Source organism: Hemitrygon akajei, unplaced genomic scaffold, assembly GCF_048418815.1.
Source record: "Hemitrygon akajei unplaced genomic scaffold, sHemAka1.3 Scf000035, whole genome shotgun sequence".
NCBI classification, from domain to species: domain Eukaryota; kingdom Metazoa; phylum Chordata; class Chondrichthyes; order Myliobatiformes; family Dasyatidae; genus Hemitrygon; species Hemitrygon akajei.
The window spans coordinates 44,989-117,077 of record NW_027331921.1 but is presented as its reverse complement, the minus strand read 5'-3'; the positions used below and the strand labels follow the sequence as shown (position 1 = coordinate 117,077).

General features: G+C 47.3%; 1 protein-coding gene across 3 annotated transcripts; it reads left to right on the top strand.

Moving 5' to 3' along the window:
* Positions 1-24,375: 24,375 nt before the first annotated feature.
* LOC140720073 (uncharacterized) lies at positions 24,376-66,783 on the top strand. Of its 3 annotated transcripts, none has more exons than XM_073034973.1 (11): positions 24,376-24,467; positions 25,460-25,551; positions 28,612-28,758; positions 53,342-53,520; positions 53,951-54,022; positions 55,016-55,132; positions 60,917-61,090; positions 63,308-63,700; positions 64,325-64,467; positions 65,373-65,437; positions 65,861-66,783. In XM_073034973.1, exons 4-11 carry the CDS (start codon positions 53,433-53,435, stop codon positions 66,057-66,059), a joined length of 1,251 nt encoding a protein of 416 aa, XP_072891074.1. In that variant the 5' UTR covers positions 24,376-24,467; positions 25,460-25,551; positions 28,612-28,758; positions 53,342-53,432; the 3' UTR covers positions 66,060-66,783. The 3 variants fall into 3 exon arrangements, with proteins under 3 accessions (XP_072891074.1, XP_072891075.1, XP_072891073.1); XM_073034974.1 differs by having other exon boundaries at positions 55,013-55,132; positions 60,917-61,033; XM_073034972.1 differs by having other exon boundaries at positions 55,013-55,132.
* The last annotated feature ends 5,306 nt before the right edge of the window (positions 66,784-72,089 follow it).

Below are 72,089 nucleotides of genomic sequence, written 5' to 3'. Positions count from 1 at the left end.
TTAGACCCACCGTGTGGGACAGAGGAAACAGCGTGATAGTCAGGAAGCTTAAAGGGGTTAAGCAGCCAGGGCAGAATATACTAGTGGCCAAGTTCCTGGGAAATAAGTAGATTGGGAGAGGCTATTTTCTTGCAGAGGTATAGCTGGTAATTTGAAGCCCAAGCGCCATTTAACCTCAGTGCCCAATGGAAAGGCCCAGACCGTCAATGGTGGGAAGGGCTGACGGAGAGAGCGACTTGGGTGTAGACTGCTGGGATATACACATTGTGAATGGTGAGGAGAGCCGAGGAAACGAGCGACGGGAATTGGGACTTGGGTGTAGACTGTTGGGATACACACATTGTGAATGGTGAGGAGAGCCGAGGAAACGAGCGGCGGGAATTGGGACTTGGGTGTAGACTGCTGGGATACACACATTGTGAATGGTGAGGAGAGCCGAGGAAACGAGCGACGGGAATTGGGACAGAGTCTCCAGTTTCCGAGTCCACAAACAGGTTTCTTTTTGCCTCGTTACGGGAAAACGGTGGGGGACTTCGGAGAAAGTGCAGAAGAACTTCACAGGGACGCTGCGTGGAATAAACCGTATAATCTATAACCAGCAACGATGGATTAGATCAGGGAAAATGACGATTAACCAAGTCAGGAAACGATTTTTCTTTTCCACAGACGACATGGGAATGGAACGATCTGCACGGAGAGATCGATCAGACTCAAGCATATGGCTAATCTGCGTTTTAACAGCGACCCTCATTATCACGGGTATCTGCTGGAGGATTCATGGTGAGTTTCACACCGGTCGCAACGACCAAACCGCAGAGAATAAGAATGGCTATTGTAAAAGTGACGCATTACCAACATTACACAGAAACACCCTTCACTGTGATACCAAGACACCCCTCACTGTGGTACTGACGGGTCACTTATAATGACTACGACACATACCTCACCGTGACCCCGACACAACCCCCACCAACACATCGCTCAAAGTGATACCGGCACACAACTGCCAACCATAGAACATTACAGCACCAAAACAGGCTTTTTAACTCTTCTTGGCTGTGCTGACCCATTTTACTGCCTCGTCCCACTGACCTGCAGCTAGACCATATCCCTCCACACATCTCTCATCCATATACCAGTCCAGGATTTTCTTAAATGATAAATGTCCTCACCACTTCAAATGGCGGCTCATTCCACACTCCCACTGCTCTCTGTGTGAAGTAGCCCCCACTAATGTGCCCTTTAAACTTTTCGCCCTTCACCCTTAACCCATGTCCTTCGTTTCTTTTTTTCTCCCCTAAACTCAGTTGAAAAAGCCTGCTTGCATTCACTCTGTCTATACCTATCATATTTTTAAAGACTTCTATCAAATCATCCCTCATTCTTCACGCTCCATGGAATAAAGTCCTAACCTATTCAACCTTCCTCTGTAACTCAGTTTCTCAAGTCACGGCAACATCCTTCTAAACCTTCTCTGCACTCTTTCAACCGTATTAATATCCTTCCTCTAAGTAGGTGACCAAAAGGAAACGGAACACTCAAATTCGGCCTCATCAATGTCTTATAAAACCTTGCCATAACATTCCAAATCTTATACTCAATAATTTGATTTATAAAGGCCAATGTGCAGAAAGTTCTGTTTAGGACCCTATCTACCAGTGACGCCACTTTTAGAAAATTGTATATCTGTATTCACAGAGCCCTCAGTGTCTTACCATTTACCTTGTATGTTCTACCTTGGTTTTTCCTTCCAAAGTGCAAGACCTCACACTTGTCTGCATTAAGCTCCATCTTTCATTTGTCATCCCACTTTTCCAGCTGGTCCAATTCCCTCTGCAAGCATTCAAAATCTTCCTCACTGTCCACTACACCTCCAATCTTTGTATTATATGCTGATTCAATTCACCACATTATCATCCAGATCATTGTTATAGATGACAAATAACAATGGATCCAGCACTGATCCCTGTGGCACACCACTAGTCACAGGCCTCCACTCAGAGAAGCAATCCTCCACTACCAATGGGCTTCTCCCATTGAGCCAACGTCTAATCCAATTTACTACCTCTCCATGTATAAATAGCGACTGAATCTTCCTAACTGACCTCCAATGCGGGACCTTGTCAAAGGCCTTACTGAAGTCCATGTAGTCAACATCCACTACGTTCCCTTCATCTACTTTCCTGGTAACCTCCTCCAAAAACTTTAATAGATTGGTTAAACATGACCTACCACGCACAAAGCCATGTTGACTCTGCCTAATAAGTTACTGTCTGTAGATCATATCTCTTAGTACTCCTTCCAATAAGTTACCTACTACCGACATCAAACATGCCGGCCTTTAACTTCCCGGATTACATTTACAGGTTTTTTTAAACTACGGAACAACATGAGCTACCCTCCAATCCTCCGGCACCTCACCCGTGGATACCAACATTTTCAATATATCTGCCAGGGCCCCAGAAATTTCAACACTACTTTCCTTCAAGGTCCAAGGGAATAGGCTGTCTGCTCATGGGAATTTATCTATTCTGATTTGCTTCAAGACAGCAAGCCCATACTCCTCTTCAACTGTTGAGGTTCTGTGACCTCACTACTTGTTTGCCTTATTTACAGAGGCTCCTTGCAATTCCTTAGTAAATACAGATGCTATAAAAAAAAAAATCTCCCCCATATCCTTTGGTTCTATAAATAGCCGAATGCTCTGTTCTTCAAGAGGACCAATTTTATCCCTCAATTTTATACTCCTCAAGCACCTTTTTGCTCCTTGTTGCCAATAACTCTCAAACATCTCTCTCTTCTTCTTTATCGGATTTCCAATCCACGCTTTTTCGATCCTTCCCCATTTCCTCAAATTTCCCCATTTTCCAGTTTAGCACCTCAACCCGAGGAACTGATCTATCTTTATCCATGGCCAAGTTGAAACTAATGGTGTTATGATCACTCGACCCAATTTGTTCCCCGACACACACTCCCGTCACTTGTCCTAACTCGTTTCCTAATAGGAGATTTACTATTGCATCATATCTACTTGGTACCTCTATATATTGATTTAGAAAACTTTCCTGATCACATTTTACACTCTGACGCGTCAGTATGGGAGCACCAACAATATGTGGAAAATTAAAATATCTTACTATCACAACTTTCTGTTTCCTGTAGTTGTCTGCTATCTCTCTGCAGTTTTGCAGCTCCAATTCTCGCTGACTATTGCGTGATCTGAAATACAATCCCATTAATGTGGTCATACCATTCCTGTTTCTCAGTTCCACCCAGATGGCCTTGGTAGACAAGCCCTCTAATCTATCCTGCCTGAGCACTACTGTAAAATGTTCCTTGACCAGCATTTCCAAAACACACCCTTCATCCCTTTGTCTCTACTACCTCTGAAAATTCGTATCCCAGGAACATGAAGCTGCTAGTCCTGCCCCTCCTATAGCCAATTTTCACTAATGGCTATAAACTCATAATTCCATGTGTTAATCCACGCCCTCAGCTCGTCTGCCTTCTTCAAAATACTCCTCGCTTTTAAATAGGCACATCGCAGAAGATTATTACCACCACACACAGCTCTTCTGTTTCTGACTTTGCATGAACATTTAACATCATATATTTTTACCCCCGCTCCACTATCTGCTCTGGCACTCTGGTTCCCATCCCCTTGCAAATCTAATTTAAACCATCCGCCATTGCACTAGCAAACCTCCCTGCAAGGATATGGGTCCCCCTGTAGTTCAAGTGTAACCCTTCTCTCTTGAACAGGTCCCACCTGCTCAGAGGAGATCCCAAAGATCCAAAAATCTGGAACCGTGCCCCCTATAACAGTTCCTCAACCACGTGTTCATCCTCCAGATCATCTTACACTTACCCTCACTGGCACGTGGCACAGGAAGCAATCTTGCGATCACTACTCTCGAGGTCCTGCTTTTTAACCTCCTACCGAACTCTCCATACTCACTCTTCAGGACCTCCTCACTCTTTCTTCCTACGTCATTGGTATCGACGAGAACCATGACATCTGGCTGCTCATCCTCCCATTTCAGAATACTGTGCACAAGATCAGGGACATCCCTGACCCTGGCACACGGGAGGCAACAAATCATCCGGGAGTCTCTGTCACGACTACAGAACCTCCTGTCTATACCTCTAACTATCGAGTCCTCTATCACTACCGCTCTCCTCATCTGCCCCCTCCCTTCTGCACTGCAGAACCAGACTCAGTGCCAGAGATCCGGTAGCCGCAGCTTGTCCCAGGTAAGTCATCCCTCCCAACAGCATCCAAATCTGTATACATGTTGTTCAGGGGAATGGCCACGGAGGAACACTGCTCTTTCTGCCCTTTCCCCCCTCCACCGCCTGAAGATAACCCAATTACCGGTGCCCTGCTTCTTTGCCGTAACTACCTCCCTGAAACTACTATCTATAAACTCCTCATTCTCACGAATGATCCAGAGGTCATCCAGCTCCTTCTCCAGTTCCCTAACGCGGCTTGTTAGGAGCTGCAGCTGGGTGCACTTCCTGCATGTGTCGTTGTCAGGGACAGCAGGCATATCTCTGGCTTCCCACATCCTGCAAGAAGAGCATTCCAGCATCCTGCCTCGCATTCTCTCTACTCTAAACTAACGAAACAAAACTTACCGGAACCTGCATGACAGAGGAAATGGGCTCCAGGGAAGTTTGTCCAGGTGGATTCAAATTTGGCTTGCCTGAAGAAAGCAGAGGGTCGTGGTGGAGGGAGTATATTCGGATTGGAGGGCTGTGACTAGTGGTGCCCCACAAGGATCGGTTCTGGGACCTCTACTTCTTGTGATTTTTATTAACGACCTGGATGTGGGGATAGAAGTCTGGGTTGGCAAGTTTTCAAACGACACGAAGGTTTGTGGTGTTGTGGATGGTGTGGAGGATTGTCAAAGATTGCAGAGAGACATTGACAAGATGCAGAAGTGGGCTGAGAAGCGGCAGATGGAGTTCAACCCAGAGAAATGTGAGGTGGTACACTTCGGAAAGACAAACTCTAAGGCAGTGTACAATGTAAATGGCAGGATACCTGGTACTGTGGAGGAGCCGAGGTATCTGTGGGTATATGTCTACAGATCCCTAAAAGTTGCCTCACAGGTAGATAGGTTAGTTAAGAAAGCTTATGGAGTGTTGCCTTTTATAAGTGGTGGGACGGAGTTTAAGAGTCGCGAGGTAATGATGCAGCTCTATAGAACCCTGGTCAGGCAACATTTGGAGTACTGTGTCTAGTTCTGGTCGCCTCACTGGAGGAAGGATGTGGAAGAATTGGAAAGGATACAGAAGAGATTTACCAGGATGCTGTCTGTTTTAGAGAGTATGCATTATGATCAGAGATTAAGGGAGCTAGGGCTTTACTGTCTGGAGAGAAGGAGGATGAGAGGAGACACGATAGAGGTGTACAAGATATTAAGAGGAATAGATAGAGTGGACAGCCAGCGCCTCTTCCCCAGGGCACAACTGCTGAATACAAGAAGACATGGCTTTAAGGTAAGGGGTGGGATGTTCAAGGGGGATTCCAGAGCAAGGTGTTGTACTCAGAGAGTGGTTGTCGCGTGGAATGCACTGCCTGAGTCAGTGGTGGAGGCAGATAGACTAGTTTAATTTAAGAGACTACTAGACAGGTATATGGAGGAATTTGAAATGGGGGTTTATATGGGACACTTGGTTTAAGCGTCGACAGAACAACGTGGGCCGAAAGGATTGTACTGTATTATTCTATGTCATAAGTTCCATAAGACTGACACACAGTAACCGTGATAAAAACACGGCCTTTACCGTAACACAATCAAGACTCGTCCTGATACCGGCACGACATTCACCCTAACATCAACAATACTGTTACCGTAGCACGGTAACGACCTTCAACGAGACACAGATACACTCCTGACCGCGACACTGACACGACCATCGCCGTGACTCACACATGGCAGTCACACTGACAGCATGGTATCCTGCCGCTGTTACTGATAAACTCCTCAATGGGACACCGAAACGCACCTCACAGTGACACTGACACGCTCTTCACCGTGACACTGAAGTACCCTACACCGTGACATCTTCACGCTCCTCAATGTGATCCGCTCCGCCCCGCACCGTGACAAAGTCTCAGAAGTCACTGTAACACCCCATACCGTGACGGTATCACCCCTCAACATTACACAAATGCACTGTTCACTGAGGCAATTACCCGCACCTCACCTTGACACAGGAAAACCCCTAAACGTGATACCAACACCTAAATTCACAATGACACCGCCATAGTACTCTCTGTGACACCATCACACACCTCAGCGTGACCTTCTCACGCAAACCGTGGCCAGGACATATCCCTCAACGTGACACAGACACACCCCTGTCTGTGAGACCAGCACAAGCCACACCGTGACACAGATACTACACCCACGGTGACAACACAAGGCCCCACACCCTGAACTTTTCCTCGCCTTGACATCGAGATTCACTTTACTGTGACCCGGTACACCTCCCGCCGGTGCACAGAATCTCCTATCACAGTGACAAGGACACGTCACTCACAGCAACTCGGACATGCCCCGCACGATACTGACGCAAACCCCATGGTAACAACAACAAAACCTTCACCGGGACATTGATAACCCCTCAGCGTGACATAGACACGCCCCTCAAGGCGACGCCGACGCCTCTCACTGAGACACCAGCACATCGTTCAGTGTGACACCCTTCACCGTGACACTGACACAACACTCTCCGTAACCCAGTCGGTAGCGTGACGCTGACTCACGTGTCACTGTGAACGCTAAACTTACTTCACCATCTCTCTCAGTATCACAGATTCGTCAGTCTTACGAAACATGTCACCGAAACGCTAATCTGTCCGTTCTTAAACGAATGCACAACGATCTCCGTCACCAGTTCACTGAGATGGAAACGAAGTACAGATCTGTCAACGAAACCAAGGCTCAAATCTGTGAATTGTTGACCAGCAGAAGAGGTGAGTCATCATTCCCCTCTTTCACCCGCTCCTCATCACAGGGCAGGCATGGAGAGAGGAAGCGTCACTCTGTGCTTGACATCGGGAGTGTGTGAAGAGATGGAACGGAAAATGATTCACTCTGTGTTTGACCCGGCGAGAATGATGGGGCTGCGTGGAGGAAGTTTCCCTCTGTCACTGAATCCAGGAGAGTGTGATGGGACGTTGTGGAGGTGGATTCACTCTGTTTTTGAACACGGGATTGAGAGACATAACATTGCTGCTTCACTCGATGTCTCACTCCAAGAGTGTCTGATGGGACAGTATGGATCCATATTCGCTCTGTGTCTGACAGGGGGATTGGGTGATGGGACACTGCCCAGAGGGATACCCCATGTCTGACCCGTGAAGTATGTTATGAGACCGTGGAGAGAGAGTTTCACTCTGACCCCGGGAGTGTGTGAGGGCCGGTGTGCAAGGGAGGGTGCAGAGGAGTAACACTCAGAATCTGAACGCGGCAGAGTGTGACAGGACGTTGTGCAGGAAACATCACTTCACATCTGGTCTGTGTCTGACTCCGAGATTGTTTGATGGGACAATGTAGACGGAAGATTCACTCCACGTCTGACCCCGGGCGTTTATAAAAGGCAGTGTGCATGGAGCTTCACTCCACGTCTGACCCCGGGCGTTTATAAAAGGCAGTGTGCACGGAGCTTCACTCCACGTCTGACCCCGGGCGTTTATAAAAGGCAGTGTGCACGGAGCTTCACTCCACGTCTGACCCCGGGCGTTTATAAAAGGCAGTGTGCACGGAGCTTCACTCCACGTCTGACCCCGGGCGTTTATAAAAGGCAGTGTGCACGGATCTTCACTCCACGTCTGACCCCGGGCGTTTATAAAAGGCAGTGTGCACGGAGCTTCTCTCCACGTCTGACCCCGGGCGTTTATAAAAGGCAGTGTGCAAGGAGCTTCACTCCACGTCTGACCCCGGGCGTTTATAAAAGGCAGTGTGCACGGAGCTTCACTCCACGTCTGACCCCGGGCGTTTATAAAAGGCAGTGTGCTTGGAACTTCACTCCACGTCTGACCCCGGGCGTTTATAAAAAGCAGTGTGCACGGAGCCTCACCCACGTCTGACCCCGGGCGTTTATAAAAGACAGTGTGCAAGGAACTTCACTCCACGTCTGACCCCGGGCGTTTATAAAAGGCAGTGTGCACGGAGTTTCACTCCACGTCTGACCCCGGGCGTTTATAAAAGGCAGTGTGCACGGAGCTTCACTCCACGTCTGACACCGGGAGTTTATAAAAGGCAGTGTGCATGGATCTTCACTCCACGTCTGACCCCTGGCGTTTATAAAAGGCAGTGTGCACGGAGCTTCACTCCACGTCTGACCCCTGGCGTTTATAAAAGGCAGTGTGCATGGATCTTCACTCCACGTCTGACCCCTGGCGTTTATAAAAGGCAGTGTGCATGGATCTTCACTCCACGTCTGACCCCTGGCGTTTATAAAAGGCAGTGTGCACGGAGCTTCACTCCACGTCTGACCCCTGGCGTTTATAAAAGGCAGTGTGCACGGAGCTTCACTCCACGTCTGACCCCTGGCGTTTATAAAAGGCAGTGTGCATGGATCTTCACTCCACGTCTGACCCCTGGCGTTTATAAAAGGCAGTGTGCATGGATCTTCACTCCACGTCTGACCCCTGGCGTTTATAAAAGGCAGTGTGCACGGAGCTTCACTCCACGTCTGACCCCTGGCGTTTATAAAAGGCAGTGTGCATGGATCTTCACTCCACGTCTGACCCCTGGCGTTTATAAAAGGCAGTGTGCATGGATCTTCACTCCACGTCTGACCCCTGGCGTTTATAAAAGGCAGTGTGCACGGAGCTTCACTCCACGTCTGACCCCGGGCGTTTATAAAAGGCAGTGTGCATGGAACTTCACTCCACGTCTGAACCCGGGCGTTTATAAAAGGCAGTGTGCATGGAGCTTCACTCCACGTCTGACCCCGGGCGTTTATAAAAGGCAGTGTGCAAGGAGCTTCACTCCACGTCTGACCCCGGGCGTTTATAAAAGGCAGTGTGCACGGAGCTTCACTCCACGTCTGACCCCGGGCGTTTATAAAAGGCAGTGTGCACGGAGCTTCACTCCACGTCTGACCCCGGGCGTTTATAAAAGGCAGTGTGCACGGAGCTTCACTCCACGTCTGACCCCGGGCGTTTATAAAAGGCAGTGTGCACGGAGCTTCACTCCACGTCTGACCCCGGGCGTTTATAAAAGGCAGTGTGCACGGAGCTTCACTCCACGTCTGACCCCGGCCGTTTATAAAAGGCAGTGTGCACGGAGCCTCACTCCACGTCTGACCCCGGGCGTTTATAAAAGGCAGTGTGCAAGGAGCTTCACTCCACGTCTGACCCCGGGCGTTTATAAAAGGCAGTGTGCACGGAGCTTCACTCCACGTCTGACCCCGGGCGTTTATAAAAGGCAGTGTGCACGGAGCTTCACTCCACGTCTGACCCCGGGCGTTTATAAAAGGCAGTGTGCACGGAGCTTCACTCCACGTCTGACCCCGGGCGTTTATAAAAGTCAGTGTGCACGGAGCTTCACTCCACGTCTGACCCCGGGCGTTTATAAAAGACAGTGTGCACGGAGCTTCACCCCACCTCTGACCCCGGGCGTTTATAAAAGGCACTGTGCACCGAGATTCACTCCACCTCTGACCCCGGGCGTTTATAAAAGGCAGTGTGCACTGAGCTTCACTCCACGTCTGACCCCGGGCGTTTATAAAAGGTAGTGTGCAAGGAGCTTCACTCCACGTCTGACCCCGGGCGCTATAAAAGGCAGTGTGCACGGAGCTTCACTCCACGTCTGACCCCTGGACTGTCTGATGGGTCCGTGGAGAGCGACATTCAGTCTGCGTCTGACCGTGTTAGAGTGTGATCGGACGGTACAGGGATCTTAAATCTGTGTCTCACCCCGTGTATGTATGATGGGACTCTGTTTTTTACACAGTGCGCATGCAATGAGAAGTTATGGCGGGAAGGGGGGTGGGTGAGAGGTTTTGTGGGTGGGGCCATGCGTGTGACTGACACATTGTATGGTGACACATGCCTGGAGAGGAGACATGATAGAGGTCTACAAGATATTAACTGGAATAGATAGAGTGGATAGCCAGCGCCTCTTCCCCAGGGCACCACTGCTCAACACAAGAGGGCATGGTTTTAAGGTAAGGGGAGGGAAGTTCAAGGGCGATATTAGAGGAAGGTTTTTCACTCAGAGAGTGCTCGGTGCGTGGAAAGCACTGTCTAAGTCAGTTGTGGAGACAGATACACTGGTGAAATTTAAGAAACAACTAGACAGGGATATGGAGGAAATTAAGGTGGGGGGAGTTATATGGGAGGCAGGTTTTCAGTGCCGGCACAACATTGTGGGCCACAGGGACTGTACTGTGTTGTATTATTCTATGTTCTATTCACTCTATGTCTTGACCCCAGGAGTGTGTGATGGATGGTGTGGAGGGAACTTCACTGTGTCTGATCCTTGTTAATTTATAATGGGAGATTGCGGAGGGAGATTCACTCTGTCCCTGACCTCAGGAGTGCGTGATGGGACCGCGTGGAGGGAATTTCACTCTATGTGTCACCACGGGTGTGTGTTAAGGGAAATTGTTAAGGGAGATTCACTTTTTGTGTCACTGTCTCTTGTTCCTGATTTTCAGAGCAAACGTGTTCCAAGGACTGGGTCACAAATAAAGACCGGTGCTATTACGTATCCACGTTTGAAACATTTTTCCGCAAAGCGATGCAAGAATGTTCAAACCGTGATTCAAGGCTGCTGGAAATCAATTCAAGGGATGAAGCGGTATGTGTCACAGCACGGGAAGATCCACAGTAACACAGGAATAATCACATACTCCCGGGGTCAGAAACAGAGAGAATCTCCCTCCACACCGTCACATCACACACTCCACGAGTCTGAAAAAGAGTGAAGCTTGCTACAAAGAGCTCCATCACACGCTCCCGAAGTCAGACACAAAGAGAACACCAGGCATACACTTCCAACACACATTCACGGGGTCAGATGCAGAGTGAATCACCCTCCACATCATCCTATCACACATACCCGGCTTCAGACACAGAGGGAAGTCCCCTTCATACTGTCCCATTACACAGTCCCGGGTTAGACACGGAATGAAGCTCCCTCCACACCGTCCAATCACGGATTCCTGTTGTAATCAACTGAGAGAAGCTCCATACACAGTATTCAATACTTGAAATTAACCAAATAAATTTAATTTCCCAGCGCTTCGTATCCGGCAATCTTGTGTACCGAACCCGTGAATACTGGATTGGAAAATGCGAAGACGGGTGAGTTTGGACTGAACTCTCTGGTGAGAGTTGGGTATTGTGATAGTCCTGACGGGAGAAAATGCGATTCGTTTCCGGACTGAACTAGTTTTGTGGGAAAAGTGAGGGGAATTAGGGTTTGTTTGTAGACTGTCCGTGCGTAGGGGGTAGGGTGGTAAAATGCGAACATTTTAGAGCCAACACGTGTCTGGCGGGGTAGGACAGGGCAGTGGGAATATTTCGAAAACTGCCGGGAGCAGTGGGGAGAGATCAGTATAGAGATTATTTTGGTACTGACGCATGTCGGTGAGGACAGCGCGGTAGAGTGTGATTATTTTGGAGATAGACGCCGGGCTGTGAGGAAAGGGAACAACTGTGGGATTATTTTGGTGAATGACATAGATCTGAGCGGCGGGAGTAGGACAACTGGATTAGTTTGGAGACCGATACAGGGCGGTGAGCACACAGTGGGTTAAGGGATTAGTCTGAGAACTGACGCAAGGATTTATTCATAACCACATAACCAAATAACGATTACAACACGGAAACAGGCCATATCGGCCCTTCTATATCCGTGCCGAGCGCTTACTCTCACGTAGTCCCACTGACTCGCACTCAGCCCATAAACCTTCATTGTTTTCCTGTCCATATACCTATCCAATTGTACTATAAATGACAATACCAAACCTGCCTCTACCACTTCTAAAGGAAGCTCGTTCCACACAGCTACCACTCTCTGAGTAATGAAATTCCCCCTCGTGTAACCAACTTTTGCCCCCTAACTCTCAACCCATGCCCTCTTGTTTGAATCCCCCCAACTCTCTATGGAAAAAGCCTATCCACGTCAACTCGATCTGACTCCTCATGATATTCAAGGCCTCTATCAAGCCCCCTTCAACGTTCTACGCTCCAAGAAATAAAGACCTAGCTTGCTCAACCTTTCCCTGTAACTTAGGTGCTGAAACTCAGGTAACATTCCAGTAAATCTTATCTGCATTCTCTCTATTTTGTTGACATTTTTCCCATTATTCGGTGACCAGAACTGTAAACAATACTCTAATTTCGGCCTTACTAATGCCTTGTACAATGTTAACATGACAACGCAACTCCTATACTCAATGTTCTGATTTATAAAGGCCAGCATACCAAAAGCTTCCTCACCACTCTATCCATATGATATACCACCTTCAGGGAACTATTCACCATTATTCCTAGATCACTCTGTTCTACTGCATTCTTCAATGCTCTAACATTTCCCATGTGGGTCCTATTTGGATTATTGCTACCAAAATGTAGCAGCTCACACTTCTCAACATTAAACTCCACCAGCCATCTTTCAGCCCAGTCTTCCAACTGGCCTAAATCTCTCTGCAAGCTTTGAAAACCTACTTCATTATACACAACGCCACCTATCTTAGTATCATCTGCATACGTACTAATCAAATTTACCACCCCATCATCAAGATCATTAATGTATATGTCAAACAACATTGGACCCAGTACAGATCCCTGAGGCACACCACTTGTCACTGGCTTCCAACCTGACAAATAGTTATCCACCACTACTCTGTGCCATCTCCCATCCAGGCACTGTTGAATCCATTTTACTACTTCAATATCAATATCTAACGGTTGAACCTTCCTAACTCACCTTCCGTGCGGATTGTTTTTCAAAGGCCTTCCAGAAGTCCATATAAACATCATCCACAGTTTTATCCTCGTCAAAAATTCAGTACGAATTGGCAAAACTGACATTCCACGCACAAATCCATGTTGACTGCTCCTAATCAGACCCTGTCTGTCCAGGTAATTATATATACAATCTCTAAGATTACTTTCATTAATGTCCCCACCACTGACGTCAAGCTGATAGGCCTATAATTGCTAGGTTTACTCTTCGAACCCTTTATAAACAATGGAACCACATGAGCAATACGCCAATCCTTCGGCACCATCCCCGTTTCTAATGACATTTGAAATATTTCTGTCAGAGCCCCTGCTATTTCCACACAAACTTCCCTCAAGATCCTAGGGAAAATCCTGTCAGGCACCGGAGATTTATCCACTTTTATATTCCTTGCAGTACTGGAAGTACATCCCAGTACTTCCTCCTCTTTAATCGTCATTGTTTCCATAAATTCCCTACTTGTTTCCCTTAACTTACGAAATTTCAATATCTTTCTGCTTAGTGAGTACCAAAGAAAAAAAAGTATTCAAAGTCTCCCCTATCTCTTTTGGCTCCACACATAGCTGACCACTTTGATTCTCTGAGGGACCGATTTTATCCAACACTATCCTTTTGCTATTAATATAACTGTAGAAACTCTTTGGATTTATCTTTCCCTTACTGGAAAAAGCAACCTCGTATCTTCTTATAGCTTTTCTAATTTCTTTTTTAAGATTCTTTTTACATTCTCTATATTCATCGAGTACCTCATTTACTCCATGCTGCCTATATTTATTGTAGATCCCTCGCTTTTTTCGAACCAAATTTCCAGAATCCCTTTAAACTATGGCTCTCTCAGACTTATATCCTTTCCTTTCAACCTAACCGGAACATAAAGATTCTGTTCCCTCAAAAATTAACTTTGAAATGACCTCCATTTCTCTATTAAATCCTTCCCATAAAACAAATTGTCCCAATCCACTCCTTCTAAATCCATTCGCATCTCCTCAAAGTTAGTCATTCTCCAAAGAAAAATCTCGACCCTGCGGCCGGTCCTGTCCTTCTCCATAAATATATTGAAACTATTGTCATCGTGATCACTGGACCAGAAGTGCTCCCCAACACATACCTCCGTCGCCTGACCTATCTCATTCCCTAACACTGAGATCCAGCACTGCCCCTTCTCTAATTGGGAACTCTATGTATTGTTGCAAAAAAACTATCCTGCACACATTTTACAAACTCCAAACCATCCAGCCCTTTTACAGTATGGAGTTCCCAGTCGATGTGTGGAAAAATAAAATCTCCCACAATCACAACTACAAATATCGGCTATCTCCTTGCAAATTTGCTCCTCCAATTCTCGCTCCCCATTAGGTGGTCTATAATACACCCCTATAAATGTTACTACACCTTTCCCATTCCTCAATCCACCCAAATAGTCTCCCTGGAAAATCCCTCTAATCTATCCTGCCAGAGCACCGCTGTAATATTTTCTCTGACAAGCAACGGAACACCTCCTCCTCTTGTCCCTCCGGTTCTATCACACTTGAAGCAACGAAATCCAGGAATGTTTAGTTGCCATTCACACCCCTCCTGCAACCATGTTTCACTAATAGCTACAACATGATATTTCCAGGTATCAATCTATGCTCTTAGCTCCTCCACCTTTCTTACAATACTCCTAGCATTTAAATAAATGCATTTAAGAAATTATCCATTCTTTCTCTCTGTTTATCTCTAACGGTGCAAACAACTTTACTATTTTCTTTTTCTTCCTTCTCCCATACTCCTGTTCCTACACTCTGGTTCCCCTCACCCCCCGCTCCCCTCCTCCGTATGTAGTTTAAATCCACTGCAGCCTCTCTAGCAAACATACCGTTTGCTACCCACGTCATTGATCCCTACATGGACCACGACATCCGGCTGCTCACCCTCCATCTTGAGCCCGAGATATCGCGGACCCTGGCACCAGGGAGGCAACAGACGATCTGAGATTCTCGATCTCTTCTACAGACTTACTATCTTTCCCCCTAACTATCGAATCCCCTGTCACTACTGCTCTCCTATTTTCCCTGTTTTCCTTTTGAGCCGAGGGTCCAGTCTCGGTGCCAGAGACGCAACCACTGCAACTTGTCTCTGTCGGTCGTCCCCACCAACAGTATCCAAAACGGTATACTTATTGTTGATGGAAACGGTCACAGGGGTGCTCTGCTCAGTCTGTCCATTCCCCTTCTCTCTCCTGACAGTCACCCTGCTACCTGTCTCCTAACTCTTAGCTGGGACTATCTCCCTGTAACTCCTGTTTATTTCTATCTCTGCCTCCCGAATGAACCGAAGTTCATCCAGCTGGATGATTGAGAGGGTGCCAGTGGTATAAGTCGGGAGGCGGACAAGAGGCTGAGGGGAGAGCGCGGTGTAGTGGGATATGTCAGGAGACAGACACGAAGCTCTGCTTCGAGAGAGGGGCAACGGATTTAATCTGGGACCGACACAGGGCTGAGGGAAGAGTGTGGAACAATGGGATTATTTTCGGGACAGCCATAACTCTGTGGGTAGACGGTGGGACAGTAGGGTTTGTTCGGAGGCTGAAACCGATCAGAGGGGAGAAGGAGGGTCTGTTCGATTCGTATGGGGACAGACAGAGGACTGTGGTGAGGAAGAGGTTCGGTGGGATTAGTTTGGGGGTTTACCGGGCTGTGGGGAGACATTGGGTCAGTGCGATTAGCTTGGGGAACTGACACAGGATTGTGGGGAGACATTGGGACCGTGGTGTCTGACTGGGTACCGGCACGGAGCAGTGGGAAGAGAGAGAGTGGATGAGTGAAATGAGGTTTGGGAACTGACACCGGATGTTAGGAGAGAGCGAATGCATGGGATTGGTTTAGGGAAGGTCTCGGCTCGCATTCTCTGCTGGAGTTGTTTCGTCTCCGTTAAAATTGTTTAACCTTCTTGGATAGGAATGTGGGCTGGCATCTCCTCTACAATGTGTCCCCGGGGATGCCCGGCTGCGGGCAGTGTGATCAGCACGGAAGGAGCAATGCTTGCGAACGAAATCACCGTTTCCTCTGCGAGAAGTCGGCGCCTTTGTTCCCGGATATTCCTGAAAAGATCCAGGATCTCTGTCGACAGCCAGTGCAGTAGACATGAATCAAATGACTACCCCCATTTTCTCCTCCTTCTCTCTCACTTCCCAATGCTGTCAGATTCCCTCCTCACCTTCTCTGCCCCTCCCTCCTACTCCATCTCCTCCTCTTGTCGCAACCATATTCTCTCCACCACACACCGACAAACCCCTCTCGCCGTCTATCTCTTCGTTCTCGCCATTCCCCCCGTCCCGCTCTTCCCCGCTCCCTCTACCTTTCTCTCTACCCCCTCTCCTCCCCTAATTTCCTCGAACTTTCTCCGCCCGCACTTTCTCTGCTTCCACTGCCCACCTCTTACACCTCTCTCCCCTTCCCACCCCCAGGCACTCTCTACCACCCCTCCCCGTTCTCTCTAAACTCTAAACTCTCCGTCTCCCTGATCTCTCTCTCTCTCTCTCTCTCTCTCTCTCTCTCTCTCTCTCTCTCTCTCTCTCTCTCTCTCTGTCTCTCTTTCTCCTTTCCACCCACTCTCACCATAATCCTGTGCCGTCCGATTTTCGATAACCCAACCCAGGATGAAAGTCTAAGCTTATTCCCTCTGTCTGTGCCCCTTTTGGGTTTACGCACCTCTCAGAATTTGCAACACTGATCCAGGGAATAAAATCCCAAACTTCCCTCCCTCTCTACATAGCCCTCGATTTCCTGCAATATCCCCGTAGAACTCCCTGCACACTCTTTCCAGGTCAGTGGCATTTTCCGAAAGCAGAAAGCCTCACCGACGCTTTGTACCACTGCAATGTGATTTCCAGACTCCTGTGCTCAGTGTCCTAACTGGTGAAGGCTAGCGTGCCAAGTGTCCTGTCCTATCGAATAGTATTTTTAAGCAGAATCTCTATTTGATTTTTCCCTCCCTCCCACCATAACTCAGTCCTTCGAGTTCCGCCAGTATACCCGTAGAACTCCCTGTACAATATATCCAGTTCACTGACATTTTTCCTAAAACATATAGTCTCACTAACGCCTTGTGCCACTGCAACGTGATTTCCCGGCTTCTGTACTCAGTGCCCTGACTGGTGAAGGCCTTCGTATCGAATAGTTTTAAGCAGAGTCGCTATTTGATTGTTTACCTGAAATTTATAGGGCCTGGAATTTGCTCTTTAGCTTCATCAGTACGGCAGAAATGTGCACAGTTAATGTAAATTACAAACATTAATAAACACCGCAAAATTGCCGAGTTAGTAATGTTGCGTTCAGAGATGTGATGGCGCAGGGTGAGAAGATGTTCCTGAATTGTTGTGTGTGGGTGTTCAGGCTCCTGCGACTCCTCCCTGATGGTAGTAACGAGCAGAGAGCTTCTCCCGAGTGGGGAGAGTACTCAGTGATGGATGCCGCCTTCTCGAGGCATCGCCTCTTGACAATGCCCTCGATGGTGGGGAGGGGTGTGACCGTCAGAGTGGCGGCTGAGGCTGGAACCCTCTGTAGCCCGTTACTATTCTGTGCGTTGCAGCATCCACACCAGGCGGCGATGCGGCTCGTCAGAAAGTTCCCCACCGAACATCCATAGAATTTTCCTCATCTTCACTGAGAGAGCACGTCCCTCAAACTCCTAAAGCTGTGATCCCTTCTGAACCGAGACAGCTGTGGATGGTGTTGAACCCAAATGCAGAGTCAGGTCAGGAATTAATTCAGACTCAGACTCGAAATGAACAAGACGGCACCAACCCAAACCAAAGACGACATCACAAGCAGTCGGACTGGAGACGGGATTCTTAGTGCTCAGCTACAGTCCTTTAGCGATAGACTTTCCATGAAGAAAACAATTATATCTCTGAATCTTAGAAGAAAAGTGAGAGTGAACCGTACTCCGGGAAATGGACGTGCGGAAACACGGATGCCTGTCCTGTTCAGTCGGGCACATGACAACTTCGTTGTGTTTGCATGAACGTGTTGGGCCACTATAGATCCTCTGAGTTGCTGACACACAGTAACCGAGGAACTTCAATTAAACCCATCCGACACAGGAGCAGAATTAGGGCATCATGTCTGCTGGCCGATTCATCGAGGGTCCATTGTCCTTTCAGCTCCAATCTCTCGGCTTCCCCCTGCATACCTTCATGTCTTCAATAGGGAAGAATTTTCAAACTATGTCTTATATATAACAAATGGTTGGTATTCCACGGCTGATTGTGCCTTTGAATTACGCAGATTCACCACGCTCTGGCGAAGGAAATTACTCATCGCCTTTCTAAAAGATATCTGTCTATTCTCAGGCTGTGTCTTCTGATCCTAGACTCACCTTCAATAGGAAACATTCTCTGAACATCAACTCTATCATGACCTTTCACAATCCGAAAAAGTTCAATGTCAGCCTTCATTATTCTGAATTCCCGCGTTTACAGTCCCGGAGCAATCAAGCCGTCTTCATGTGACATGCCACTCAATTCTGGATCATTTCCGTGAACCTCCTTTGAACCCTTTCCAATATAAGCAAATACTTTGTACCACCTGCTCACAATCCTCCAAATGTGGCCTCACAGTTCCTTATTAAGCCTTAGTTCACGTCCTAGTCCTCTACAAATGACTTGCTGGAAGGAAATTAAACATAATATCTGAAACATGACTATGTGATGGGACAGAAGCTTCACGCTGTACCTGTAACAGCGAAATTGTGAGGGGACAGTGTGGAAGGACATTCACTCTGTGCCTGACGCCGGAAGTGTGTGATGGGACGGTGTGGAGGGAGATTCACTCTGTGTCTGACCCCGGGAGTGTGTGATAGGATGGTGTGGAGGGAGCTTATTTCTTTGTCTGACACAGGGAATATGTGATGGGACGGTGTGGAGGGAGATTCACTCTGCGTCTGACCCCGGGAGTGTGTGATGGGACGGTGTGGAGGGAGCTTCACTCTGTGTCTGAGCCCGGGTGTGTGCGATGGGACGGTGTGGAGGGAGATCCACTCTGTGTCTGACCCCGGCAGTGTTTAATGGGACGGTGTGGAGGGAGCGTCACCGTGTCTGACGTCGGGAGTATGGGAAGGGAAGTTGTGAGGGGAGATTTACTCTCTGTCCGACCCTCCATTGTGTGATGGGGCGCCGTGGAGGGCTTCAGTCTTTGCCTGAACCCGGGAGTGTGTAATTTGATGGTGGAAGAGATCTTCATTCTGTTTCTAACTCCGGGAGTGTGAGTGTGATTGGAAGATGAGAAGGAACATCAGTTTGTGTCTGACCCCGGGCGTACATGATGGGAATGTGTTGAGGAAACTTTAATATGTGTCTGAACCTGGAAGTGTGTGATGGTATCTTGTGGAAGGAGCTTCACTCTGTGTCTGTCCCCGGGAATCTGTAATAGGTTGGTCTGCAGAGAGCTGCACTCTATGTCTGTCCCCGGAAGTGCGTGCTGTGATGTTTTGGAGAGGGCGTCGCTCTGTGTATGACTGCCGGAGTCATCTACTCATAAATATCTTGCGTCAGGACAGGTTTCAATGAGACAGCATTATAAAACAGTCCTCGCGTGTGTTTTTTTAACAGTAAGCAATCATGAAGCCGATTCATCGGCAAGTGCATGAAAGTTATGACGGGGCTGAACAGTGGTTTGATTTGTTTTCAGTTAATCTATTGTCTGCTTCTTTATAATTGCACATTTAGAGCAGTAGGGATGCCTGGCCAGAGAGTTGAATGCTCTCACTGCAGGACACGGGACGGCAGAGAGATCTCCGGTCACTCTGATGATGTCACTTGTGAGAAGTGCATCCAGTTGGAGCTTCTAACACTCGGTGAACACTAGAGGGCAGCACATACCCCCGCCTGGAGGCCGCGCCACCCGCCCCACGTTGCACAACCACTTCACTGTCTCTCCAACCGAGTAATCTCTCAGTTTTCACCTGAACTGGAGTGGACAATAACACCCCAGCGGGACGTTTGAAATTAAAATGGGGGAGTGCTGGGATTTAAGCTACAGTTGCAGGGTAATGAAAACCAGACTGTCATAACAGACAGAGGAGTGATTGTTGGGGCAGATGTAAGTCCTCAGACAAAGTCAGGAAGCAAAATGTTGAGCCTGCTGGGACTCACGTTGAGAGCTGCGGACGTTTCAATGCAGGAAGTATTGTCCGACAGGTAGATGAGCTCAGGACCGGGACAAAGTCTGGAATTATGATTTTACAGTCATTAGTGGGAGGTGGTTGCAGGGCGTGCCGGGCAATTAGCTCAACAATCCGGATTTTGGTTGAGGAGGAAAGAATTCAAGGGAGATGGGCGGCTTTAACTGTCACATCAGGTGCATTGACAAACTCAGGGGAAGAGGGGTTCAAGTGGTTGTTTCGCTCTGAGTCTGACTGACGGAGTCACAGACTCATTTTTTTCCCCTTGGACAGCGTCTCGCGTTTCTTTGAACACAACCAATCAGGGAAGCGGGTTCATCAGCAAGGGAAAAATATATATATAATACAGGGGCCACTGTTGACGGACTTGTTTTCAGTTTATTTATTGTTGTCTACAATTAGAGAAGTAGGCAATGCCTGGAAGGAGAGTTCAATGCTCCTGTTGCAGGACGTGGGACGACAGGGAGATCTCAGTGTCTCTGACGACTTCACCTGTGAGAAGTTCATCCTGATGCAGCTTCTCAGAATCGGCGTTAAGGGGTTGGAACTGGAACTGGATGAATTTGGGATCATTCGGGAAGCTCAGGGATGATAGGGGGAACATAATCGGAGGAAGTTAGACCCAAAGTACAGTTCACAGGAAACTGGGTGACAGTCAGGAAGATGAAAAGGGTTAAACAGCCAGGCCCAGGGTAGAATGCCCACTGCGGCCAACCCCTCAATAACAGGTCTACCACCTTGTATACAAATGACCAAGTAGAGGGAAGTATCTCAGGTCTGGTCTCTGGCACTGATTTTGTCTCTGTGGTTCAAAAGTGAAGGGAGAGGGCGAGATGAGGCGAGCTGCGGTGAGAGGGGATCATTTGTTCGTGGATTAGAAAAGAGGTTCTATGTGTGATAGAGAGATTCCTGGATGGTATTTTGCTTCCCGAGTGTCAGGGACACTGCCACTCTGAGCGGGTCCTCAGCAATCTTTAATGGGAGGGTGAGCAGGCGAAGTTCGATACGTGCTGGTGTGGCCAGAAATAAGAAGACAACATCAATTAACACGTGGCGAATGTGTCGTGTTATGAATGAGGGATTCTGATATTTGGATCATTGGGTTCTCTTCCAAGTAAGGTGCGACCAGGGTATAAGGTCTATTTCAATACAATCCAAATTTAACTTTCATTTAATCTTACATGAATAGCGACAAGTGCAGCTAGACGAAACAGCGTTACTCCAGGACGAAGGTGCAAAAACACCTAGAATATATAAGGCTTAATAGGCCACAACGCAGCTTGAGGCCCGCCGTCCACAGAATGCGACTGAAATCTGGATTCGACACCAACATAGGTTGTATTCTGCCGAGCGAACACTAGGGGGCGGTACATACACCTGCCCAGAGTCCTCGCCACAACGCTCTCACCTTGAGCAGCCTCTTCCTTTTCTCCGCCACTGAGCAATTTGCACCGTTTCCACCGGGACTGGACTGGAACTAATATCCCAGCGGGAAGTTCTGCCATTAAAGAGGAGGAGGGGTGGGGATTGAACTTCAGATGCAGGGGGATGAAAAGCAGAATGCAAAACAGATAGTAGAGTGGTTGTTGGGACAGATTTTGTTAAGCCCACAGACAAAGTGAGGAAACAAAAGGCTGAGGCTGCTGGGACTCATGTTCTGAGCTGCCTCCATTTCAATGCTGGAGGTATTGTACGAAAGAAAGATGAGTTCAGGGCAGGGATCAACGGCTGGAATTATGATATTGTAGACATCAGCGAGACGCCATTGCAGGGCGGGCAGGAGCGTCAGCTCAACATTCCCCGTTTCGGTTGTATTAGTCGTGATGATGCGGGAAGTATTCAAAGTTGAGGGGCGGCTTTACTAGTCACATGAGATTCATTGACAAACATGGAGAGAGGGGTTCATGTGCCTCTTTGACAGGGAAGTTAATGTGCAGGGAATTCAGGGTTGTTGTGCAGTGAGAAGTGATTTAGCTCAATTGGCATATCACAACATTGTGGGCCGAAGGGTCTGTTCTGTTCGGTGATGTACGTTCACTGCTCTGCAAGAGGGGCAAAACGACAGATTTAAACTCATCGAGTGAGCAGAGGTGGGTGGGGTTTATCAAGGACTTTGACGATAGATTGCGAAACACAGAGAACAACCACTTCACAGACAGCATAGGCAGTCAGCGAGCCACACAGCTGTCACTGTGACACCTACACACCCCTCACCATGACATGGACTCAACCCCGACCGGACGCTAAACGACCCCAAACCGTGACACCCACACGCATCTCGCTGTGACGCTCTGTGTAACAACGTTGGAACTGGAACTGGATGAACTTGGGATCATTCCGGAAGCTGAGGGGTGACAGGGAAGACTCGTAGTGAGGTATTTACACCCTGGGTGTAGGGTACAGGAATCTGGGTGACAGACAGGAAGGTGAAAAGAGTTAATCAGCCAGAGCCAGTGCAGAGACCACTGTGGCCAACCCCCTCAATAACAGGTAGACCACTTTGGATACTTCTGGATGGGAGGAGAGAGGTGCAAGTGATCAAGCCGGGGAAAGTCTCACCGGTCAGGTCTCTGGCACTGACTATGGTTCTGTGACTCAGCAGGGGATAAGGGGTGAAATGTGGCGAGCTGTATCGTTAGGGTTGTTTATGTTAGGGAAACGGAAAACAGGTACTGCGGACGAGAACGAGATTCCTCGATGGTATGCTGTCGTTATCGTCACCAGTGTATCAGTAGAAAAGGAAGACGGTTCTCCAAACATATGTATGTGCAGATGTGGCCAAAATTTAGACAGAACATTCAGTTTAAAATGTGGCTAAAGAATTTGGGTTGAAGCGTACAGAATATGTATGAATGATAAAGAGAGCAAACATATGTAGGATATCAGTAAGTACTTTCACGCATTATGTATACACACACACACACACACACACACACACACACACACACACACACACACACACACACACACACACACACACACACACACACACACACCTTTACAGCCTGAGGCCCCTGGATACACTAAATGCCACCGTAATCTTCAGTTGTTCACAGCAGAGATTGTCTTCTGCTGAACGAACACTGGGCGTCAGTATAGACTCCTGCTCGCTCAGATCCTTCATTTCCTCTGCCATTAGCAACTCGGTCAGTTTACCACCTGAACTAGATCGGAGCTAATATCCCAGCGGTAGGGTTTGCCATTAGTAGGGGAGAGTGGTGGTATAAACTAGAATTGCAGGGACATGTAAACAAGAACGCCATTACAGATAGCTGAGTGGTTGTTGAGGCAGATGTTGCTAAGACTTCTGAAAAAGTCAAGGAGGAAAAGGTTGAGCCTGCTGGGACTCATGTTCTGAGCTGCGTACGTTTCGATGCAGGAAGTATTGTTTGAAGGGCAGATGCCCTCAGGTCAGGGGTCAACGTCTCTAAGCCTGACACGGCAGATATCAGTGAGACTTGATTGCAGGCGGGACAGTACCGTTTACATAAGCTATGAACGAGACACACAACGCTCACTGTGACACGGAGATGTTCTTCAATGGGACACTGAAAGTGTTTCGGTGTCACTGCCAAAACCCACATCTAACATGAACACGCCCCTCATCGTGACACTGACACACTGACAGGCTCTGCACCACAGCAGGAACTCACCACTCAACGATACCAACACAGAGTCAGGCCCTGCACTGTAACACGAATACAGTCCTCCTCGTATGCATAACACCCTCCCTCTCCAAAACCACTCCCCGACTCCGTCACCATACTCCTGCACTATTCCCAGTCACCATCACACAGACTACAGTACACTATCCAGTCTCCGTCACCCAACCTCCCCCCCTACAAGCAACCCCGTCTCCGTGACCCACCCACTCCCACGCACACTTTGCCGTCTCCATCATCGCGTCCGTACCCATACGCCCCGCCCCTTCTGTGTGATACACTCCACCCGCTAAACGCTCTCCAACTACGTCGTCCCTCCACTCTCCTCCCACTCTGTGACACAGGCAATTGTGGGGAGTATGAGGGGGAGATGATGGCTGGTGTTTCACCTCCCCCCGGACCATGGCTATCGATCGCCAGGTTCTGAATCTCTCCACAACTCTGCATGCACAGGCCGGTCACGTGTTCCACACCACTTGCATCAGTGGCTGCAAACTCACCACCCTTTCCCTGGCCTCCTCTCTCCTCCCCTTCCTTCCTCTAACGGCAGCACACAATCCGCTCACACACACACACACACACACCATCTCCGAGAGACACAACACGATTCAAGACTACAGGAAAGCCGAAATGCTGGGTATTGGTGAGTGGGAAGAACGGAGGAGGGAGAGGGTTAAGTAATTTTGCTGACTCCAGTAGGGTGTGCTGCGATGGTGCGGGAGGTACTTCACATGTCTGACGCCGGGAGTGTGATGGGATAATATTTAGAGTTCTTCGCTGGTTATCAGACCAAGCATCTGCGTGTTTGGATGGAGTGGACGGAGCCTCACTCTGTGTGTGACCCCAGAGTGTGTGTTGAAACAATATGGTGGGGGTTGCACTCTGTGTATGATCCCGGGGGTGTGTTGATCGTTGAGGAGGGAGCGTTACTCAGTGCATGTTTCCAGGAGTGTGTGATGGGATTGGATGGAGGGATTCTCCCTCTGTCTGTGACTCCTGGCCATGGGTCAGTAGATTTCGGCGTTTAAGTAGACTCCAAACAAAGACAGGGAACAAGAAAATGGCGCCTCACACGTTCTGCACCAACGGCTGAATCTAAACACCCTTTCTGTGGCCCCACTCTCCTCCCCTTCCTTCCTCATTTCACAGCACACCATTTCTTCTCTGTGATTCTTTCTTTATAATATATTTTACTGAAGGAACGGCACAATATAGAATACATAATGGATTACATTTTCCTCCATTTTACTTTTGTATCTTACCGCTAAACAAACCTCCCCTCACCCGCCCTCCCCGAACATACAATGACAGCTAATCTATTTACAATACAACACTTCACAAAAACAAGTACGGACATTTCACAGCCATACCCCCACACTACTTCAAGGCAAAGTCCCACACATATATACACCATCTCAGATGATCCAGAATACACTCGTATGACAATTCATCAACCACCCTGTGAGCTGAACCATATGCGTGTTAAAAGGGAAGCAAATTCCCAAGTACAATCACATGCCCTCAGCTAGTAGGTTAATCCTTCAGAATCCCAAAATATGACAAGAAAGACTCCCATTTCGAATAGAACCTACTCACAGACTACCTCAGAGTCAATTTAATCTTTTCTAATTTCAGAATAAAACATTACGTCCTCTAACCAAGCAGCAGCAGATGGGGGAGTGGCAGATTTCCAGACCAGCAAGATTCTCCTACGGGACAAAAGCGATGTAAGTGAAATGATATCCGACTGGTTTGCATTTAAACCCACAACATCATCTGCCACAACAAATACAGCTATAAGCGGGCAAGGTCTCAGTATCACCCCAAAACCTCACTGATTATTTAAAGAAAACTTGTGCCCAGTAGCCATCAAGATGAGGGCAAGACCAAAATGCATGCACTAAACCAGCCGGAGAGAAGGAACACCTGTCACAGCCAGCGTCTGTCCCAGGATATATGTCAGCACGCCTGGCTTTACTTAAATGTACAGTGTAAAACTTTAAAATGTATGAGCCCCAGTCTAGCACATGATGACGAGGAATGAACCCTATTCAGTGTTTTTGCCCAATATCCCTCAGCCAGATCCACACCAAGGTCATCCTCCCAGCTAATCGTAGTTTTATTTAGATCTTGAACTCCCAAAGACATCAGCTGCGAGTATAGTACAGAGATCAGCCCTTTATTATAAAAGCTAAGAGTGAGTTTCTCCCACAACATAGCAGGTGCTAGATCAGGAAATTAGGGAATTTTTTCCTTGACAAAGTGGAGAATCTTCAGGTATTGAAAAAAAATGATGATGCCAAAGGCCATATTTACTGCACAGGTTATCAAATCTGTTAAAAATATTATCAGTGCACAAATCCTTAATGCGCATAAGACCGTTCAAACCTCATTGTCTAAAAACTGAATCGAGTGTGGAGGGAAGAAATAGAAGCTGTCTCTGATTGGGACCCAAAACTGAACTGATGGGAACGTACAGTGACAGTGAAATTGATATAAAATTTTGAGGGTGGAGAGCACATCAGTGTTAGATGTGAATTGAGAGGATTTCAATGGCAGTGTTCTCTGACCCCTCTCCTAACACCTTGAAATAATGTAGTTGACTTAAGTGCAATAGAAAGAGGCTCAACTGCAATTGCAAAAAGATTCTATGATTCTTAAGTGGGTGAGTGAGCAGCTCGACGTCCTGGTCCATATACGTACCAATGAAATCGGTATGTATGAGAAGGTGGTTCTGCACAGTAAGGTCAGAGATTTAGCTATTAAATTAAAGGACTGGACCACCACCCGTCCCAGTGTGCCCAGACACAGGAAGACCATACAGTTCAGCACGTGGCTCAAGCTACGGTGCAGGTGGGAGGGCTTCAGAAATCATTGTGTTTATTCCAAGGAACGTGGGATGTCAACAGAAGAGATGTGAGACGATTTACACATAAACTGGAGGGGAACAGATATCCTAGCGGGAAGGTTTGTCAGTAATGTGCATGAGGGTTTTTGGGAGAGTAGATGAACCTGAGGCGCAGGGGGATGGGATTCAGAGTTCGAGAGCAGGTAGCGGAGTCAAAATGGAGACAGATGTTGTTCAGACCTCAGAAAAAGTCAGGAATCAAAAGGTTGTGCATCAAGCGACTGGTCCCCTGAGCTCCGTATATTTCAATGCAGGAAGCTTCTAAGAAGCGCAGTTGAGCCCAGGGCATGAATCAAAACAGTGACTATGATATTGTAGTCATTATTGAGAACAGGGTGTAGGAGGAGCAAGCAGGACAGCACGAATTTTCGGGTTTCCCTATTTTTAGACGCTAGAAAGCGGAATGATTACAGGAGGAGGGTTGACATTACAGGGCTCAGCAAATGTCACCGCAGAGCACAGTCAGAACAGAGAAGAGAACTCGTCTAAGTGAGGCTTTGTGGGTAGAAACATAGAAACATGGAAAACCTACAACACCATTCAGACCCTTCGGCCCTCAAACTTGTGCTGAACATGACCCTACCTTACAAAGAGCCTATTGTATCGCCTGCACCACCGTTGCCGGCAGCCCATTCCACACACTCACCACTCTCTGCGTATAACACTTTCCCTTGACATCTCCTCTGTATCTACTCCCCAGCACCTTAAACCTGTGTCCACTTGTGGCAACTATTTCAGCCCTTGGAAAAAGCCTCTGACGATCCACACGATCAATACCTCCCATCATCTTATACACCTCTATCAGGGCACCTCTCATCCTCCTTCGTCCCAAGGATAAAAAGGCCGAGTTAATTCAACATGTTTTCATAAGGCGTGCTTCCCCAATCCAGGCAAATTCTTTGTGAATCTCCTCTGTACCCTTTCTTTGTTATATTTTTTATTGAAGTTCATCATAAAACAAACATTTCCATAAGATGTATTTCAGATACTGTACATATATACCATATAGTCATATATGCCACAAATCTCCACATAATATTTATCTGAGGAAATCACTTATAGAAAAGAGATGAAAGAAAGAACAAGCGAAAGGAAGAAACGATGTGCAAGTAGGGAGTGATCTTTTTTTACAACATATTCATTGTTTTCTGAGAATAAAATCAGGCCTATGGGGTGTTATGCAGTTAAACCATTTTTCCCAATATGAATCAAATTGTTCCAACTTAGAATTAACAGATGCTGGTATCTTCTCCATTTTGTAATGTCCATTGTAATTTCCATCCATGCACTTAAGCCTGGGCTCTGATCTAATAACCATTTCCTTGTAAGAATCTTTTAAACCAGCAACCAGCAGTATATTCATTAAATATTTATCTCTTTTCAACCATTCTTGATATACATACCACATATTCTGAACCCTTTTTATGGCTCCCAAAACCTTCCTGTAGTGAGGCGACCAAAACTGAGCAAGTACTCCAAGTGCGGTCTGACCAGGGTCCTATATTGCTGTAACATTACCTCTTGGCTACTAAACTCAATCCCACTGTCAATGAAGACCAATACACCGTATGCCCTCTTAACCACAGAGTCAACCCGTGCAGCTGCTTTGAGCTTCCTATGTACTCGGACCCAAAATTCCTATGGTCCTCCACACTGCTCAGAGTCTTGCCATTACTATTATATTCTGCCATAACATTTGACCTACCAAAATGAACCGCTTCACTCTTCTCTGGGTTGAACTCCATCTGCTGTTTCTCAGTCCAGTTTTGCATCTAACAATGTTCCGCTGTTTCTAACAGCACGCCACTCTATCCACAACACCTCCAACCTTTGTGGTATCAGCAGTCTTAATAATCCATCCCTTCACTTCCTCACCCAGGACATTTATAAAAATCAGGAAGATTGAATGTCCCAGAACAGATCCCTGAGGCACGCCGCTGATCTCCGACCTCCGTGCAGAATATGACCCGTCTACAGCAATGATGGACAACCACTTCTATGGGCAATCCAGCTCCGGATCAACAAAGTAAGTCCCCCTTGGATGCCATGCCTCCTTACTTTCTCAATAAGCCTTGAATGGGGTACTTTAACAAATGTCTTCCTGAAATCCATATACACTACATCTACTGCTCTTCCTTCATCAATGGGAATGAGAAAATGAGGAATAAGAAATATATCGCCATGACTTTGGAGCTACATTGTAGACGAGTGAATAGTCTGCTGGATTAGGAGGAACATATCTATAGAGATATCGCAGTCTGTTAGAACCATAGAACATTGCAGCAGAGAAACAGGCCTCTCGGCCCTTCCTGGCTGTGCCGAAACATTTTTCTGCCTAGTCCCACCTCTTATCCATGTAAATATTAAATGTGAGCTCACATTTACCACTTTATCTGGTAGCTCATTCCACATTTCCAACACTCTCTGTGTGAAGTAGAACCCCCCCCCCCATGTTCCCTTTTAACTTTCTCCACTTCACCATTACCCCATGCACTCTGGCTTTCTTCTCCCTAGGCTTCTGTGTAAAAAGCCTGCTTGCATTCACTCTATGTACACCCATCATAATTTTATATACCTCTATCAAATCTCCTCTCATCCTTCTACGTTCCAGGGAATAAAGTCCTAACTTATTCAACCTTTCTCTGTAACTCAGTTTCTCAAGTCCCGGCAACATCCTTGTACACCTTCTCTGTACTCTTTCAACCTTATTAATATCTTTCCTGTAATTAGGTGACCAAAACTTCACACAATACTCCGAATTCGGCCTCATCAATGCCTTATACAACCTCCCCATAACATTCGAACTCTTATACTCAATACTTTGATTTATAAAGGCCAAAGTACCAAAAGCTCTCTTTACGACCCTGTCTACCTTTGAAGCTTCTGTTATGGGATTTTGTATCTGTATTCCCAGATCTCTCTGTTCTGCTGTACTCTTCAGGGCCCTACCATTTACCCTGCATGTTCTACCTTGGTTTGTCCTTCCAAAGTGCAATACCTCACACTTGTCTATATTAAACTCCACCTACCATTTTCAGCCCATTTATCTTTCTGGTTGAAATCTCACTGCAAGCTTTGGATACTTTCCCCACTGTCCACCATTTCTCCAATCTTTGCATCATCAGCAAATGTGTTGATCCAATTTACCACATTATCATCCAGATCATTCATATAGATGACAAATTACAATTGACCCAATGCTGATCCCTTTGGCACACCACTAGTCACAGGCCTCCACTCAGAGAAGCAATCCTCCACTACAACTCTCTGGCTTCTCCCACTGAGACAATGTCTAATCCCATTTACCACCTCATCATATATACCTAGCGACTGAATCTTCCTAACTTATCTCCCATGCGGGACCTTGTCAAAGGTTTTACTGAAGTCTATGTGGACAACATCCGCTGCCTCCCCTTCATCCACTTTCCTGGTAACCTCCTCGAAAAACTCTAATAGATTTATTAAAAATGACTTATCGCAAATAAAGCCACTGCGGCTCTGCCTGATAATTCCCTGTCTATCCAAAGCCTTGTAGATGCTATCTCTCAGTACTCCTTCCAATAATTTACCTACACAGACGTCAGACTTACCGGCCTAAAATTTCCCGGATTACTTTTAGAGCCTTTTTTAAACAACGGAACAACATGAGCTCTTCTCCAATCCTCCGGCACCTCACCCGTGGATACCGACATTTTAAATATATCTGCCAGGGCCCCTGCAATTTCAACACCAGTCTCCTTCAAGGTCCGAGGGAATACCCTGTCAGGTCCTGCAGATTTATCTACTCTGATTTGCCTCAAGATAGCAAGCACCCTCTCCTCTTCAATCAGTATAGGATCCATCACCTCACGACTTGTTTCCCTTATTTCCGTTGATTCCATGTCAGTTTCCTTATAAAAGGGACGGGAAAAAAATAACATATAAAATCTGCCCCATTTATTTTGATTCCATACGTAGCAGACCACTATGATCTTTCAGAGGACCAAATTTATCCTTTACTATCCTTTTGCATTTAATATACCTGCAGAAGGTCTTTGGATTTTCCTTCACCATGATTACCAAATCAACCTCCTGTCTTCTTTTAGCCCTTCTGATTTCTTTCTTAAAGATTGTTTTGCCTTTTTAGTACTAGTCAAATACCTTATTTGCTCATTGTTTCCTATACTTGACTTATATCTCTCACTTCTTCTTTATCAGAGTTCCAATATCCCGTGAGAACTAGGATTCTTTATTCTTATTCACTTTGCCTTTATTCCTAATAGGAACATACTAGCTGAAAAATTCTACTTTGAAGGCCTCCCACTTACCAATCACATTCTTACCAGAGATCAACTTACCCCAATCCACGGTTTTAGATTCTTATTTCTTCAAATATGGCCTTTTTCCAGTTTAGAACTTCAGCCCGAGGACCAGATCTAACTTGTACGTGATCAAGTTCAAAGTAATGGCGTTATGATCGCTGGAACCAAAGTGCCCCCCCATCCACAATTTCGTCACCTGTCCTAACTCGTTTCCTAATAAGAGATCTAATATTGCAATCCTGAACAGATTTTACAAATTCTAACCCGTTTAGACCTTTAAAAGTATGGGAGACCCAATCAATATGTGGAAAATTAAAATCCCCGACTATCACAACTTTATGTTTCCTGCAGTGGTCTGCTATCTCTCTGCGGATTTGCTCCTCTAATTCTCGCTGACTATTGGGTGGACTATAATACAACCTATTTAATGTGGTCATACCATTCCTGTTTCTCAGCTCCACCCATATGGCCTCGGTAGACAAACCCTCTAATCAGTCCTGCCCGAGCACTGCAGTAGCATTTTCCCTGACTAGCAATGCCAACGTTCCCTCTCCCCACCGTTCATTTCTCTTCCTCTATCACATCTGAATCATCGGAACCCTGGAACATTTGTCCTTTCCTGCAGCCAAGTTTCAGTAATGGCTATAATGTCGTAATTCCATGTGTCAATCCATGCCCTCAGTTTGTCAGCCTTCCCCGGAATTCTCCGAGCATTGAAATAGACACACCTCAGAAGATTATTATCAGCACACACAACCCATCTATTTCTGATTTTGCAAGAACTGTTAACAACATTTATTTTCACCTCAGCTCCACTGTCTGCTCTGGAACACTGTCTCCCATCCCCCTGCAAATCTGGTTTAAACCCTCCCCAAAATCACTAGCAAACCTCCCTGCAAGGATATTCGTACCCTTGTAGTTCAGGTGTAAACCATCTCTCCTGTACAGGTCCCACCTGTTCCAGAAGCTTAATAGCAAAAGGATAGTGAGGGATAAAACTGGCTCCTTTGAGAATCAGAGTGGGCAGCTATGAGTTGAGCCAAAAGAGATGGGGGAGATTTTGAACAATTTATTTTCATCGGTGCTCATAAGAAGAAGGATATTGAATTGTGAAAGGTAAGGGAAACAAGTAGGGTAGTTATGGAGACGATAATGATTAAAGAAGAGGAAGTACAAAAGCTTTTAAAGTATATAAAAGTGGATAAGTCTCCGGGACCTGACAGCATTTTATCTAGGACCTTGAGGGATGTTAGTGTAGAAATAGCAGGGTCTCTGACAGAAATATTTCAAATGTCATTAGAAACGGGGATGGTGCCGGAGGATTGTTAAATTGCTCATGTGGTTCCATTGTTTAAAAAGGGTTCTAAGAGTAAACCTAGCAATTATCGTCCTGTAAGTCTGACGTCAGTGGTGACTGAATTAATAGTAAGTATTCTCAGAGACAGTATATCTAATTATCTGGATAGACAGGGTCTGATTAGGAGCAGTTCACATAGATTTGTGTGTGGAAGGTCATGTTTCACAAACCTTGTTGAAATTTCTGAAGAGGTTACTAGAAATGTTCACGAGGGTAAAGCAGTGGATGTTGTCCATATGGACTTCAGTAACGCCTTTGACAAGGTTCTATACGGAAGGTTAGTTAAGAAGGTCCAATCGTTAGGTATTAATATTGAAGTAGTAAAATGGATTCAACAGTGGCTGATGGGAGATAACAGAGAGTAGTGGTGGATAACGGATTGTAAGTTTGAAGGCCGGTAATTACTGGTGTGCCTCAGGAATCTGAATTTGGTCCAAAGATGTTTGTCTTATACATTAATGAGCTGGATGATGGGGTGGTGAATTGGATTAGTACGTATGCTGATGATACTCAGATAGGTGGCGTTGCGCATAATGAAGTAGGTTTTCAAAGCTTGCAGAGAGATTTAGGCCAGTTGTAAGAGTAGGCTGAAAGATAGCAGATGGAGTTTAATGCTGATAAGTGTGAGGTGCTACATTTTGGTAGGAATAGTCAAAATAGGACATACATGGTAAATTGTAGGGCATGGAGGAATGCAGTAGAACAGAGTGTTCTAGGAATAATGGTGCATATTTCACTGAATGTGGAATCTCGTGTGGATAGCGTGGTGAAGAAGGCTTCTGGTATGCTGGCCTTTAAAAAAATCAGAGCATTGAGTATAGGAGTTAGGATGTATTGCTAAAATTGTACAAGCCATTGGTGAGGCCAAATTTGGAATATTGTGTACAGTTCTAGTCACCGAATTATAGGAAACATATCAACAAATTAGGGAGAGTACAGAGGAGATTTACTGGAGTGTTACCTGGGTTTCAGCACCTAAGTCACAGAGAAAGGTTGAACAGGTTAGGTCTTTATTCTTTGGCGCGTAGAAGGTTGAGTGGGGACTTGATAGAGGTATTTAAAGTTTTGAGGCGGATAGATAGAGTTGAAGTGGATAGGCTTTTTCCATTGAATGCAGGGGAGATTCAAACAAGAGGACGTGAATTGATTGTTAAGGGGCAAATGTTTAGGGCGTAAATTGAGGGAGGACTTCTTTACTCAGAGAGTGGTAGCTGTGTGGAACGAGCTTCCAGTAGAAGTGGTAGAGGCAGGTTCGATTTTGTCATTAAAAATGCATAGGTATATGGACAGGAAAGAAATGGAGGGTTTTGCACTGAGTGCAGGTAGGTGGGACTATGTGAGCGTATGCGTTCGGCACCGACTAGAATGGCCGAGATGGCCTGTGTCCGTGTTGTAATTGTGATATGATCATATGGTTATATCAAGAGGTCCCAATGATCCTGAAATCTGAAACCCTGCCCCTACTCCAATTCCACCGCCACATGTCATCCTCCAGAGCATCCTACTCTTACTCTCACTGGCACGTAACATAGGTATCAATCCTGTGATTACCACCCGCGAGAAACTGCTTTTAACTTCCTACAAAGCTGTCTATACTCACGCATCAGGACCTCTTCACTCTTTCTTCCTTTGTCATTGGTACCGATGTGTACCATGACATCTGTCTGATCACCGTCCCACTTCAAAATCTGTGTACGCGATCGGAGACATCCCTGTCCCCGGTACCCGGAAGGCAACAAACCATCCGGGAGTCTCTGTCACCACCACAGAACCTCCTGTCTGTACCTCTAACTGCCGAGTCCCCTATCACTACCGCTCTCCACGTCTTCCACCCTCCATTCTGCCCTGCAGAACCAGACTCAGTGGCAGCTTGTTCCAGGTAAGTAATCGACCACAACAGTATCCAAATCGGTATACTTGTTGAAGACAATGGTCACAGGGGAAACCTGCTCGGACTGCCCTTTTCTCTTCCCTCGCCTGACGGTAACCAGGTTAACTGTGAGCTACTTCTTTGGCGTAACAACCTACGAGAAACTACTGTCTATAAACTCCTCATTCTCCTGAATGATCCGGAGGTCATCCAGCTCCGGCTCCAGTTCCGTAAAGCGGTTTGTTAGGAGCTGCAGCTGGATGCACTTCCCGCAGGGACACCGGATGTCTCCCTGATTTTCCACATCCTGGAAGAGGAATATTCCAACATCCTGCCCGGCACTCTCTCTACTCCAAGCGGAAAAAAAAACAAACAAAAAAAAAAACAACTACCGGAACATGTTCTCACCTCTGGCTGTTCATGCCGAAGCCTTTTGAGCCAATGCCTTGTCACTCTGCTCCTTCTCATTATACTGCCCCCTCTCAACGCTTCCCGCTGTATATGGCGGTATTTTTTAAACCTTTTGTGCTCTACGTCACGCCCCTGCGCAGTGTAGTCTCACTTCCCCAGCAGTGAAAGACAACCTTGCTCTCCGAGATGCCTTTACTCTTTCACTCTCAGCCTCTTGCTTCTGTTTAAAAAGGATGTTGGACTTCATTGCTTGAAGGATTGAATTTAAGTGCGGAGTGATTATGCTGCAACTGCACAGGGGAGTGATGAGGACGCACCAGGAGTACTGCATGCAGTTCCTGTCTCCTTAATTGAGAAAGCATGCACTGATTTCGATGGCGGTGCAGAGGAGATTCATCAGGTTAATTGCAGAGATGAGGGGGTTTAGACTATGCGGAGAGATTGAATCTCCTGCGACTGTATTCACTGGAATTCAGAGTATGAGAGGAGATCGTTTAGAAACAGATAAAATATGAAAGGTGATAGATAAGATAGAGGCAGGGAAAGTTTTCTCTAACAGTAAAAATGACTTGGATGAGTAAGTGGATGGATGGGTTAGCAAGTTTGCTGTTGACACAAACGCTGGGGCTGTTGTGGATAGTGTGGAGGGCTGTCAGAGGTTACAGCGGGACACTGATAAGATGCAAAACGGGGCTGAGAATTGGCAGACGGAGTTCAACCCAAATAACTCTGAAACGCTTCATTTTGGTAGGTCAAATATGATGCCAGAATATAGTATTAATGGTAAGACTCTTGGCAATGCGGAGGATCAGAGTGATCTTGGGATGCGAGCCCACAGGACGTTAAAAACACTGTGCAGGTTGACGCAATAGTTAAGAAGGCATAAGTTATAGTGGCATTCACCAATGGTGGAATTGAATTTAGGAGCAGAGAGGTAATGTTGCAGCTATCGAGGACCCCAGTCAGATCCCACTTGGAGTATTGTGCTCAATTTTGGTCGTCTCACTACAAGATGGATTTGGAAACCATAGAAAGGGTGCAGAGGATATTTAGAAGGATGTTGCCTGAATTGAGGAGCATGTCTTCTGAGGATAGTTTGAGTGAATTCGGCCTTTCTCCTTGGAGCAACGGAGGATGAGAGGTGACCTGATAGAGGTGTATAAGATGTTGCGAGGCGTTTGTCGTGTGGATAATCAGAGGCTTTTGTTCCCAGGGCTGAAATGGTTGGCACAAGTGAACACAGGTTTATGTTGCTGGGGTGTAGGTACATAGGAGATGTCAGGAGTAAGTTTTTTTTAACTCAGAGAGGGATGTGAGCGTGGAATGGGCTGCCGGCAAACGTGGTGGAAGCGGATACAGTAGGGTATTTTTAGAGACTTTTTGATAGGTACATGGAGCTTAGGAAAATAGAAGGCGGTAGGTAAGCTTAGTAATTTCTCGGGTCGGGACATGTTCGACACAACCTTATGGGCCGAAGGGCCTGTATTGTGCTGTAGGTTTTTTTTAATGTTTTATGTGATGAAACATAGATGAAAGCTTAATTAGGGGACACTGTCAAAAATCTTACCAATAACGCATCATCCACTTTCTCATCCAGGTCATTGTTAATAGTGCAAACAACTTTCCTGCCTCTGTCTTATCTCTCACGTTTCATGTTTTATCTGTTTCTATACGATCTCATCTCCTATTCTGAATTCCAGCGAGTAGAGGCGCAGGAGACTCAATCTCTCCTCATAGTCTAACCCCAATATCTCTGCAATTAACCTGGTGAATCTCAACTGAAACGCCTTTAAAACCTGTACCAGTACCTGTAACTGATTTCGGGAATATGCGATGAGACAGTGTAGACGGAGCTTCATTCTGTGTCTCAAACCGGGAGTGTGTGATGGGACGGTATGGGGGGAGATTCACTCTGTGTCTGACGCCGGCAGTGTGTGATGGGCCGGTGTGGCGGGAGATTCAATCAGTGTCTGACCTCGAGAGTGTGTGATGGGACGGTGTGGATGGAGATTCACTCTGTGTCTGACCCCGGGAGTGTGTGAAGAGACGGTGTGGAGGGAGATTCACTCTGTGTCTGACCCCGGGAGTGTGTGATGGGACGGTGTGGAGGGAGATTCACTCCGTGTCTGACCACGGGAGTGTGTAATGGGAGAAAACTTGGGGAACTTGATGCAGCTGTGGAAGCCAGGTCGCTGGGTGTATCTAAGGCAGAAATTGATCGGTTGTTGATTGGACACGGCATCAAAGGTTATGAGGAGAAAGCCGTGAAGTGGGTTTAAGGAGGTTTAAAAAAAGGATCAGCTATAATTGAATGGCGGAGCAGACCCAATGACCGAATTCTGCTCCAATGTCCTGTGGTCTTATGGTCTAACAGAGGAACTTAAAATAAGACCAACAGATAGACAATAGACAATAGACAACAGGTGCAGAAGTAGACCTTTCGGCCCTTCGAGCCTGCACCTCAATTCTGAGATCAAGGCTGATCATCTACGATCAATACCCGGTTCCTGTTTTTTCCCATATCCCTTGATTCTCCTATCCATAAGATACCTATCTAGCTCCTTCTTGAAAGTATCCAGAGAATAGCCTTCGCAGCCTTCCGAGGCAGTGCATTCAAGACCCCCACAACTCGCTGGGAGAAGAAGTTTTTCCTTAACTCTGTCCTAAATGACCCACCCCTTATTCTCAAACCATGCCCTCTGGTACTGGACTCTCCCAGCATCTGGAACATATTTCCAGCCTCTATCTTGTCCAATCATTTAATAATCTTATATGTTGCAATCAGATCCCCTCTCAATCTCCTTAATTCCTGCGTGTACAAGCCCAGTCTCTCTAACCTCTCTGCGTAAGACAGTCCGGACATCCCAGGAATTAACATTGTGCATCCACGCTGCACTTCCTCTATAGCCAGGATGTCCTTCCTTAACTCTGGAGACCACAACTGTACACAATACTCCAGGTGTGGTCTTACCAGGGCACTGTACAAATGCAAAAGGATTTCCTTGCTCTTGCACTCAATTCCCTTAGTAATAAAGGCCTACATTCCATTAGCCTTCTTCACTGCCTGCTGCACTTGCTCATTCATCTTCAGTGACTGATGAACAAGGACTCCTAGATCTCTTTGTATTTCACCCTTACCTAACTCTACACCGTTCAGATAATAATCTACCTTTCTGTTCTTACTCCCAAAGTGGATAACCTCACACATATTCTCATTAAACGTCACCTGCCAAGTATCTGCCCATTCACTCAGCCTATGCAAGTCACCCTGAATTCTGCTAACATCCTCATCACATGTCACACTGACACCCAACTTAGTATCTTCAGCAAACTTTCTGATGTTATTCTCAATGCCTTCATCTAAAACATTGATGTAAATCGTAAGCAGCTGTGGTCCCAATACCGAGCCCTGTGGCACCCTACTAGTCACCACCTGCCATTCCGACAAGCACCCATTCACCGTTACCCTTTGCTTTCTATCTGCCAACCAGTTTTCTATCTATGTCAATGTCTTCCCCCCAATGCCATGAGCTCTGATTTTACCCACCAATCTCCTATGTGGGACCTTATCAAATGCCTTTCTAAAATCGAGGTACACTACATCCACTGGATCTCCCTTGTCTAACTTCCCGGTTACATCCTCGAAAAACTCCAATAGATTAGTCAAGCATGATTTGCCCTTTTAGAATCCATGCTGTCTCGGCCCAATCCTATCACTGATATCTAGATATGTCACTATTTCATCTTTAATAATGGACTCCAGCATCTTCCCCACTACTGATGTTAGGCCGACAGGACGTTAGTTCTCTGTTTTCTCCATCCCTCCTTTCTTAAAAAGCGGGATAACATAAGCCATTCTCCAATCCTCAGGAACTGATCCTGAATCTAACGAACATGGAAAATGATTACCAATGCATCCGCAATTTCCAGGGCCACCTCTTTTAGTACCCTAGGATGCAGACCATCTGGACCTGGGGATTTGTCAGGCTTCAGTCCCATCAGTCTACTCATCACAGTTTCCTTCCGAATGTCAATCTGTTTAATTTCCTCTGTTATCCTATGTCTTTGGCCCATCCATACATCTGGGAGATTGCTTGTGTCTTCCCTAGTGAAGGCAGATCTGAAGAACTTATTAAATTCTTCTGCCGTTTCTCTGTTTCCCATAACAATTTCACCCAATTCATTCTTCAAGGGCCCAACATTGTTCTTAACTATCTTCTTTCTCTTCGCATACCTAAAACAATCTTTTGCTATCCTCCTTTATATTCCTGGCTATCTTGCGTTCGTACCTCATTTTTGCTCCCCGTATTGCCATTTTAGTTAAGTTCTGTTGTTCCTTAAAAATGTCCCAATCATCTGTCCTCCCACTCACCTTAGCTTGTCATACTTCCTTTTTTTTAATGCTATGCAATCTCTGACTTCCTTTGTCAACCACTGTGGCCTATTTCCCCCCTTTGAATCCTTCCTTCTCCGGGGGATGAACTGATTTTGCACCTTGTGCATTATTCACAAGAATACCTGCCATTGCTGTTCCACTGTCTTTTCTGCTAGGCTATCCGTCCAGTCAACTTTGGCCAGCTCTTCCCTCATGATTCCATAGTCTCCTTTGTTCAACTGCAACACTGACATCTCCGATCTGCGTTTATCCTTCTCAAAGTTAGATATAGGAACAGTGCCGGACCGTTTGGTCCATCGAGTCCGCTGCGTCATTTCACCATGGCGGATACAATTCCCACACTGCCCAAATCTCCTGCCTTCTCTGCGTGTTTCTTCATGCCCTTAATAATCAGGAATCTCTCAATCTCTGACTTCAATATACCCAATGGCGTCCTCCACAGCCGCCTGTGGCATTGACGTCCAGAGATTCAGCACGTACTGTTGAAATAAATCTTCCCCCCCCCCCAATCTCCGTTCTGAAAGGAGGGCCCTCTGTTCTGATGTGGAACCACTGGTCTCTGACTCTCCCACCAGTGGGAAAATTCTCTCCGCATCTGCTGTATCGAGGCTTTGAAACATCCCGTCAGTTTCGGCAACACCCCCAACCCCACGCCCCTCCCCAGTCTTCAGAGTTTCAGCCACCAAATGCTCCTGATTTGACATGCATCTCAATACCGGAATCATCTTCGTGAACTTCATTTCAAAAATTTCCAAAGCAAGCACACCTGGCCGGTTTAGATAACGGACCCAGAACTGTCCACAATCTTCCCTGAGGCCTCGGCAGTGCATTATAAACTCTCAACTTTGCATCCTTGATTTATATTCGAATCCTCTTCACATGAATGCTACATTGTACTCGGCCTCCTCGCCACCGACTCCACCTCTAAACTAACTTTGAGGGAATCTGCCCAAGTTCTCCCAATTACCTTTGCGCCGCAAATATCTTGTCTTTTTTCAGCATTTAGGAAGTAGTATATGTTTCTTCTACCAAAGTGCATAGACATACATAAACCCATCCGCCACTTCTTTCCCCATTCTCTCAATCTCTCTGAACCATTCTGTAGCCTCTCTGCTTCCTCAAAACCATCTGTAGATCGGTGACGTCACTGCCAATCCGCACTGACTGAGGTTTCCGGACGAGGATGTCCATCTTCCAGTTAGAAGGAGGTACACGGGCCCAGGATGTGGAGGGAGCTTCACTCTGTGTCTGGATTTTCACTTAGCGGGCCAGTTTGCCTCGCGTAAATTTGCAAGATCAGCTTTCTAAAGTCAGCTGCTGCCATTTATAACCTTTTAAGCCATTTGGATTATTTTTTTAAAATTACCGTTGTTTAGTTGTTGGTCGTAGACGGGAGCCAGTCTTCTGTTCTGAAAACAGAAACGGTATGCAGTAATTAGGATCAAGTTAAAAACAAAGGTCTGAAAACAAGCTCTATCGATGAATCAGTCTGCCAGCCCACATCACCCGACTTCCTGCTGCTCAAGAGTTGCAGTATAAGACAATGGGTTATTTAATTTGTCTTGTATGTCCACGATATTAAAAAAAAACACATCTCCGTGTTGTATGCGGTGACGTATATCTATTCTGATATTAGATCTTATTTCGCACGGTTCACTTTGACATTTGTTTCAAAACTAAGTTGCAGAGTAGATGGATGCAGACAGTGAGCATATTAAGTAACTGATCAATTCATGTGGAAAATTTTATGTACTCGAGGAAACTAGCTTGACGGTGTTAACGGTGGATAGCTTGGGTACGTGTGTCTGAAAAGTGGTGACACAATTTCTGTAAAAATCTCAACCATCTTGTGAAATAAAAGGTATGGTTGCTGGTTAATAACTGTCTCTGTACCAGTCGGTGTGCGCACTGAGGCTCCTGTAAGTCTTTCCTGATGATGGAGGGGTAATAATGGTTTCCGAAACTGGTGGTGTGAGTACCCAATCTCCTGGACACCTTTTCTGATGCTTGAGGGGTAATCGCAGTTCATGAACCTGGTCGTGTGAGTCCTGAGGCTTCTGTACCTGCTTCTAAGTGGTTGAGGGATAGTGACGACTCCTGAAGGTGCGGGTGGCGTCCGGAATCCCTTGTACATACTTCCTTATGATTGAAGGTAATAACTGTTCCAAAAACTGGTGGTGTGAGTCCAGGCACTCCTGAAATTTCTTCCTGATGTTTGACGGGCAAGAGCTGTTCCTGAACCTGGTTGTGTGGGTCCAGATGCTCCTGTACCACCTTACTGATGGCTGAGGGGAAATATCAGTTCCGGAACTTGGGGTGTGAGACTTGAGGTCAGATAACTGCAGTGAATGATTCTGCAAAAGAAAAGGATGGTTTGCAGGGGAATCTCACTTTAGTGAGTGTATTCGTGACTATTTAAATCAGCAACGACATGGTGTCTCTCTGTGGGTTGTGAATTTCTCGATCAGAAAACACAATACCGTCACTCACTGTTCGCTGTTCCCCATTTACAGAACAAACTTGTTGACAGGGATGGATCAACAGGAAAGGCGATTTTTATTTCATATCAACGTGATTATTTCAAAACCTCGCGATGGGGCGAAGAAAGAATGCTCAAACAATGGCTCAAAGATGCTGGAAATGAGCTCAATCGAGGAAGAGTTTTGTGCCAGTCCATTGAGGATAACTCCACTCCTGGCAAGTGAAGCTTCCGACACACCGTCCCATCACACACTCCCCTGTCAGACTGTGATCGCAGCTCACTCCACACGGTCCAAGCACACGCTTTAGTGGTCATACAAAGCGAAGCTCTCTCAACACTGTCAAATCACAAATCCTGGATCGTGACAGAGAGTGAAGCTCCCTCCACACCGTCCCATCACACATTCCCGGGGCCAGACACAGAGCGAATCTCCGTCTAGACAGCCTCGTCACACAATCACGTGAAGTCAGATCACCATGGGATCATACGGAAAGTGAAGCTCCTTCCACAGCATCCCATCACAAGCTGCCGCCTCAGACACAGAGTGAAGCTTCCTCCACACCTTTTCAATACACATTCCCATGGTCAGAGAGTGAGCGAAGCTTCCTGCACACCGCCCAAGCACTAATTCTCCGGATCATACCGAGTGAACCTTCTTTCACATAGTCCCATTCACACAAACCCGAGATCAGAACACAATTTGAAACTCCATCCACACCGTCCCATCACACACACCGGGTTTAGAAAAAGAGTGATTCCCACTCCACACCGTCACATCACTTTTTACTTGCGACAGACACAGAGTGAATCTCCCTCCACACCGTCCCATCACACACTCCCGGGGTCAGACACAGAGTGAATCTCCATCCACACCGTCCCATCACACACTCCCGGGGTCAGACACAGAGTGAATCTCACTCCACACTCTCCCATCACGCATTCCAGGGGTCAGACAGAGTGAATCTCCCTCAACACCCTCCCATCACACACTTCCGCGGTCGGAACCAAAGTGAATCTCCCTCCACACCGTCCCATCACACACTCCCGGGGTCAGACACAGAGTGAATCTCCCTCCACACCGTCCAATCACACACTCCCGGGGTCTGATACAGAGTGAATCTCCCTCCACACCGTCCCATCACACACTCCTGGGGTCAGACACAGAGTGAATCTCCCTCCGCACCGTCCCATCACACATTCCCGGGGTCAGACACAGAGTGTATCTCACTCCACACCGTCCCATCACACACTTCCGCTAACAATTACAGCACGGAAACAGACCATCTCTGCCCTTCTCGTCCGTGCCGACGCTTACTGTCATGTAGTCCCACTGGCCCGCACTCAGCCCATAACCCTCCATTCCTTTCCTGTCCATATGATATCCAAGTTTACATTAAATGACAATACCGAACCAGACTCTACCTCTTCTACCGGAAGGTCATTCCACAAAACTACCACTCTCTGAGTAAAGAAATTCCCTCTCGTTTTGCCCTTAAACTTTTGCCCCCTAACTCTCAAATCATGCTCTCTTGATTGTATCCCCCCTACCCTCAATGGAAAAAAGCTTATCCACATGAACTCGATCTATTCTCCTCATTATTTTAAATACCTCTATCAAGCCCCCCTCAACCTTCTACTCTCCATACAATATGGACCTAACTCGTTTCTAACTTCCCTGTAACTTCGGTTCTGAAACCCAGGTAACATTCTCTGCACTCCCTCTATTTTGTTGACATCTTCCCTATAATTCGGTGACCAGACCTATACCCAATACTCCAATTTCGGCCTTACCATTGCCTTGTACAATTTTAACATTACTTCCCAAATTTTATACTCAATGCTCTGATTTATAAAGGCCAGTATACCAAAATCTTTCTTCACCACCCTATCCACATGAGATTCCGCCTTCAGGGAAATATGCACCATTATTCCTAGGTCACTCTGTTCTACTGCATTCTTCAATGCCCTACCATTTACCATGTATGTCCTACTTAGATTATTCCTACCAAAATGTAGCAACTCGCACTTATCAGCATTAAACTCCATCTGCCATCCGCTCAGCCCACTCTTCTAACTGGCCTAAATCTCTCTGCAAGCTTTGAAAACCTACTTCATTATCCACAACGTCACCTAACTTAGTATCATCTGTATACTTACTAATCCAACTTACTACCCGATCATCCAGATCATTAATGTATATGACAAACAACACTGGACCCAGTACAGATCAATGAGGCACACCACTAGTCACCGGCCTCCAACCTGACAAACAGTTATCCACCACTCCTCTCTGGCATCTCCCATCCAGGCACTGTTGAATCCATTTTACTACTTCAATATTAATACCTAACAATTGAACCTTCCTAACTTACCTTCCGTGTGGAACCTTGTCAAAGGCCTTACTGAAGTCCATATAGACAACATCCACTGCTTTACCCTCGTCAGCTTTCCTCTTAACCTCTTCAGAAATTCAACAAGGTTTGTCAAACATGACCTTCCGTGCACAATTCTACGTTGACTATTCCTACTCAGACCCTGTCTATCCAGATAATTATATATAATAAGAATAATTTCCATTAATTTACCCACCACTGACGTCAAACTCACAAGCCTATAATTTCGAGGTTTACTCTTAGAACCCTTTTAAAACAATGAAACCACTTGAGCAATACGCCAGTCCTCCGGCACAATCCCCGGTTCTAATGACATTTGAAATATTTATCTCAGAGCCCCTGTTATTTCTGCTACAACTTCCTTCCAGGTCCTATGAATATTCTGTCAGCACCCGGAAATTCATCTACTTTTATGTTCCTTAAAAATGACAGTACTTCCTAATTTCCACAATTTCCCTACCTTTTCCTTACCTTACACAATTCAAAGTCCTTCTCGTTCGTGAATCCAGCGGTCAGTCACAGAGTGAAACTACTCAACACCTGCACATCACAAACGTCTGGAGTCAGAGACAGCCTGAACCTACCTCCACACCGTCCCATTACACACTCCCGGGGTCAGACACACTGGGAATCTCCCTCCACACCGTCCCATCACACTCTCCCGTGGGCAGAGAGAGTGAATCTCCCTCCACACTCTCCCATCACACATCACCGGGGTCAGACACAGAGTGAATCTCCCTCCATACCGTCCCACCACCCATTCCCGCGGTCCGAAGCAGAGTGAGTCTCCCTCCACATTGTACCATCCCACACTCGCGTGGTCAGACACAGAGCGAATAACCCTCCAAACCGTCCCATCACAAACTCTCTACACACTGTCCCAACACTCACTCCTGGGGTCAGACAGAGAGTGAAACTTCCTCCACAGCGTCTTTTCACACACTCCCGGGATGAGATACAGAGTGAAGCTCCCTCCACCCCATCCCATTTCACACTCCCAGTGTCAGACACAGAGTGAAGCTCCCTACACACCGCCTCATCACACATTCCCGAGCTCCGTCAGAAAGATTCACCCTTCTCACCGTCCGATCGCACATTCCCTGGGTCAGACACAGAGTGAAACTCCCTCCACACGGTCTAATCACCCACACACTTGGTCAGACACAGAGTGAAGCTGCCTACACACCGCCTCATCACACATTCCCGAGCTCCGACAGAAAGATTCACCCTCCACACCGTCCGATCGCACACACCCGGGGTCAGACACAGAGTGAAACTCCCTCCACACGGTCTAATCACACACACACTTGGTCAGACAGTGGGTGAAGCTCCATCTACACCGGCCCATCACACATCACCGGGTTCAGGCACAAGTGAATCTCCGTACATCGTCACATCACATAATCACGTTTCAGACTCAGAGTGAAACTCCCGACACACCGTCTAATCAAACATTCCGCGGACAGACCCAGAGTAAAGCGCCCTCTAGAGTTCCGGGTTTCAGTCACAGTGGGAAGCTCCCTCCATACTTTCCCATCACAAACTGCCGAAAGCAGACATAGAGTGAAGTTCGCTCCACACTCTCCCACCACCCACTCCCGGGGTCAGACACAGAGTGAGTTTCTCCCTGCAACGTTCCTTCACACACTCCGGGTTCAGAAATAGTGTTAAGCTTCCTTCGCATCGGAAAATCAGACTCTCCAGGGGTCGGAGATAAAGTGTAGTTCCCTCCACACTATCACACCCACACACTCCCGGGGTCAGACACAGAGAGACGGTGTCTCCAAAGCGGTCCATCACAAACACACGGGGTCAGACACAGAGTGAAACTCACTCACACACCCTCCTATCACACACTCCCAGGGTCAGGGAGTGAACGAGGCTCCCTCCAAACCGTTCTAATAAATATTCCCGAGGTCAGACGAAGAATGAACACTCCACACTCCACACTCTCCCATCACATATTCTCGGGATCAGACACAAAATGAACCTCCCTTCAGACCGTCCCGACACACACTCCTTGGGTTAGACACAGAGAGATTCACACTCGACACAGAGAGATTCACACTCCATACAGTCCCATCGCACTCTTGCGGATTCAGACACAGAGTGAAGTTCCCTACACACCATCCCTTTACACACGACCTGTTCCAGACACAGTGAAAAGCTCTCTTAGCACCGTCCCAATGCATAACACGTGGCCAGACGCAGAGACACTCTCCCTCTACCCCGTCGCATCACACACAACCAGGGTCAGACAGACAGTGAAGCTCCTTCTACATAGTTCCATCACGGACTCCCAGTTTCAGTCACAGAGAGAAGCTTCCTCCACAGCGTCCCATCACAAACTCCCGGGGTCAGACATTGAGTGATGCTCCCTCCACACCGTCCCATAGCACACTCCCATGTTCAGAGAGTGAGCGAATCTACCCTCTCAGCGTCCCATCACACATTCCTGCGGTCAGACACAGAGAGAAGCAACCTTACACTGTCCAAACACACAATGAGACAGAACCAGCCTCCCTACACACGATCCCATCAAACTCTCCGGGAGTCAGGCACAGAATGAATCGTTCAACACACCGTGTCATCACATAATCACGGGAATAGGCGCAATGTGAATTTCCCTCCACACCGTCCCATCACACATTCCCGGGGTCAGACACAGAGTGAATCTCCCTCCACACCGTCTCCTCACTAAACTAGAGTGTTTCGGGGCTGGGAAACGAACTGAAGGATTGGGGACGAGCAGTTTAGCTCACAAATAGGGAAAGCTTGTAGACAGTGCGAGAGGGAGGTTAGGCAGATGATAGAGTAGTGTTGCGCTTAAACCGAAGGCTTGAGATGTGTCTATGTTAACGCAAGGGGTGTTTTGAACAAAGCGGATGAGCTTCAAGCATGGATCACTACTTGGAGATATGAAGCGGTGACCATTACAGAGACATGGATGGCTTCGGGACAGGAATGGTTACTTCAAGTGCCAGGTTTTAGATGCTTCAGAAAGGGCAGAGAGGGAGGCAAATGTGGTGGGGGCGTGGCACTGTCGATCATTGATAGCGTCACCGCTGAAGGAATGGTGGACGCCATGGAGGGATTCTCTATGGAGTCTCTGTGAGTGGAGGTTAGGAACAGGAAGGGGTCGATCACTTTACTTGGTGTTTTTTATAGGCCGCCTAATAGTAACAGGAATATCGATGATGCAGATACGGAATCAGATCCTGGAAAGTTGTAATAATAACGGAGTGTCGTGATGGGAGTTTTTAATTTCCAAAATATCAATTGGAATCTCCCTAGAGCAAGTTGTTTAGATGGGGTAGAGTTTGTTAGGGGTCTTCAGGAAGGTTTCTTGACAGATAGGCCTACAACAGGAGAGGCTGTACTTGATTTGGTTTTGGATAATGTACCTGGTCAGGTGTCAGATCTCTCAGTGGGAGAACATTTTGAAGATAGTGATCATCATTCTATCTCCTTTACAACAGCATTGGAGAGAGATAGGAACAGACAATTTAGAAAACCGTTTAATTGGATTTAGATGAAATATGATGCTATCAGACAGGACACTGGAGGCTTAAGTTGGAACCTGATGTTCTCAGGAAAACGTCCGTAAGAAATGTGGCAAATATTCAGGGGATAATTGTGTAGAGTTCTGTATAGGCACGTTCCACTGAGACAGGGAGGTTATGGTTGGATAGAAGAAGCGTGGTGTAAAAAGATAGTAATAAATCCAGTCATGAAGAAAAGTTTACAAAAGGTTCAGAGAGCTGGGTAATTTTAGAGATCTAGATGATTATAAGGCTACTATGAAGGAGCTTAGAAGGAAATTAGGAGAGCAGAACGGGCTATGAGAAGGCCTCAGCGGGCAGAATTAAGGAAACCAGCAACTCATTTTACAGCTTTGTGAAGAACAAGAGGATAAGACGTGAAAGAATAGGACCTATCAAGCGTGACAGTGGGAAAGAGTAATGGACCCGGAGGAAATAGCAGAGGTACTTCATGAACACTTCACTTCAGTATTCACTGTGGAAAGAGGGACTTAGTTATTGAAGTGATGGTTTGCAGCAGACTGAAAAGCTTAAGCATGGAGATATTAATAGAGAGAATATTCTGGAGCTTTTGGAAAACATCAAGTTGGATTAGACGCCAGGACCGGACGAAATGTAACCCAGGCTACGCTGGGAGGCGAGGGAGGAGATTGCTGAGCCTCTGCCGATGATCTTCGCATCATAAATAGGGACGAGAGTATTTCCGGAGGATTGGAGTGTTGCGGATGTTGTTCCTTCATTCAAGAAAGGGAGTAGAGATAGCCCAGGAAATTATAGACCACTGAGTCTTACCTCACTGGTTGGTAAGTTGATGGAGAAGATCCTGAGCGGCGGGATTTATGAACATTTTGAGAGGTATAATATGATTAGGAGTAGTTATCATGGCCTTGTCAAGGTTAGGTCGTGCCTTACGTGCCTGATTGAGTTTTTTGAGGATGTGACTAAACACATTGATGATGGAAGAGTAGTAGATGCAGTCTATGTAGATATCAGCAAGGAATTTGATAAGGTACCCCATGCAAGGCTTGCTGAGAAAGTGAGGAATCATAGCATCCAAGTGGACATTGCTCTGTGAATCCAGAACTGGCTTGCCCACAGAAGACAAACAGTGGTTGTAGAAGGGTCATATCCTGCATGGAGTTCGGTCTCCAATGGAGTGCTCAGGGATCTGTTCTGGGACCCTTAATCTTCGTAATTTTTTATAAATGACCTGGATGAGTATGTGGAGAGATGGATTAGCAAATTTGCTCATGTCACTGAGGTTGGAGGTGTTGTGGATAGTGTGGTGGGCTGTCAGAGATTACAGCGGGACATTAACAGGATGAAAAAATTGGATTAGAGTGGCAGATGGAGTTTAACCCAGATCAGTGTGAAGTGGCTCACTTTGGTAGGTCAAATATGATGTCAGAATGTGGTATTATTGTTAAGACTCTTGGCAGTGTGGAGGATCAGAGGGATCTTCGAGTCCGAGACCATCGGACACTTAAAGCTGACCCGCATGTCGACTTTGTGGTTGAGAAGTGTTATGGTGTACTGGCCTTCACCAATCGTGGAATTGAATTTAGGAGACGAGAGGTAATGTTGCAGCAATATAGGACCCTGGTCAGAACCCGCTTGTGGTACTCTGCTCAGTTGTGGTCGCCTCACTACAGGAAGAATCTGGAAGCCACAGAAATGGTGCAGAGGAGATTTGGATTTTGCCTGCATTGGGGAGCATTCCTTGTGAGAATAGGTTGAGTGAACTCGGTCTTTTCTCCTTGAAGCGAAGTAGAATGAGAGGTGACCTGATTGAGGTGTACAAAATAATGAGAAGCATTGATCGTGTGGATCGTCAGAGGCTGTTTCCCAGGGCTGAAATGGTTGCCCTAAGAGGACACAGGTTTAAGATGCTGGGGAATAAGTACAGAGGTGATGTCAGGGGAAATTTCCTTTACTCAGAGAGTGGTAAGTGCGTGGAATGGGCTGCAGACAACGGTGGTGGAGGCAGATAGGGTAGGGTGGTTTACGAGGCTTTTAGATAGGTACACGGAGCTTAGTAAAATAGAGGTCTATGGGTAAGCCTAGTAATTTCTGAGGTAGGTACATGTTCAGAATAACTTTGTGGGCTGAAGGGCCTGTATTGTGCTGTAAGGTTTCTATGTTTCCAGTTAGCTTAACCTCAGTAGTTGGGAGAGTGTTGGAGTCTATTAATAAATTTGTGGTTGCGAGGCACTTGGTGACTAATGCTAAAATTAGTCAAAGTCAGCTGGCTTCTGTCCGGGGAAATTATGCCGACAAACCTTTTAGAGTTCTTTGAGGAAGTAACCAGCAGGGTGGACTAAGGACAGGCAGTGGATGTCATTTACTGGATTTCCAGAACGCATTTGGAAAAGTGCCATGAATGAGGTTGCTTAACAAGACATAATCCCATGGTGTTACTGGAAAGACACAGGCATGGATTGAGGAATGTCTGACCGGCAGGAGGCAGCGAGTGGGAATAAAATGGGCCTTCTCCGGTTGGCTGCCAGTGACGAGTGGGAATAAAATGGGCCTTCTCCGGTTGGCTGCCAGTGACGAGTGGTAATAAAATGGGCCTTCTCCGGTTGGCTGCCAGTGACGAGTGGGAATAAAATGGGCTTCTCTGATTGGCTGCCAGTGACGAGTGGTGTTACTCAGGGGGGCTGTGCTGAGACCGCTACTTCTCACATTGATTTTCAATGCTGAGTGGAACAGATGGCTTTGTGGCAGAGTTTGCAGATGAAACGGAAGTAGGCGTAGGGGTCAGTTCCATTAACAATATCATAGAACAAAGTTCCTATCTAAGAGACTATTAAAAGACCCCATTGGATCCGGCTCGAACTCCACCACTGGCAGTGTATTCTCGCTCTGTGGCAACCCACACTCTCTGTGTGAAAAACAATTCTCCGACAACCCCTTGTACCACCATCCAAGCACCTTTAAACTACAGAACATAGAACATACAGCAGTACAGAACAGTACAGGCCCTTCGGCCCACAATGTTGTGCAGAACTTTAAGCCTCGCCTCCCATATAACCAGCCAACATAAATTCCTCCTTATACCAGGCTAGTTGTCTCTTGAATTTCATTAATGTATCTCCCTCCACTACTGCCCCAGACAGTGCATTCCACGCACCAACTACTCTCTTATTAAAAAACCTTCCGGTAATATTCCCCTTGAACTTCCCTCCTCTCACCTTAAAGCCATGTCCTCTTGTACTGAGCAGTGGTGCCCTGGGGATGAGGTGCTGGAAGTCCACCCTATCCATTCCTCTTATTATCTTGTATACCTTATCATGTCTCCTCTCATCTTCCTTCTCTCCAAAGAGTAAAGCCCTAGCTCCCTTAATCTCTGATCATAATCCATACTCTCTAAACAAGGCAGCATCGTGGTAAATCTCCTCTGTACCCTTTCCAATGCTTCCACATCCTTCCTATAGTGAGGCGACCAGAACTGGAGACAGTACTCCACGTGTGGCCTAACCAGTGTTTTATAGAGCTGCATCAATACCTCGCGACTCTTAAACTCCACCACTCGGATTATGAAAGCTAACACCCCATAAACTTCCTTAAATACCCTATCTACTTGTGATAGGAAGATCTGTGGGGTAGGGTAGTTAAGAAAATTATGACCCCACCCCTCGACAAATCTGTACTTTTCATTGACAAACAGCTTGAAACAACGGGAAGGTGTGAAGGGAGATTCATTCTGTGTCTGACCCCGCGAGTACGTGATGCGATGGTGGGGAGGAAGCTTTTTTTCTGTTTCGGACACCAGGAGTGTGTGATTCGGCGGTTCGGAAGGAGCTTCACTCTGTTTATGTTGAAAGATTGGAGTGACTGAGCCTGTATACACTGGTATTTAGAAGGATGAGAGCGGATCTGATACAAACATATGATTATCAAGGGATTGGACACGCTAGAGGCAGGAAACGAGTTCCCGATGTTGTCGGAGTCTGAAACCAGAGGTCACCGTTTAGGAATTAGGGGTGGCCCATTTCGAACGGATTTCAGGGGGGAAAAAAAACTTTTTCATCCAGAGAGTTGTGGATCTAAACTCTGACTCAGAAGGCAGTGGATGCCAATTCTCTAGATGCTTTCAAGAAAGAGACAGATAAACCTCTTAAAGATAGTGGAGTCATGGGATATGGGGAGAAGGCAGGAACGGGGTACTAATTGTGGATCACATTGAATGGCGGTGCAGGCTCGAAGGGCTGAGTGGCCAAATCCTGCACATGTTGTCTATTGTTTCTGACCCCGGGAGTGTGTGATGGGGCGGTGTTGATGGAGCTTCCCTCTGAGTCTCACCCCGGGAGGATGTGATGGGACGGTGGTGAGAGATCTTCACTCTGTGTCTGACCCCGGGAGTGTGTGATGGGACGGTGGTGAGGGATCTTCACTCTGAGTCTCACCCCGGGAGGGTGCGATGGGACGGTGGTGAGAGAGCTTCACTCTGTGTCTGACCCCGGGAGTGTGTGATGGGACGGTGAGGAGGGATCTTCACTCTGTGTCTGACCCTGGGAGTGTGTGATGGGACGGTGTTGAGGGAGCTTCACTCTGAGTCTCACCCCGGGAGGGTGTGATGGGACGGTGTGGAGGGAGACTAACACTTTGTCTGACCCCGTGAGTGTGTGATGGGACTGTGGTGAAGGAGCTTCACTCTGTGTCTCACCGCGGGAGTGTGTGATGGGACGGTGTGGAGGGAGCTTCACTCTGAGTCTGACCCTGGGCGTGTGTGATGGGACGATGGTGAGGGAGCTTCACTCTGAGTCTCACCCCGGGAGGATGTGTTCCCGTGGGGTGGAGAGCGGGAAGTGAGGGAGGGTGCTGTGGGAGGAGAGACGAAATCATCGAAGGAGCGGGGATGGCGGTTAGTGGGAGATTTGGAGAGAGGAGGGCGGAGTAGAGACATGACCGGCTGTCCAGGGTCAAATGTTTTTCTGATCTCACCCTATCCACCATCTCCGGAAAGGTGGAAGGGCCGGGACCGAAAATGTAGGGAACTCACTGGTCTGGGTGCAATGGGTGGGTGGGTCGAGACATCTCTAGGTCACTGCGACGGGTGGGGTGGGGGTGATGGTGTGGGGCAGATGGGTGAGAGAGTAGGTTAAGGTAATGGACGCGCCACTGGACTATGTTAACCTCTATCCGAGGGTGGAGGCTCTTTCACCTCCATGGGTGTGCTGGGGCTTTGGCCTGGGATAGTTGTTTCTCGCGAACAGAGGGTCTGAAGCCCTGGGGATGGTCAGGTGCGGTGAGAAATTGCGAACCGACTGCGTGGTGCAAATCTCCAGGGCAATAGAGGCTCTGTATGAGTGACAAAAATTCCTCCGACATTCCCTCCTTCCTCATTCCTGCCATCCTTCTCTTTTTCTGTCCTTCTTTTCCATTCCCTCTCTCCCCCTCCGATCCCACTCTCCCTCCATCGTCTAAATTCAATATCCCTCATCCCTCCCTTTCCTGCACTCATTTCCTATCTATATTGATCTCCCTGTCCTCCCTATCCTCCCCTCCGCTACCTCTCATTCCCTCACTCCCTCTCATCACGCCTTTTCGCTCGCCGTCTCTCTTCTCCCTCTTCCTCCCAATCTCCCCCTTTCAATTTCTCCCCTTTCTTCCTCCCTCCTTTCCCAGTCTCTATCGCTCTCAGTTCCATCTTTCCCCACACTCCCAACTCTCTCCCTGTCACCCGCTTCTTTCTCTCCACTAACCACCCAATTTCCCCTCACTCTCCTTATCCCACCCCATGTTTCTCCCCACTTTCACTACTCTACCCGCCACTCTAATCACTTTCTCTTAAGCCCCCATCCTCTCTCCTCCTCGGAATCCTCCGCCTGTTCTCGGTTCCTCTCTTTACCAGCTGTTCATCTGGTGTTTGTTGGTGTTGCTCGGACACGCTTGTCAACACGGGCTTCCTCTGACAACGGCTGCTTCCCCTTTTGAGCTCAGAGATGCAGAGAACCCTCGACAGGATGGACGACAGCGAGACTTACATGAATGTGAAGTTCACAAAAACGGATTCACCGTCTCCTTCCGGAGGTGAGTGAGGCAGAAAGACTCAGGGAGGATATTCGCTGTCTGTCTGACCCCAGCAGTGAGTGATGTGACGGTGTGGAGGGAGATTCACTCTGTGTCTGACCCCGGGAGTGTGTGATGGGAGGGTGTGGAGGGAGCTTCACTCTGTGCCCGACCCCGGGACTGTGTGATGGGACGGTGTGGAGGGAGATTCACTCTTTGTCTGACCCCGGGAGTGTGTGATGGGACGGTCTAGAGCAAGCCTCACTCTATTTCTGCCCCCGAGAGTGTGTGTGGGTGGGTATGGAGGGAGTTTCACTCTGTGCCTGACCCCGGGAGTGTGTGATAGAACGGTGTGGAGGGAGATTCACTCTGTGTCTGACCCCGGAATTGTGCGATGGGACTGTGTGGATCGAGTCTCACTCTGTTCTGACCTTCGCTGCTCTATCCCCAGCTGAACCTGATGTATCGTACGCGGAACTTAATGTCAAGACGCTCTCGGCGCCCCGGGTCCGGATAGATGGAGGTCAGTTTCATCTTTGTTGCCCTGACTGTGTTTAGCTGATATGCCTAATCCTGTTGAGGGATCTCAGGAAAAATTTACAGTTCACCCTAGTGATTCCCTGTTTGAGCATCAGCCGTAGGGATGGCGTGGGAGAGGCGATTGGGGGTGGGTTGTTGGTGAAATTTGAGAGCGCGGTAGAAAGCCTTAACCACTCTCTCCCTTTTCAAATCCAACTCTCTTTTCCCTCTTTCCCTTTCGCTCCCCTCTCTTACCTCCTCCACCCTCTCTTTCCCTCCTCTCTCTCCTCCTCTCTCTCCTAGTTTTCCCTATTGTCTCCCACTGTCCCCTTCTCTTAGCCATCTCTCATTGCCCTCTGTCTCTCCCGTCTCTCACACAATCTCTGTCTCCCACGGCACTCTTTCCCGCTCTCTCTGCTCTCTCTCTTCCTTCCCTGTCCGCTCCTCCCAAATTCGCACTTCTTTCGGCCCCGAATTTTTCCGCTTATCAACCCTCGCGCCTTCTGCTCCTGTCCATCCACGCCTCTCTTCCTACCCCCGACGGTCTCTCCCCTCGCTCTTCTCTCTCCCTCTCAAATTATCTTCTTCTGTCTTCCCCATCCCTCTCCCACTTTTCTCCTCCCCTTTTTCTCCTCCACTTTTCTCTACACCCTTTTTCGCCTTCTCTCAAACCTCTCCCTATCGTCTCACTGTTCCAGACTCTCTGCTCCTCTCTCTCTCCGCCTCTTTCACCCCTTTCTCCCTCTCCATTATTTCTCTCGCATCTTCCCGCCAATCGCCCTTATCGCTGTCTCCCCTTCTCTGTCCATCGCTCTACTTTTCTTCCTTCCTGTGTGTCACCTGTCTTCCCCCTCTCCCTCACACCCTCTCGTTGTCTCATCCCCTTTCACACCTTCACTTATCCCACTCTCTCTTCTCTTTCGCCCGACTCCCTCCCCCATTACCCCTCTCACTGTTCCTTATCTGCCTGTCCGACTCGCTCTCTCTCTCCTAGAAGGTCTGAACTCCACCTACTCAGAGCTGAATTTTCGGAAAGAAGAAACCCGCATCGCTAAGGCCGAAGATCCTTCCATTTCCTGCGGACACAGCAGGCTGTCAATCACTGCACAAACAGGTCAGAGTTCACAGTGATTACGTCATTATGAATGGGTCACGTGCCAAGTGTCCAAGTTTCTAATGCATCTGCATCAACCACTTCCTCTGTCAGCTCGTTCCATTAACTGACAACCATCTGGGTAACAAAAGGTTGTCACTCGGCTCCCCAGTGAAATCCCTGTCAGTGATGTATACAAATGATCTCTATGAAATTGTAGATGGCTGGGTTAGAAACATAGAAACATAGAAAAGATACATCCAAACACAGGCTCTTCGGTCCAGAAAGCTGTGCCGAACTTGCCCCTACCTAAGAGCTAGCTAGGCTGTACCCATAGCCCTCTATTTTTCTAAGTTCCATGTAGCAATCCAGGAGTCTCTTAAAATGCCCTATCGCTTCCGCCTCCACCACCGCTGTTGGCAGCCAATTCATAGAAACATAGGAACATAGGCGCAGGAGTAGGCCATTCGACCCTTAGAGCCTGCACCGCCATTCAGTACGATCATGACTGATCATCCAACTCAGAACCCTGTACCTGCTTTCTCTCCATACCCCCGATCCCTTTATTCACAAGGGCCATATCTAACTTCCTCTTAAATATAGCCAATGAACCAGCCTCAACTGTTTCCTGTGGCGGAGAATTCCAGATTTTGCACTCTCTGTGTGAAGAGGTTTTTCCTCATCTCGGTTCTAAAGGGCTTCCTCTTTATTCTTAAACTGTGACCACTCGTTCTGGACTCCCCCAACATCAGAAACAATCTTCCTGCATCTAGACTATCCAATCCCTTTAGAATTTTATACGTTTCAATAAGATCCCCCCTCAATCTTCTAAATTCCGGTGAAGATAAACCTAGTTAATCCAGTTTTTCTTCATATGAAAGTCCTGCCATCCCAGTAATCAATCTGGTGAACCTGCTTTGTACTCCGTCTATGGCAAGAATGTCTTTCCTTGGATTAGGGGACCAAAACTGCACATAGTACTCTAGGTGCGGTCTCACCAAGGCCTTGTACAGCTGCAGTAGAACCTCCCTGCTCCTGTACTCATATCCTTTTGCTATGAATGCCAACATACCATTTGCCTTTTTCACCGCCTGCTGTACCTGCGTGCCCAACATTAATGACTGGTGTACAATGATACCCAGGTCTCGTTGCACCTCCCCTTTTCCTAATCGGAAACCATTCAGATAATAATCTGTTTTTCTGTTCTTGCAACCAAAGTGGATAACCTCACATTTATCCACATTAAATTGCATCTGCCATGAATTTGCCCACTCACCTGACCTATCCAAGTCACCCTGCATCCTCTTAGCATCCTCTTCACAGCTAACACCGCGCCCAACTTCGTGTCATTCTCAAACGTGGAAATGCTGCATTTAATTGCCTCGTCTAAATTATTGATATATATTGTAAACAACAGGGGTCCTAGTACTGAGCCTTGCAGTACCCCACTAGTCACTGCCTGCCATTCTGAAAATGTCCCATTTACTCCCACCTTTTGCTTCCTGTCTGCCAACTAATTCTCTATCCACATCAATACCATACCCCCAATACTGTGTGCTTAAAGTTTGCACACTAATCTCCCGTGTGGGATCTTGTCAAAAGCCTTTTGAAAATCTAAATATACCACATCCACTAGCTCTCCCGAATCCACGCTACGAGTTACATCTTCAAAAAAATTCTATAAGATTCGTCAGACATGATTTTACTTTCACAAATCCATGCTGTCTTTGTCCGATGATTTCGCCGCTTTCTAAATGTGGTGTTATCACATCTTTGATAACGGTCTATAGCATTTTCCCCACCACCGATGTCAGACTAACCGGTCTATAATTCCCCAGTTTTTCTCTCCCTCCGTTTTTGAAAAGTGAGATTACATTAGCCACCCTCCAATCCGCAGGAACTAATCCAGAATCGAAGGAGTTTTGAAAAATTTTCACAAATGCATCCACTATTTCCTGGGCTTCTTCCGTAAGCACTCTGGGATGCAGACCATCTGGCCCTGGGGATTTAGCTGCCTTTAAACCCATCAATTTAACTAACACCACTTCCCTACTAACATGTATTTCCCTCAGTTCCTCCATCACACTAGACCCTCGGTCCCCTACTATTTCCGGAAAATTATTTATGTTCTCCTTAGTGAAGACAAAACCAAAGTAGTTATTCAATTGGTCTTCCATGTCCTTGTTCCCCATGATCAATTCACCTGTTTCTGACTGTAAGGGTCCTACATTTGTCTTGACCAATCTTTTTCTTATCACATTTATATGAAAGCTTTAACAGTCAGTTCTGATTTTCCCTGCCAGTTTGCTCTCATAATCTTTTTTTTCCCCATTCCTAATTAAGCCCTTTGTCCTCCTCTGCTGGTCGCTGAATTTCTCCCAGTCCTCAGGCGTGCCGCTTTTTCTGGCTAATTTGTCTGTTTCTTCCTCGGACTTGATACTATCCCTAATTTCCTTGTCAGCCACGGGTGCACTACCTTCCCTGGTTTATTTATTTTGCCAAACTGCGATGAACAATTGTTGTAGTTCATACATGCGATCTTTAAATGCTTGCCATTGCATATCGACCGTCAACCCTTTACGTATCATTTGCCAGTCTATCTTAGCTAATTCAAGTCTCATACCTTCAAAGTTACCCTTCATTAAGTTCAGTAACTTTGTTTCTGAATTAACTATGTCAATCTCCATCTCAATGAAGAATTCCACCATATTATGGTCACTCTTACCCAAGGGGCCCCGCACGACAATACTGCTAACTAACCGTTCCTCATTGCTTAATACCCAATCTAGAATGGCCTGCTCTCTAGTTGGTTCCACGACATGTTGGTTCAGAAAACCATCCTGCATACATTCAAGGAAATCCTTTTCCTCAGCACCCTTACCAATTTGGTTCACCCAATTTGTATATAGATTCAAGTCACCCATTAAAACTACTGTTCGTTTATTGCACGCATTTCTAAATCCTGTTTAACGCCATCCCCAGCCTCACTACTACTGTTAGGTGGCCTATACACAACTCCCACCAGCGTTTTCTGTCTCTTAGTATTATGCAGCTCTAGCCATATCGATTCCACATCCTCCAGGCTAATGTCCTATTCAATTGCGATAATCTCCTCTCTCACCAGCAACGCTACCCCACCTCCTTTTCTTTCCTCTCTAACCCTCCTGAATATTGAATATCCCTGGAAGTTGAGCTCCCATCCTTGGTCACCCTGGAGCCATGTCTCTGTGATCCCAACGATATCATATTCATTAATAACTATCTGCACATTCAATTCATCCACCTCATTACGAATGCTCCTCGCATTGACACACAAAGCCTTCAGCCTTGTTTTTACAACACTCTTAGCCCTTATACAATTATCTTGAAAAGTTGCCCTTTTTGATTTTTGCCCTGGATTTGCCTGCCTGCCACTTTTACTTTTCACCTTACTACTTTTTGCTTCTACCCTCATTTTACACCCCTGTGTCTATCTGCACTTGTTTCCATCCCCCTGCCACATTTGTTTAAATCCTCCTGAACAGCAGTAGCAAACGCTCCCCCTAGGACATTGGTTCCAGTCCAGCCCAGGTGCAGACCGTCCTATTTATACCGGTCCTACCTCCCCCGAAACTGGTTCCAATGCCCCAGAAATTTGAATCCATCCCCCCTGATCCATTTTTCAAGCCGCGTGTTCTTCAGAAATATCCTCCATTTCTATTCTGACTAGCACGTTGCACTGGTAGTAATCCGGAGATTATTACCTTTGCGGTCCTACTTTTTAGTTTATCTCCTAACTCCCTAAATTCACCTTGTAGGACCTCATCCCGTGTTTTACCTATACCGTTGGTACATATGTGCACCACGACCACTGGCCGTTCACCCTCCCACTCCAGAATGTCTTACAGCCGCTCAGAGACATCCTTGACCCTTGCACCAGGGAGGCAACATACCATCCTGGAGTCTCGTTTGCTGCCGCAGAAACGCCTATCTATTCCCCTTACAATCGAATCCCCTATCACTATATCTTTCCCACTCCTTTTCCTTCCCTCCTGTGCCGCAGAGCCACCCATGGTGCAATGAACTCGGCTGCTGCTGCCTTCCCCTGAGGAGACATTTCCCCAACAGTATCCAAAACAGTATATCTGTTTAGGAGGCAGATGACGTCAGGGGACTCCTGCACTACCTGCCTACTGCCAATCAATCTAGTGGCAACACATTCCCTTTCTGCCTGTGTAGCCTTTACCTGCGGTGTGGCCAACTCACTGAACGTGCTATTCACGACTTTCTCAGCATCGCGGATGCTCCAGTATGAATCCAACCGCAGCTCCAGACGCTCAATGCGGTCTGCCAGAAGCTGCAATTGGACACACTTCCTGCACACATAGTCGTCAGGGACTCTGGGAGTATCCCTGATTTCCCACATGCTGCGGGATGAACAATCCACGGGGCTGATATCAGCTGTCATGACCTACCCAATACTTTGCCTCAACTTTTGAAACTTTCTCCTTTTAAAGGAACTTAGCCGGCCTTAACTCACTTGGAGTGAAGCTCGTCCTCATCCTCTGCGCGGCGAAGCTTCACGAGACAAAGCCTTCCTACTCTGTCTCCGTCTACTCCTTCGCCCGCTCCGTCTAACTGTTCTCTTTAAATACTCCCGCTGCCTCACGGCACGACTTACACGCGCTTGCGCAGTCGTGCCCTCGTTAAACTGCCGAAGAAAAATTCCGCACTCAACACTCTCTATGGAAAAAAAAATCTACCCTCTATACTTACTTCCAAGCACCTTAAAACCATGCCCTCTCGTGCTAGCCCTTACAGCCATGGGGATAAGCCTCTGACTATCCGCATGATCAATTCCTCTCATCATCTTGTACACCTCTATCAGGTCACCTCTCATCCTCCTTCGCTCCAAAGAGAAAAGGCCGTGTTCATTCAACCTATTCTCATAAGGCATGCTCCTCAATCCAGGCAACATCCTTGTAAATCTCCTCTTCACCCATCCTGTGGATTCCCCGTCTTTCCTATCGTGAAGCGACTAGAACTGAGCACAGTATTCCAAGTAGCGTCTGACCAGGGCCCTATATAGCTGTAACATTACCTCTGCTCTTAAATGTATATAAATGATCCGGATGAAATTGCAGACAGTTGGGTTTGTAGGTTTGATATGGCGACAGGTGGCGCTGTGGAGAGCGGAGAAGACCGGCAAAGAATTCAGTGGGACGTAGATCAGTTACAGATATCGTCTGGAGACCGGCCAGAGCGAGTTTAACCCGGATAAACATAGGTCAAATGAAAGAAATGACACGCTGTCAAAGCCAAGACCCTAAACTGTGTTGAAACATAGAAATATAGAGAACTTACAGCACAATACGAGCCCTTCAGCCCACAATGATGTGCCGAACATGTCCTTACTTTAGATGGGCAGAGGATCTTGGGGTCCATGTTCACAGCTCCCTGAACGTGGATGCACAGTTTGATGGGATGGGTAAGAAGTCCTTTGGCATTCTTGCCTTCATTAGTCGGGGCATTGAGTACAAATATCAGGAAATTATATTGCAACTTTATAAAAATCACTGGTTAGGCTGAATCAGACGTATTGTATACAGTTCTGGTCACCCTATTATCGGAAGGATGTCAGGGCGTTGGGGAGCCTCCGGAGAGGTTTAACAGGACTCTGCCGGGATTCGATGGCATTTCAGAAATGCCGATTGAGAGAGGGAGGGTTTGATCGTGGTGGAAGGAGAGAGCACGGATGGTAGGTGGAAGGGAGACCCAGTGGGGTCACGGCTGGATTCACACACACTCTGAATGGTCTTTCTACAGGTCCGCATAAACAGGAGCCGAAAGAGAACATCGGAAATAGACCGTACCGGAAGATCTGCCTACTCTGCCTAGTTACATCTGTCCTCGTCGCGATAGTGGCCGGGCTGTCGATCCATGGTGAGTCGATCGGGCTCCTGGTGGAGTCAGACGGAAACAAACAGAGTGGAAAGAAACGTGAGCGTTAAACACCATAGTGACACAGACACGGCCCTCAATGTGACACTGACATACTGTTCACCGTGACACCAACAAGTACCTTATCGAGCCACCGACTCGCCCCTCACGGTGAAACTGACACTACCCTCACGTTGACAGGGACACAAGTCCCACCATGACACAATTACGCCAACAGCGTGACACCGAGTCGCACCTCACCGTGACGCCGAATTTCACCTCACCTTGACACCGGGTCTTCCAGCACCGTGAAACCGGCAGCCCCTTCACTGAAACATCGATACTCACAAAACCGTAGCAGAGACACGAGGCAACACGTGACACTGACACACCTCACACTGAAGCATATGCCGCCCTTACCGTGAAACCGACACACCCCATAACGTGACAACGACATTCCATTCACCGTGACACTGACACTCGGTTAAATGTGACACTGACTGCCCCTTCACTGTAACACCGACACGATCCTCACCGTGACACGGACGCGCACTTCACCGGGACGCCAGGGCACGCCTCACCGAGACCCAGACGACCCCCTACCCGTGACACCGACACTCGGTTCAATGTGACACTGACATCCCCCTCACTGTAACACCGACACGATCCTCATCGTGACACGGACGATCCCCTACCCGTGACACCGACACTCGGTTCAATGTGACACTGACATCCCCCTCACTGTAACACCGTCACGATCCTCATCGTGACACGGACGCGCACTTCACTGGGACGCCAGGGCACACGCCTCACCGTGACCCCGACGATCCCCTACCCGTGACACCGACACAGCCCGCACTGTGACACCACAATGGGATGAGTGAGGATTTGGGTAGTGTAGACTGGGAAACAAGACAATATGGTGGGACGGTTGAGGAACAGTGGTGGACTTGCAAATAATTTTTTTTACGATGTTGAACAAAACTATAAACTGCAGAGACAATGGATGAGGGGTGGGGAGAACCAGCCTTGCATAATGAAGGAAATAAAATAAGGCATCAGACTAAAAGCTCGTGCATATTAATTCGCCAAGAGTTGTGGGAAACTGGAAGACTGGGCAAACTTTATAAAGCAGCAAAAAAAAACACTAATGAGTAACAAAAACATGGAAGCTAGATCATGAAAACAAACTAGCTCAAAATTATTTTTTTTTAGTAATTATCTAAAGCAGAAAGGAATGGCCAAAGTGAATGTAGGTCCCCTGGCGGAAGAAAAGGGGGGAATTGATATTGGGAAATGAGGAAATGCCAGAGGCTTTGAATGAATATTTTGTGTCGTCTTCACGGTGGAGTACGCACCTAACATTCCAAAGAGAGATGTTATGGATACGATGGGAGTTGAGAGCCTCAATACAATAGCTGAGCAAACATGTAGGCCCGAAAATAGACAAGTCCATGGTCCGGATGGAATGCATCCCAGGGTGCTGAAGGAAATGGCAGAAGTTAAAGTTGAACCTTTGGTGATAATTTAGCAAAATGCTCTGGGCCTTGGGCCGGTTCCAGCGAACTGAAAGACGCCGAATGTCACGCCAGTGTTCAAAAAAGGATTTAGGCGACAAGCATTTAAATCTAGGCCAGTTAGTTTATCACATGTAGTTGGGAAAATGCTTGAGGCTGTCATTAAAGAAGAAATAACGAGGCATCTGGAAAGAAATGAATCCATGAAGCAGAAGCAGGGTGGATTCAGGACAGGCAGATCCTGTTTGACAAACACCTTTGAACAGAGGGGAAGAGATGGACATTACTTACTGGATATTCAGAAAGAGTGCTGCATAATAGAGTTATCCATAAGATACGGAGTTGGGGATGATGTATTAGCATAGATAGAAAATGAGTTAATTGAAGGTAAGCAAGAATTGTGATACCTGGGTGTTACTCTTGTTGGCAATCAGTGGTGAGTTGTGTGCCGCAGGAGCCGGTGCTGGGCCTACAACATTTCACGATATACCCTGCAAGAGGGGATCGAGTGTAGTATATCTAAATTTGCTGATAAAACTGAATTGAGAGGGAAAGGGAATTGTGCAGCAGGCTATCAAGAAGGCAAATGTGATGTCGACGATACACTGGTCGTGACACCAACACGCTACTCAACGTAACACTGACATGTCACTCACCTTGACAACTACACGCCACTCACTGTGACACCGATACAACACTCAGCGTGACAGCTACACGCCACTCGCTGTGACAGCGATACATGACACAATATCACTTTCAGTATCACAGATTCGTCACTCTCTGATCACCTGTGACCAAAACCACCTGGAATTCTGGGAACAATATCAGGAGATGAACCGGACCCAGCGGCAATGTGGACATCAGGTAAATGAGCTGAACTCAACTCTTAAATCCAGCATAACCGAAAATTCCCGCCTGGCTCTTTCCCGGAGCACCTGTCTCAAGAATATCTCCGTCCTCAACAACAACCTCTCCAAACTCGAAAACAAACTCTCCATCCTCGAAAATGAAAACTCCGTCCTGAACATCCATCTCTCCGATCTGAATCAAACACAAACTGATCTCCGTCAAAAGAACAGTGACCTCGAAAATCGGTACCGATCTCTGATCAAAGAGAAGGCTCAAATCTGTCAACTGCTGACCAGCAGAAAACGTGAGTTAACACAGCAACCTCCAAACCACCTTCTCCTACTACTCATCATATTAAAGAGAGATAGAAAGCTATAATCTGAAGAGACGGTGTGCAGTGAGCTCCACTCTGTGTCTGACCCCGGGAGTGTGTGATGGGACGATATCGAGGAAGATTCGCTCGGTGCCTGACCCCGGGAATGTGTGAATGGAGGGTGAGGAAGGAGCTTCACTCTGTGTAGGGCTCTGGGGGTGTATGACGGGAAAGAGTGGTTGGAGCTTCACTCTGTGTTTGAACGCGTGAGTGTGTGATAGGATAATGTGTAAGGAGAGTCACTCTGTCTGTCCCCGGGAGAGTGTGATGGGACGGTATGAGGGAGATTCACTCTGTGTCTGTCCCCAGGGGTGTGTGAAGGGACGGTGTGGAGGGAGATTCACTCTGTGTCTGACGCCAAGTGTGCGTGATGGGACGGTGTGAAGAGATATTCAATCTTTGTCTGAACCCGAAAGTGTGTATGGAGGGTAAGAAGGAAGGATCACTGTGTGTCTGATCCCGGGATGTGTGATGGGACGGTGTGGAGGGTGTTTTATTCATTCTGCTCGGGTTATTTGACGTTCCGATTAAATTTTCTTTGTTTCTGATTTCCAGAGCAAACGTGTTCCCAGAACTGGATCAGACATAAAGACCGCTGTTATTTCATATCCACCATCTACGGAACTTACGATGGAGCAAAGCAACATTGCTCACGCTTTGATTCACTCCTCCTTGAAATAAATTCAGATGAAGAAGAGGTATGACCGTCACCACACGACCGTCCTCCACCCAGGGGGTTAGAGACACTGCTCTATTCTATCACACGGACCCAGTGTCAGACACAGAGTGAATCCCCCTCCACACCGTCCCATCACACACTCCCGGGGTCAGACACAAACTGAATCTCCCTCCACACCGTCCCATCCCAGACTCCCGGTATCAGACACAGAGTGAATCTCCCTCCACACCGTCCAATCACACACAACCGGGGTCAGACACAGAGTGAATCTCACTCCACAACGTCCCATCACACACTCCCGCGGTCAGACACAGAGTGATTCTCCCTTCGCACCGTCCCATCACACACACCCGGGGTCAGACACAGATTGAATCTCCCTCCGCACCATCCCATCAACCACATCCGGGGTCTGACACAATCCCTCCGCACCATCCCATCAACCACATCCGGGGTCTGACACAGAGTGAAACTCCCTCCACACCGTCCCATCGCACACTCCCGGGGACAGAAACAGAGTGAATCTCCCTCCTCACCGTCCCATCGCACACTCCCGGGGTCAGATACAGAGTGAATCTCCCTCCACACCGTCTCATCACACACTCCCGTGGTCAGACACAGAGTGAATCTCCCTCCGCACTCTCCCATCACACACTCCCGGGGTCAGACACAGAGTGAATCTCCCTCCACACCGTCCCATCACACACTCCGGTGGTCAGACACAGAGTGAATCTCCCTCCGCACCGTCCCATCACACACTCCCGGGGTCAGACACAGAGTGAATCTCCCTCCACACTGTCCCATTGCACACACCCGGGGTCAGACACTGCCTCAATCTCTTCGCACTCCGTCCCATCTCACGCACCCTGGTACATTCACTGAGGGAGTCTCCTTCCAAGCATTTATAGACGATGCTTCATTTCACAGAGTTTTATTTACAACTCTATTCACTACCGTTCCCGGACATATTGGATCGGAAAATGTGAAGACCGGTGAGTTTTGGTCTGGCGCAGGCCTGTTGTGTTGGAGTGGGTCAGTGGGATCTATATGGGGAATAACACGAGACTGTGGTGGGTGTGGGAATGGGGAAATGGGAGTAGTTTGGGCATTAATTCATGCCTCTGGGGAGGGTGCAAGACAGTGTTGTAGGTACACTGTACTGACGCGGGGCTGAGGAGAGTGAATGTGTCAGTAGGATTTTTGTCTGTCGGGAAGTATTTGGGCAGTGCGATTAATTTGTGGACCGGACACCTGTTTGCAGGAGAGTATGCGAAGGTGGGAATCCTTTGTGGACTGACACAGGCCTCAGGAGGGAATGTGGGCACATTTAATATTTGGGGGTCTGACACGTGGCTGTATGCGAGCGTTATTTTAATTTTTACTGTCTTGTGTAATTGTTTAATCCTCTTTGACAGGACCGTGGAATCTAATCTCCTGTGTATGGTGAAAGATAGAAAACACACCTGCTCTCGGTGTAAATCGTACGGAAGGAATTACAAATGTAATGATAGACACAATTTCATCTGCGAGAAGTCTGCACCTTTGTTCCCGGATTTTCTTGAAATGATGCTTGATCTCTGTCAAGAGCCCGTGGGTCCGACTTCAATCATGTGACGACCCGTCTTTCCACAACCCCCCGCAACTCTCCTTAACTCTCACTCCCCTATCCTCTCCCAATCTCCCAACCTCTCTGCCTCATTCTCCTCGCCCACCCTCGTCCCCATTCTCTCCCTCGCTCTCCTTTGCAGCTCTCTATCCCCAACTATCCCGCTGCTTATCGCCGTCTCCCACTCTGTTTCCCCTTTCCCTACGCCGTCCCTATCATACTCCCTCCCATTCCGTTCTCCCTTCTCTTTCCAGCCTATCGTTCCCTACTCTCTGCACACCCACTCTCATCTTCATTCTGTGCCCTCTGGTTATTGATTACCCCAACCCTGGGGAAAACATCTCTGAACATTCACCCTATCTGTGCCCCTAGTGGATATATACGCCCCTGCCAGGTCGTCTCTACACTCCAAAGGAATAAAGTCACATCTTTCCTTACTTCTCTCCATAGCTCAGTCTATCTAGTTCTGGAAACAACCTTGTATATCTCCCTCTGCACTCTTTCCAGCTCAGTGGCATCTTTTCCACAGCAGTGGGACCAAAACGCAAGCACGAACGTCTTCTACAATTGCAACGTGTCCTGGCGAATCCTGGGCTCAGCGCATGACTGATGATGGTCCAGGTGTCGCATCTCCTCTCTAACGGTTTCGCTTGTTGTCCACCATGATTACCGCCTGACTTATAATCTGAGACTGATAAATAACCTGTAATTTGTTTATTTGCAGCATCATTAAAGTGCTAGGATGTAAGATTAAAGTCAATATGGAAAATTAATAAATACTGCAAGAAGGTGAACTAAACCAGTGTTTACGTGTCGAGGGAGGGCTCGCAATTCGATGGCGGAGGGGAAGCAAATGATTTAACTCGTTGAATATCGGTCATCAGGCTCCTGTATCCCCTCCCCGACGGTACAAGTGAGCACAGGGCAATTCCAGGGTGGCGGGGGTCCTCAGTGTGGGATGTGATCTTCTCGGTGTATCACCTCTTGTAGATGTCCACATTGGCTGGAAGGTTTGTGCTCGTCATGGGTCCGTAACCCTCTGCAGCCACCGGCGACCCTGTGTGTTGCAGCCTCCACACGAGGCGGACATGCGACACGCCAGAAAGCTCTCCACCGCTGCAATCCATTCTGTGACGGGAGAGCTACAGATGGCGGTGAAGGCAAGTGCTGAGTAAGGGCTAGCATGCACTCCGACTCAGGCACGAAATAAGCAGGACGTCAATGGTGAAATCCAAAGGTAAAGTGACAAAGAGCGGCACAATAAATTGATCTCCTACGGTAGAGCACTGAGTGCCCAGCACGGGACTTTACCGACAGACATCCCATGAAGGAAGATTGGCACAGAATAGCTGGCAGTCTGAGTCTAAGAGGGAAAGTGACAGCGAGGAATGGGAGTGTTGAAATCTGAATGCCTGAGGCTGTTCAATCGGGGTACGACCCCTTCTTCCCGTCTGCCTGAATGTGCTGACCCAGTGTAGATCCTCAGAGATGCTGACTCCCAGATTCCCAGGAACTTCAAATCAGAGGATAGTGGCACAATTCAGCCAATTGGCTCATCGGGTCTGCTCCAGCATTTGATCTTGGCTGATCCACTTCAGTCTGAGTCCCAGTCAAACTCTGACATAAAAATGCCCAGTAAACCCTCCTCCACGGCCGCCGGTGGCAACGAATTCCACAGACTCACCCCTCTCTGGCAAAATAAATCTCTCCCAATCTCCGTGTAAATTGACATCCCTCCATTCTGAGGCCGAGTTCGCTTGTTTTAGTATCGCACCCGCCCCCACCTTAGGAAGCCTTCTCTCCACAGCTACTCTATCGAGATCTTCAGCATTTCACAGGTTTCAGTGAGGACACCCCTCATTCTTGTGAATTCCATTGAGTACAGAGCCAGATCAAACGCTCCTCCTGTGATAAGCGTTTCAATCCCGGAATCATTTTCGTTCACCCACGTGGAACCCACTCCACACTCGTTCAGTGTCGGACATCAGGCTTCGGTATCTCCTCCCCGATGGTACAAGTAGGCAAAGGGCAATTCCCGGGTAGCGGGGGTCCTGAGTGATGGATGTGATCTTCTCCAGCTGTGCCGGGTCACATCGCGGTGTATCTCTATATCACAGTTTCTAACGATGAGTTCAAATCACTCTCTGCTCTGTCTACAGAACAGAGAACGTAGATTAGAGAAGAGAACAGACCCTTCGGCTCATAAAGTCATGATATCCCAATTAGCCAAATCCCTTCTGCCGACAACAAATCCGTCTCCCTCAGTTCCCTGCACACTCACGTGCCTGTTAAAGAGCCTCTTAAACTCCTCTATGAATCTCCCTCCACCACCAGCGCTGGCAGCACGCTCCAATCAGAATCCCCTCTCTGTTACAACAGAAAGTTACCAAACTCATATCCCTTGAAATTACCAACTTTCATCTTGATTCGAGCCCTCTGCGATTAGACATTCCGTCCTAGGGCTAAAAGTATCTGCTGTCTGCTTTATCTGTGTCTCTCGTAATCATACAAACAACTGTCAGATGTTCCCTCAGACTGTCCCGCTCCAGGCAAAAGAAACTCTCTATTCGTGGCAGCGCCCCAGTGAATCCCTTTAATATCTCACCAAAAAAATCCATAGTCTTCCCGTAACGGGGCGACCGGAAATGATTTAGTGAACTCGGAAACGTCAGCCCCAGTCACAATCCCAATCTACTTTGTCCGTCGGTTCCTCGGCACCACAATCTTGTACACTGTTGTCGCTCACTGCTTCAAAGCTTCCCACTATTGACCCGTTTGGTCCCTTCCCTTCGACACTGAGGTTCAATAACGCTTGAGCTCCAACGTACCAACTGCACCTTTGCCAGGGAACATCCTGTCCGAATCTACACTTGCCAGATCATTCCTGACCCCAATAAAGTTGGCCTTCCTGCAATTTAGAAGCGGTCCCGAAGGTCATACCTATCCATTTCCATAATGAGTTAATTTCTAATGGCATTACCATCACCAGATGCAAATTGGTCCCCGACACAAACTTATATCCCCTGCCTTTTCCCATTCCGCACTAAAAAATAAAATTGTTGCACACACTCGTTAGGATTTTATACGTATTGATAAAGGAATCTTTCTTGAAAACATTTTACAAACTACCCAACTCGTCCTTTGACTGTCTGGCGCTCACACCCAATACCTAAAAAATTGAAAATCACACTTTATCACAACCTTATGTTTCTTGCAAGAGTCTGCGAACTCTCTACAGATCTGTTCCTCTGAACCCACAGGACTGTTCGGTGGTCGATAATGTAGCCCCATGAACGAGTCCATACCTTCCTTATTTTTCAGTTCCGACTATAAAACCTCACTGAGACGAGACTGGGCGCTGCCGTGATGTCATCACTGACTTGTAAATCCGCCTCTTCGCTCTTGAAATATTCCCAGATTAGCACGATTGAAACAGCGGAAACTGGAATTTTGATCAAACGGTACTGTCCCCTGTTGCAGTCAAGTTTCTCTAATATCTGCCGTGTCAGGCTTAGAGGCGTTGACCCCTGACCTGAGCGCATCTGCCCTCCGAATAATACTTCCTGCATTGAAACGTACGCAACTCAGAACATGAGTCCCAGCAGGCTCAACTTTTTGCTTCATTACTTTGTCTGTGTTCTTAACGACTTCTGTCCAACAGCCACTCAAATATCTGTAATGGCGTTCTTGTTTTCATCCCCTGCAACTCTGGTTTTTACCACCGCTTCCCATCTTTTGATGGCAAACCTTACCGCTGGGATATTAGTTTCAATCGAGTTCAGGTGTAAATTGAGGGAGTTGCTCATGGGAGAGGAAAGGAAAGAGCTGAGCAAAGTGGGGGCGGTGAGGCGCGGGCCTCCTGGCAGGTGTCTGTGCTGCCCCCCAGTGTTCGCTCGGCAGAAGACCATCTCTGTTGTGAACAATTGTAGATTACCGTGGCATTCAAAGTGACCAGGGCTTCAAGCTGCATAAATGTGTGTGTGTGTGTGTGTGTGTGTGTGTGTGTGCGTTTGAACGTATTTCAATGATATCCCACATATGCTTGCTATCTTTCTATTTTAGACATATTATGTATGAATTGTGCTGTATGGGACTGTTGGTGCTGTGTTTTGCAGCTTGGCCCTTGCTGTATTCATGGTCTTTCCTGTGTGACGGAATTGCAATTAAACTTAAATGGAATTGAAATGAAATTATATGAAACCGTCTCGTATGTAGAGTTCGCACATTCCGTACAAGACAGACCGGTGATACACACATCTGAAGACCTCGCTCCAACCCTAACTCTTTAGCCACTTCTTAAACTGAATGCTCTTTCTTATTTTGGCCTCACCTGCGCATACATAAGTTTATGTCTTCTTACCTATATATATCATTCAACACTCCTGCCAGGTATTGCTGCTGCTCTGACTGCGATTATAAAGAAGGAAACGATAATTAAACTGAAAACGAATCAAACAACAGTTTTGTGCCTCCCTCATCCAAGACTCCCCTCCTTGAAGATTCAAAGAGATAAACCCGCTGACTGCAACTCATATCCAATTTCCCGCCACTCTTTCCCTCTAGTCCGGCTCAGCGCTCTCTCTCCTCTCTCTCTCCTCTCTCTCTCTCTCTCTCTCTCTCTCTCTCTCTCTCTCTCTCTCTCTCTCTCTCTCTCTCTCCTCTCTCTCTCTCCTCTCTCTCTCTCTCTCTCTCAAACACACACACACACACACACACACACCACACACACACACACACACATATTTCAACACGGAGTTAATATCTCTCCACACCATCCCATCACATATTCACTGGGTACGACACTGCGTGATGCTCCCTCAACACAAAGCCCGTTATGCACCTCCGTGGTCAGACAAGTACCGAAGCTCCCTACATACTGCCCCATCACACACTCCCGGGGTCAGTCGCAGAGAGAGCTCCCTCCACAACGTCAAATCACACATTCCCAAGGTCAGAAACTGTCATGCACCCTCCACACCCATCCCATTACGCATTTCCGTTGTCAGACAAGGACTGAAGATCCCTCCACACCCGTCCCATCACACACTCCCGGGGTCAGACACAGAGTGAATCTCCCTCCACACCGTCCCATCACACACTCCCGGGGTCAGACACAGAGTGAATCTCCCTCCACACCGTCCCATCACACACTCCCGGGTCAGACACAGAGTGAATCTCCCTCCACACCGTCCCGTCCCATCACACTCCCCCGGGGTCAGTCACAGAGAGAAGCTCCCTCCACACCGTCACATCACACACACCCGGGGTCAGACACAGAGGGAATCTCCCTCCACACCGTCCCATCACACACTACCGTGGTCAGTCACAGAGAGAAGCTCCCTCCACACCGTCCCATCACACTCTCCCGGGGTCAGTAACAGAGAGAAGCTCCCTCCAAACCGTCACATCACACATTACCAAGGTCAGACACAAAGTGAAGCTCCCTCCACACCATCCCTCCCTGTGACAACAAAAAACTTGCCAAACTCATCTCCTTTGAACGTCCCCCCTCTCACCTTAATGCAGGTACTCTGGCATTAGACATTTCCATCCTAGGGGTAAAAGATACAGGCTATCTATTCTATTTGCGTCTCGTATTGCTTATACACCTCAAAGAGAAACTTAACTCGTGGTTACATCTATCCTTTTCCATAATTACCCTGTCTCTAATGGCATTGCCATCACTAGATGCAAAGTGTTCCCCGACACAAAATTCTGTCCCCTGGCTTGTCCTATTCGATAGGATGAGATCAGGTATTGCACTCTCTCATTGGGACATTAATCTGCTGAATAAGCAAATTTGCTTAACTGATTAAGAAAACTATCCCAGTGGTCCTTTCACAGTGTGAGGCTCACAGTCAATACCAAGAATGTTAAACTCACCCGATGTCACAACCTGCTGTCTCTTACAACAGACTCCGAGCTCTCCACAGGGTTTGTTCCTCTAAATCCCCAGAATGTTCGGTGCTCGATAATGTAGCCTCATGAACGAGTTCATACCTTTCTTATTCCTCACTTCCACCTTTAAATCCTCGCCT

Excerpts from the sequence above, each read along its gene's own strand:
- LOC140720073 (XM_073034972.1), top strand. The coding sequence starts at position 53,433 with ATGCAGAGAACCCTCGACAGGATGGACGACAGCGAGACTTACATGAAT. Across the intron at positions 53,521-53,950 it reads TTCACCGTCTCCTTCCGGAG|CTGAACCTGATGTATCGTAC; the intron begins GTGAGTGAGGCA and ends CTCTATCCCCAG. Across the intron at positions 54,023-55,012 it reads CCGGGTCCGGATAGATGGAG|AAGGTCTGAACTCCACCTAC; the intron begins GTCAGTTTCATC and ends TCTCTCTCCTAG.